The following is a 72,089-nucleotide window of genomic DNA, read 5'->3' on the forward strand; positions in this document are numbered from 1 at the left end:
CGCAATCTGCGTTATCCAGGTATCAACATTTCTAGTAACTAAGGTGGGGGAGGAGAGAGTAGTAAACTGTCGACATGCTTGAATTCCTCCGCGAGCTTGTATATTCCTCGAAGTAGTTAACTGATTTGTCGTTTAATGGTAAAAGGAACGATTATCAAAAATCCCGGGGGACGGTGGAATATCAGGGGTTAAGAGCATAAAAGGGATCCTGATGTATGTGGCGGATCAAGGCATGTTGGTGAAGGACGTGGTGTTTTACTTAAAGTTTTCAGACAATATGCTGTCTTGTGATGTAGACACTTAACTCATGTTTTTAGTTATGTAATGTTTTGCATTTGAAGTTGCCCTTCGAGGTGTCAGCTCAGCTTCAACGTTCCGCGACTCTTATCCTTAACTTGCAGTTGATGTTACTGGAGCAACTTATCCTGTGTGCGTTTTTCATAATGCGAGAAATGGTAAGGGTTTATAGTTAGCATAATGCGTTTGTAGGCACCATCCAATTGGCTTATCGAACGTTGTAGTGGTAAATGTAGCAAGCGGTGCGGCATGGGGAATCTCTTCTAGGTGCGGGTATATCCTGATAGAAGGTGTTAGGCATGATGGCGCAACGGGCATCGATCTTCACAAGGGGAAAACGAACCTCTTCACAAATGAAGGGGGGCTGTCCGATGCAGGTAGATATAAGGGGTGTAACGTCTGGCAGACTAAAAAGAGATAGGATCGTGACCACGTAAAGGTGCAGGTTCAGCAGGTGCAATAACGAGCTGTCTCGATGGTGTAGTAGCTAGCTCAAGTACAGGCTCTGGTTATGTAGCGGTGTGGTGAGTATCAGTGGTGCGTGTGGGAAGCAAAGGTGCATCCATAGGAACTGGAACAGGGGCTGAAACAGGAGTAACAAGGGAGTGTCACAGGAAATTCCAAAGGTGGGTAACTATTGTCGTCGTTTATCCACCCACTTCGGGTGTGCGCGTATCGAGAATTAACTTGAGCCGCAAGAAGCGCATGATTGAGCTGTACAGGCACAAGGTCAGGAAAAGGGGCAATAACAGGATCAGCAGGAATATCAGCAATGTGAGGGGCATCAACATGGGCATCAACAGCATGCTCATCCTCCAATAGTGGAGCAACAATAGGATGGTCATCGATAGGTACATCATCAATCAAAGGATCCACAGCGGGTACATCTGCACGAATAGGGTCATGCTCGAATACGGGGTCTGAAGCAGCTACTGGCTCGGGGGCTACGGTAGGCTCGGGATCATCAAAGGCCATCTCAAAATCAAACTCAGGGTCGATGGGATCAACTGGGTCTACTGGGTCGACTGGATCCTCCATAGGCTGATCCATGGGTATGAACTCTATGTCCTGATCGGGGTCGAACCCTGGGGGAAAGATAGGATCGGAATCCTCCACGTCATCATGGTCGAACGCAAAACTAGGAATAGGGGCTACAGAGGATGCCTGGTCAGGATCTGATCCATGTGTAAAGTGCTGTGCGCTCAGAGTGTATGAAGGTGCAGAGGCCACAGACTCAAAGGAGTCTGGGACCGGTGAATGTGCGGGTGAGTCCTCATCAGGAGCACCAGCGATCATCAGAAGATCGCCAGCGGGAAGAAGGGCTGCGTCCGGAATCTCATCCTCTAGGAGATCATCATCAATCAGATCAATATCGCCATCAGCCTCGGCGTCAAGAAGTAAATCGTACGCAGGGATCTCCAATAACGGTAGGTACTCATCGAGAGGGCCATCTGCAGGCTCACCAGCACCATCAGGTACTGCGAAGGGCTGGAAGTCGTCCTCGTTCGTGCTAGAATCGTCCGTCATGTGCACCTCGTGCTCTGAAGATGTTAGGTCATCTGATACTACAGGTCTAGGTCCAGTGGCGTCTGAATCGCCGGTGCAGGGCGAGGCCATAAGCACAAATATGCACCAACTGTCAATCATTCAATCAAATAATCACATAAGTCACAAGTAAGAAATCACATAATTCTCCTAGTCCCACTAGCCTTCTAGCCTCCCAGACTGCTCTTCCTAGTCCCACTAGCCAATTTTCCCAGCCTCCCAGACTGACTCCCTAGTCCCACTAGACAACTACCTCGATCCATTAGATCGAGCCTCGACCTCCCAGACCGAGCCTCAGTCTCCCAGACCGAGCCTCAGCCTCCCAGACTGAGCCTAAAAATAATAAATAAAATGTGCTCAACATTTGTTTATAAAAAAGTTTTGGATCTGGACTTAAGTGGTATGCAGTAAAAATGTTTTCGTGAGAGCCCTAGTGATCATAGTCTAGACTCGAGAAGGAATCCTAGTTCGCTATGATCAGAGCTCTGATACCAAGCTGTCACACCCTGGCTTTGCGGAAGCGTGGTTAATTTGGTGTGACTTCTTAATACCATAGCTTAATCATAACAAAGCTATATGAAAGTAAAACCATGCAAGATCATCCATTGATTAAGTTTCAAATAAAAGTACCACAACATTGTTTTAAAGTACCGACACATGCAACGGAAGTTACAACCTATTTCATAAAAACATTGTTCAGAATCACAAACATAAAGCAGACGTAGTTTAAGAGTGGTGGCTCGTCCAGGCAAGAGCCACGACCACTAAACTTGGATGACCTTATTTCTCATACGCAGCGTGAAAACGTATCATACCATGCCAGATCCTTAATTACCTGAAATACATGTAAGTTGGAAAAATCAACAAAATTGTTGAGCAAGTTCATGTGTAGTGAGTAAGTAAAAACCTTTGTAAGTATAAAATCCTGGTATGTAGCAAATAAGGAAAAAGAGATCACCAATGGTTTGCAAGGCCATTGATATGTGTGAAATGCAAGTAGGAAGGCTCAAACCTAGCAGATTTATGCGCCGGGTACAAAGTCATCCCGAGGTCCGTTACGCTGGGCCTGGGACTGGGCTCGCTACACCCAAATAGATCTATCGCTCCTGCCCCTCGGTCCTACCCTGAGGATTAATGACCTCAAGTTTCCGCCTACCCAGTTCACATGATCTAAATAACAACCCTCCTTACGCTAACCATACCATATAAGAAATATTCGCAAACATAGTAACATGTATTTCACCCCCGCAGTTTAGAAAACTGAAAACAGTTAAGAGAAAAGGGGGACATGAACTCACAGTCAGTGCGTCTCTACCAAGTACTCCGAATGTTAGGCAGCTGTGCAACGACCTACATGTGCTAATTCTATTAGACGGATGGCCGTGCCTTAGCTTTATAGTTTAAGTTTTTGGGAAATAGTTAGACAATTATTTCGGGTTTATATCTTGCATGTACTTGGTAGTTAATCTCCTTCCCAAGGATGGGGGATTTAATACATGTGCGTTCAATTTATAACATTAAGTCTCACTTAATATATTTTCATTCTAAATATAAATATTTTTCTCAAAAATATTATATTTTCACTTCACATAATTTTTCCAAAAATAATACGTTGACAAAATATGTGTTCATGAATATTTCCGTATAATGCGTAAGTTACGTTTTAACGATCGAGTGGTAATAATAATAATTACCGATGTAGCTTACATATTTATTGTGAAAGCGTTCGTGTTATTTTGGATTCATTAACGTTCGTAAATATTATTTTTACTCTAAAAATAATATTTATACGCTTGACAAATAATGTTGTGAGAAAATATATTTACTAAATAGATATATATTTATCACGTTTAATTTTGTGAAAATCCCACCTCCGATTATTTAATAAATAAAGCCATGGCGAAATATATTTTGAAAATATATCAAAATAGTTCTAACACTTGTAAATAACTCTAAGTGTTAGGTTTTAGAAAATTTTCGACAGAGTTTCCCCTGTAACTGGAGGTGGCCACGCTTTCAAGCGTATCATTTTCTTTTACAAAATCATTTCAACAACTTCTTGATTCAATCAAACAATTTCCGACACATCAAACTAGTCGACAAGTATGTAAATCGCATGATCACATGAACTTGTAGTTTTTCCGAAAACTATAGTGTAGATCTCGTTATATTTGGTGGATCTTTGTATAAAATAGTTTAATCCCGTAAAAACCTCGTTTTTAGAATAAATCATCCTTTACAACTTCCCGTCATCCTTCTCAAAGATTAATATTTTGTCGAACTTCTTATTTCACAAGTGTTTATACACTTGTGGTTTGTAAAATCATATTCGTTAGTATGTCATCCGACTTTTATAAAACATGATTTTCTCGACACTTGGTTCTACGAAAATACCACTTGTACATTCGTAGATCTGCTAGTTTTAAATACTATTTTACAAGTAAAAATACTTTTACACAAGTTCATGTTTCTCGTGTGGTAGAGTTTCACCTTTTAACCCTTGTACTGATAGAAATAAACTTATGTCAAGATCTATGACCTTAACAAAGTCGGGTTATGTGACACCTGTGTCACTTCAGCCACCAAACAAATACCAAACCAATGAAATATTATATTTCATACTTGGGATTTGTATAAACATGTGTATCATTTGCACATATCAACTCTTGTTCAATTTCGGGCTTTAAATCGCTTTCTAGAGGGTTATACGCGCACTGATGCGTAAATATAACCAGTTTAATGCAACAAACACTCCGGAATAGTGACATAGGCTTAACATACCCTAAATAACCTTTACATAACTTAGAAATAAGTTTTGGAAGGTTTGGTATGCCGAAATCAAGTTTATTCGCTTACAGGGACTAAATATGACAAACTGCGAAAGTATGCCGATTTGAACTGTGACGAACATTCCGGAACATGATCATAAGTTAAACACACCCTAAATATCCTTTACATAGCTTAGAAATAGGCTTTGAGGGGTTCGGTGTGCTAAAATGAACTTTTTGCTCATTCAGGGACTAAAAGCGTCAAAAAGTGCATAAGTTTGCACTTTCGCGCATATCTTACGTTCTGAATACTTCCGGACATCAAAAAAATTTATGTAAGCATTAAAATATTATGTTTTAATGTTTGGCATGAGAAAAATCCATTCGTCGCGCAATTTGGATCGTTTTTTCGCGCTTATGCGCATTCCGTCGTAATTAAGCGAACATCGCGATCGTACGACCAAACGAACCAACATCCGAGATATTTTTGAGCATGTCTTGAGTTCCCTATACTTTAACTTCATCTTAGAGCCTTGAAATGAGGTTAACGGGGCTTAAACGTGTGAAAAATGGGCCGAAATGCATGTTTCTCAAGTGCAGGGACCATTTTGCAATTTCTGGAAATATCAGACCTGCAAGGTCCTTACGGACCGTAAGACCTACTCCATACGGTCCGTAAGCAGGTCCCAGTTCAGCAGAAATATTTTTTATAAAACCCAGCTGCTCCTTGGTTTTGCAAATGGTTTTAAGGTTCATATGGGCTGGTTTTAAGGTCCCGTGGTTTTGCAAATCAGTGGGCATGAGGTGTATGGCTAAGATTGAAGCTCGTTTATCGAGGAACGATCCTAACGGTCTTGGTTTCCTATAAATACCCAACCCCAAATTCATTCTTCCCCACTTGAATTCTGAGGTTGCTCTCTAAGTTGGGGTGCTTTGACACTTCATACCTGAGAATACTCGGAATTCAATCTTGCGGGGACCCGTTGTAAGTATTCCTTCGTTCTTTTATTGCTTTTCGCGTCCGAAAGTCAAACTTTGTTTGACTTTCTGCATTGACCAGTTTATGGTCAATGCGAAGTTCGTTTGAACTTCATAACATGAGCATAATCACGATGGTTATAGTCCCTAGCGACTATACCTATTGATTACCACGTTATCTAGGCTCAGTGACGAGTCATAGTTTCGGCCAAAATACGTTTTCTCGCGTATTTTGTAACCAAACTACTCTAGGGTATTAAAACCGTTTGTTTTAATACCAAACCTGTTTTCTAACATTACTAAACATGTTCTAGCATGTTTAGCTCGTCGCTTTTAGATTTGTGCTTGTTTAGGGTCGTAAAGGTAAGCGATCTAAACAATCGCTTATGCTTACGAACCCGACCCATTTGGTCGATCATTAGGATCCGACCAAACACATTAGGTGACCATAGTGTATAGGGAATAACCTTTCAAGGTTATACCTTATGGTCACGCCGTTTAAGTAGTTGTATGATAGGTAATGTATGTGCCTTAGGTAAATTACCAAAATACCCTTTTTACACTAAAATCCATTTTAAGCCTATGGAACATAATTTTTGGTATCTAAACTGATTTAGCAACAATATTAAACATGTTAAGGCATATCTTGCTTGTCATAGGGCTAGTTAGGCGTTTCAAACGCGTTTTACGCAAACGACACGTTAAAGTAGCATAAGCTACCTAAGCGGGTCGTAAAGGGTGATAAGCACTAAGATTAGGTTTCATTTTAGTATGTAGGCTTTGTCTAACCATATCATATGAGTTACAATACTCATTTGGTTTACGAAACCTCATACTATCCAATCTCCCGATTTAGGTCCGGTTGTTTATGTAGTTATCTATATAGGGTGTCGTTTGATTCCGTGATCCCTCTAGCTTCGCTTGGTTGTTGTTCAAGACTTCTAAGCACCCTCAAGTGAGTACATAGTCCCCTCTTTTACTATTTTTCAAACATTTTGGGGTGAAACACATGTGCCTACTTGTTACTTTCATGCCTTTCTGTTTTCATATCATATACTTGCTATATACATTAGTACACTATTAGTACATGATTTCATTTCATCTCACTTGCTATGTATGTTCATTTAACATGCTAGCACGTTGATTTACATAACTTTTCTGCTTTGTAAGTTACTTAGCATAATTAGCACATTGTTTTCACGTAACTGGTTTACATTTGGTATGACATTTGGTATGCATAACGGTTCTTTACTACATTCATTAACATTAGCTACGCCGCTCGGTAGTAAGTAATGGTACCATAGGACTTGACAAATCCCGTTCCTGACATCCTGGGTTGGTGTGGATGTAAGGAATGACTGAATCCGTGAACATTTCACTTTGATAATCTTTGCTCCAAGGTTATCCTGCTGTCTCAAGGCTTGAATGTAATGCGTTAACTTACCACATAAATGTTTGTATCAATAAAACAAGTTTTCTACTTGGCAAAACATAACTTTTTGATTTACTCAAAATACTTTGTTTTGGGTCATTTTTACTTATGGTTAAGTATTCTCATTTTGTTACTTACCATACATAACTTTTGTTTACACATAACTACATAACTACATTTTGGGTTTTAAACATTGACAATGGTTTGGACAAGAACATTTGATGATTGGTTTGAACATGAACTATATGCTTTGGTGGTTTGTTTAAGTGATTTAAGTAACGATATGTGTGTAATATGATACAAGCATGGTGGATACGCCGATGGTACTTCCTATATATAAGTGCTTGTATTATATTACATGTCGTAGCGTTATTTGAATCATTCATTTGGATTTATACATTTTTACACAAATAACATATTTTTCACAAGACATTGTTTTACAAAACAGTTTGTTATATACAAACCGAGTTTTACTTGGTTATTCATTTAACCTTACATCATTCTTTTTAACTTTACATATCTATTATCGATTTTCAAACGATTTTATAAAACAAAACATTTTACAAGGATCATGACTGACTTTTGTTAAACAACTTTCTTTTTCCAAACTTATAAGTCATGAGTCCTAAATCAATAAAACCTATGTACTCGCCGGCATTTTTAGGCTGATGTATTTTCACATGTGTTTCAGGTACAGTAGTTGGTGTTATAAGATGATGATATTGGTGTATGCTCACATAGGAATGGACGAGGCCTTAGTGACATTAAAAGATGCAAGACTAGTTAATTATGTTATGTTTCCTTGTTGTTTAGACATTGTAATACATTTAATTCAATAAAACAAAATTTGTTCAATCCATGGTTGTGAAACAATGATTCTGTTACAACACTCCCCGATGTTTCCGCCACGTTTTGTTGTTTTACGTGGTCGGGGTGTGACAGAAAAGTTGGTATCAGAGCCCATGGTTATAGGGAATTAGGTTATTAGTAATGCTTTGACCTAGACTATAACCTTCCTAGGACCCTAACGCGAGTTTACTTGCGTTTAGTCATAAAACAATACCGTCACTTATCCTTAGGTGACAACCACAATAAGAACATAAATTTGATCCGCTTTGAAAACTAATCATCTGTTCTAGGATGATTGATTACTAGGTTTTGAACCCTTTGTTATAAGGTTTTGAACCCTTCCAGTTTAACTCATATTTGGCTTAGTGCCTTTCGAGTTTTCGAAATCCCGTCAAGGTTTAGGTCTAAATGATGTGAACACGTGCAAACTGGAAGAGTGAATGCCTGTACTCTGAGTTTTCTGTCTAAGGCTTGAGTGTTCGTACAAATACGCAGTATCGGACCAGTCACTCTTACCTGGGAACTCTTGGGGTGAGTGTTCACTTATAGGCGGGCATGTCTTCAGTAATACATTAATATGACCCGTTTACTTTGATTAGCCACCGTCTCATTTGTTTGCCTTAGGTAACAAGCAAATGAACGCAAATTTCTATGCGTTGCCATTCTGATTTGATTATCCGATATCATTTCACTCGTTTCTTCCTATGTCTTTCATTTTCTTCTAAAATGTCTCTTTATCTCAGCAACGGTCAGATGTCCAAGCAAGCAGCCAAACTTGCCCAGCAAATAGGCGAAGTAGTTCTGAAGACCGTGGACTTAGGTATTGCCATGTCCCGCCTCAAAAATGGAGCCACTCAAGAACCACTGAGGAAAGTAGAAGTCAAGCCTGCACCAAAATCAAGAAAACGTAAGGCTTCAAAGAAACCCGCAGCAGTTGCACCTAATCCAGCAGGACCTAGCCAAAAGGCAACACCACCTGCTAAGAAGCAATACAAGGGAACGGCACCACTATGTGTGACACTCGAGGTTTTTTCCGAACGAACACCTTGTAATATTTTGTGTATATAAATATTATTAAATGGAAACGTGATCTTTATTTGCTTAATGTGTGTTGAATGTACGTATTATATATAAATGTACGTGAGTCGAGACCATGACTCGCAACCGGGCGGTTGCGAGTGGGCCTTTGGGCCGTAACCGGTTTGGGCCGAAACCCCAAGCCCAACCCGAAACATCCCTTGGTATATATACCCCATCTTTCCCCACTTTCCCTCATTTCATACACAACACACAAACACACTTCTACTATTTTTCTCTCAACTAGAAACCCTCAACAACACACCCCAATCCCTTTCAATTTTCGGTTCAAGCAAGGATCCCAGACAAGGACTCGGTCAAGACCACTAACTCGGACACTCCATCTTCTCGGTTCTTTTCCTAAACGGATAAATTAACCGGTGAAACAAGTTTTTGGTAATTAAAACTGGACAACTAGTGAACTCACTCAGCATTATTGTTGACTCCTTACTGCATGCTTTGCAGGTAACCAATGATTCAGGAGCTGCTACTTGGGGAAGTGTAGTGTTCGTCAAACCCGTGTGTTGGGATAACTGTTTTGATCAATGAACTGTCTTTAAAACTATTTTGGTTTATGCTTCCGCTGTTTTGTTAAACTAATTACCGAATCTAAACTCTAATGTTGTTAATTACTTCGGATTTTAAATATTTCTACTATTAATTAAATGCTCAGTATAATTGGTGGCTGGATCCTGGTCAGTCACGCCCTCGAAGCGGGTGTTATCCGCAGGTGGATTTTGGGGGTGTGACAGATTGGTATCAGAGCCATTGGTTATAGTGAACTTGGTTTTAAAAAGGGGTAAATCTTTTTGGAGAAAACCAGACTATAACCCGTGACTCGTGACGACACTACACTCCAAGTGCAAGGCTCAACACTTTTGACCTCATAGCTCGGACCAGTGTTTACTTGTTTGCTTACTTTATGTTTCCTGTTTCGCTATACGTACTAGTATGCCTAACTAGTGAAAGCCCACATACGATATTGCATGTGATTGCACGTTAGCACACCAACATGAATTTATGTACACTTTCTCGTATCATGTGATTGATAGGGTGGTAATTCCCTAAACCTCCATGACTTACACTACTTGATACTCTTTGAAATCTACTCGAGTGTGGGGAACCATTTGACATGGGTTAAGAGGAGCTGAGATGAACATGCAAATCACAATATTATTGTGGGTGCACACATAATAATATAGTGGGGTGGATGTGAGTCCCAGTGAGGCTTAACAAGTGAAAAAGGGGTTCCGTTTCGTTATCTGTATGATGAGAGACACAACAGTTCATAGGAGCCGTAGCAATGATTGCCTCCTACTCGAACACGATCTTTTCACTTCTCCCTGCACCCCTTTCGAACCTCGATGCTATCGAGTAGTACCTGAACACCCATATGAACGCCTAGCAAACTGTGTAGAACATTAGGTGCCTGTACGAACATCCCCGGGATGGGTGTTGAAACGACAACGATTGGTCTATATCCTTCTCACCTTTCTTCGCTTACTGGAACTTAACGTGTTGACGTCTTAAATCCCGAAGTGCGATCACTTCTGCAACACTATCTCAACATACCGTGTATTACTCAGTCAAGAGGGTAGACGTAGTACCTTACTGGCTTCAGCATTTGAACGACCCTAGTCACCGACAACGAGCATCAGCGAATTGACTCCAATCGAACCCTTAACCCTAGTCAGCGGCTCATAGGAGCCAGCTCTTACGAATCAGTCGGGCCATAAGCGATGACAATTGACAATGGTGCGGAAATGCGTAACGGCCAGCTCAATAAGTACACCTTGGGACGCGGCACGGAAACGTGACAAGGTGGACTTGTCAGTGAAGGATCGTAGCGCACCATTCCAAGCAACGACATCAGAAACAACAGTCGCGACAACATCAAGGGCAACAACCAGGGAATGATGATAGTAATGGAAATCCTCGCAACCGTAACAACAACATTGGAAATGATGCTCGTGGAAGGGCATTTAGGATTGGCGCCGGCGACGCCAGGCATAGTAGCAACATGGTAGCTGGTATGGGTAGTTGTTTGCTTCATCTCTGTTCTGCTTGACCCTGATACTTCTTGAAACTGAACCAGATGTGGAATCGACTGATGGCAAGTCAAATAGAATCTCAAGAGTTCGTCAGGATGTAAACACGACCTTGTGGGACGAGTGTCCGATGTCGACCTTCCTTCTACCACACTCGATGGTTACAACGCAGTAGTTAGTGTGAATTGGTTACCCAGGAATCACGCGAATATACCCAGTGAGGAGAAAACTTTGTGTGGAGAATCGGCATTTGTTCTAAAGCGTCAGAGTAGTTCAATAGTTAGCGCCATTTCAGCTGTGAAGGCCAGAAGCGTCTACAGAGGGATTACTCCGCTGTGTTAGCAACCGCTACGGATGTTAAGGCTAAGGAAAAGTGGATCGAGGATCCACCAGTTGTTCGTTGTTTCTCTCGGCGTGCTATCCGAGGAACATTCAGTTTTTCTTCCGAAAATTTGTTAGGCGGAATCTCAGTTTGATCTCACGTCTGAGGCAGCCCTGATTACTTGTACTTTTTACCATTTTGCGCCAGGAAGGTCGCAAGGCCTATCAAAGCAACTACAGGAACCGTTGGACAGGAGTTTTGTAGGGTCTAGTTCTTCGCTTTGGGGGAGCCTCACTTATCCTAGGGAAGATGGGCCTTTTCTTGTGTATACTGACTATTAAGAACTCATCAAGGTGACAGCCCATAACCGTTTGTCTCGATCCTGTATTGACAACCTGTTGACCAGTTACATGGGTCATGCTCCAATGTGAAGATTGAGTAGCGAACGAACTAACATCAGATGGAAGTCCAGAGGGAGGATGTTCCTAAAACGGCATAGTGAACGCAATAAGGCCATTTCCAGGAGACACCGGATGAATTATTCCATGACCTTTTGGGGTGAACAACCCACCAGCTGCTTTATGGATCACACTGCAACTGTGTTTATCTAGTACGTTTTGAATCACTTCTAGGAGAAAGGGGCACCTTGAACAACACTTGTATTCCATTATAGAGCTTCTAGGGGAGGAGCGTCTACGTGCGAAGTCTACCTAAGTATGACTTCAGGATTCGGGAAGTACACATTTTCTTTTTATCAAACAACGAAGTGGGAATACACATGGATCTCGCTAAGATCCATTTTGTTAGGAACTGATCAACATCAAAGATCCCTTCGAGGATACAGGAGTTTCTTGGTCCCACTAGATACTATCGCAGCTTAATCACAAGATTTTCGAAGGTCGCACAGCTTAAGTCTCGTTGGCACAGCAGGGTGTTGTGTTCGTGAAAGACCAAAACAGGAGGACGTCTTTTCAGCTTTCGAATCCCAACTTTGTAATGCACTGAGCATCATCTTCACCCTAGGGTACGGGTGATCTAGCGGTATACCATGATGCTTCGAATCAGGATCCCAGTTACACACGGATGCAACGCGAGAAGGTTATTGCTTACGCCCCTCGACAACTTAGGACGCACGAAAGGAACTACACAACGCTTGATTTGGAACTGGGAGCAGTGATCTTCGCACTTAAGTTATGACGGCATTACCTATACGGAACCAAGTGCGCCGTCTACACCGACCGCGGAAGTTTAGAACACATATTCAAGCAGAAGGAACTGAATATGCGACAGCGACGATGGGTCGGACTGCTGAATGATTACGAGTGCTCTATCAGGTATCACCCGGGCAAGGCCAATGTAGTGGCAGACGCCCTCAGTCGGAAGGACACTACGCCTAAACGCGTAAGAGCTTTACAACTCACGATCCATTCTAGTCTACCTTCGCAAATACGAGCTGCTCAGATAGAAGCACTGAAACCAGAGAACGTTAGAGCTGAAGCCCTACGCGGGTCAAGGCAACGCTTAGAACAGAAGGAAGACGGTGCTTATTATGTAACAGGACGCATTTGGGTCCCACTCTATGGCGACTTACGGGAACTTGCGATGAAAGAAGCGCACAAATCTCGCTACTCAGTACACCCTGGTTCGGATAAGATGTACCACGATATTAAGACTACGTATTGGTGGCCTAGCATGAAGGCCCACATAGCAACTTACGTCAGCAAGTGTTTGACTTGTGCGCGAGTCAAGACGGAATATCAGAAACCCTCAGGCCTACTCTAACAACCAGAGATACCACAATGAAAATGGGAGCAAATTTCCATGGATTTCGTTACTGGCCTACCTAGATCACAGCGCGGAAACGACACTATCTGGGTGATCGTGGATCGACTCACGAAATCCGCACACTTCTTGGCAATCGAAGACAACAGATGAATTCTCCACTCTGGCGAAGATATACCTCAAGGAAGTGGTTTCGAGGCACGGGGTGCCCACCTCTATCATCTCTGATCGAGATGCACGTTTTACTTCGGAACTGTGGCAAGCAATGCACAAGTCTTTTGGCTCACGTTTAGTTATGAGCACAGCATATCTATATCACCCACAGACGGACGGGCAGTCCGAACGCACTATTCAAACATTAGAAGACATGCTTCGCGCTTGTGTAAACGACTTTGGCAACAGCTGGGAAAGGCATCGGCCACTCGTGGAATTCTCGTATAATAACAGCTACCACACCAGCATTAGAGCTGCTCCGTTTGAGGCATTGTACGGACGTAAATGCCGGTCACCTCTTTATTGGGCAGAGGTGGGGGATAGTCAAATCACTGGTCCAGAACATGTGATAGACACTACTGAGCGGATTGCTCAAATACGACAACGCAGAAGGCCTACGCCGATAAGGGCAGGAAACCACTTGAGCTCCAGGTTGGGGAGCGGGTATCACTCAAAGTTTCACCCTGGAAGGGTGTGGTTCGTTTTGGTAAACGAGGCAAACTCAACCCACGGTACGTTGGACCTTTCGAAATCCTTGAGAAAATAGGCAGGGTGGCCTACAGACTGAACTTACCAGCAGAACTCGGTGCAGTTCACAAACGTTTTCCATGTGTCGAATCTGAAGAAGTGTCTGTCAGATGAGACGCACGTAGTTCCTCTGAAGGAACTCACGATCGACGAACAGTTGAAATTCGTCGAAGAACCTGTCGAAATCACGGACCGGGATGTTAAGGTCCTCAAGAGCACTAGAATACCTCTTGTTCGAGTTCGTTGGAACTCACGTCGCGGCCCAGAGCTTACCTGGGAGCGGGAGGACCAGATGAAGTCCAAGTATCCCCAGTTGTTCCCAAACGAAAACCCCAGCACTGAAGCTACAACCGAATTTCGGGACGAAATTCCAAACTAACGGGGGGATGATGTGACACCCCGTTAAAACACGCTAGCTTGGCAGTGGCTGCTTCAACTTTCGGGACGAAAGTTCTTAAAACTTGGGGATAATGTGACACTCGAGGTTTTTTCCGAACGAACACCTTGTAATATTTTGTGTATATAAATATTATTAAATGGAAACGTGATCTTTATTTGCTTAATGTGTGTTGAATGTACGTATTATATATAAATGTACGTGAGTCGAGACCATGACTCGCAACCGGGCGGTTGCGAGTGGGCCTTTGGGCCGTAACCGGTTTGGGCCGAAACCCCAAGCCCAACCCGAAACATCCCTTGGTATATATACCCCATCTTTCCCCACTTTCCCTCATTTCATACACAACACACAAACACACTTCTACTATTTTTCTCTCAACTAGAAACCCTCAACAACACACCCCAATCCCTTTCAATTTTCGGTTCAAGCAAGGATCCCAGACAAGGACTCGGTCAAGACCACTAACTCGGACACTCCATCTTCTCGGTTCTTTTCCTTGTTTACGGCTTCTTCTTCTCAAACCGGTTAGTGTTCTATTTTGTGTGTAGAAATTATGTGTGATAAATGAACTAGAAATGTTTGGTTAGAAACAAGATGCATGATTCTTAGGTTGGTTTGTAAAGCTTGACAATATGTGGTAACATGTTTAAAAATGGTTAGAAAATGGTAGTCTAAGAGTATTCATGGCTAACCAATCTATGCTTCATTGTCCTTGCAAAATGATGTTGTTAAATATGAGATTTCGGCTACAAACATGTGTGTTTCTTGTTCTTGCATAATGATCTTGCTAGAAATATGTGATTTTCGGTTCATAAATGTGTGTTTATGTTGGCATGAAAACCCTAGAAAATGATGAACATAAGATGAACTTGTTTGAATATGACTTGAAGATGTAAAAATGGCAAAGTTTGATCTATTTTCATTGCTGGTCAGTTTAGGAAAAGTGTTAGTGAAACCTTATTGGTTGTTTCCTAATCTGGGTCTGAATACATGGTACAATTTCGGACTGTTGCATCTGCATCATCACGTGTACGTGAAAGGGACAGCTTACGACTCGCAACCGCGTCGTTGCGACTCGCAACCAAGGCAAGACAACTCGAGACCACGTAGTTGCGACTCGCAACCACAGCATGACTACTCGAAACCACGAGATTGCGACTCGAAATCACGCCGTTGCGACTCGCAACCAAAACATGATGACTCGAGACCACGGTTACGACTCGTAACCACAGCGTGACAAGCCGAGACCACCTGGTTGCGACTCGAGACCAGCTGGTTGCGAGTGGGCTGTCCATTCTGGTTATTGGGCCATTCTGTGTTAACTTGGGCTATCTGTTAAATGAACTATGTGTTGCTGTTGACTGCTTAATTATTTAGGCCGGCCCATTAACCCACTGTTTACTTATATGCTTGATACATGTTAGTTATGTGTAAGTTTTACGTGAATACTTGTATACCGAACCTGACCTATACCGGTAACCATGTTAGGACGTGGTGACCAACGTGATTGACAAGTAACCTAAACCTACCGAGCAACCCAAGGTGAGTTCACAACTTAAAAGCATGCGTCCCGGTGGTTTGGGACACGAGACCAACAACCCTATCCCCTGGTAAAAGGGGATACCATTTACATACTTTCCCTGGTTATTGGGAACAAAACTTACTTTTCCTTCCCTGATATTGGGAAACCTTTTGGACAATCCTACCCCCTGGTAAAAGGGGATACCATTTACATACTTTCCCTGGTTATTGGGAACACAAAACTTACTTTTCTTTCCCGGGTATTGGGAAACCTTTTGGTTAATTACTGTTTATACGGATTGCAACTAACGGCACTAAACGAAACTCTATCACTCAAGTCCCTACTACAAATACCGATTAGTCGCCGGGTTAGGCGAGCGGGTTATTAGTTGATAGCGCTATTTAGGTGTTTACCAGCCTCACACCGTGCCCTGGTTTGGGACGGGCGTGAACTAATAGACTCAGAAATCCGTCAATGATGATAGAACATTGACATCGGGGCATCCTGCGGATACGCAACGGTTACCTAGTGTTCGGTATTGGAAAAACAGTTTAGTCGCTAACTTTTGGGGTAGCTCCCCAGGGCATGTATAAACGGATAAATTAACCGGTGAAACAAGTTTTTGGTAATTAAAACTGGACAACTAGTGAACTCACTCAGCATTATTGTTGACTCCTTACTGCATGCTTTGCAGGTAACCAATGATTCAGGAGCTGCTACTTGGGGAAGTGTAGTGTTCGTCAAACCCGTGTGTTGGGATAACTGTTTTGATCAATGAACTGTCTTTAAAACTATTTTGGTTTATGCTTCCGCTGTTTTGTTAAACTAATTACCGAATCTAAACTCTAATGTTGTTAATTACTTCGGATTTTAAATATTTCTACTATTAATTAAATGCTCAGTATAATTGGTGGCTGGATCCTGGTCAGTCACGCCCTCGAAGCGGGTGTTATCCGCAGGTGGATTTTGGGGGTGTGACACTATGCGACAAATGTAATGGGCATCACCAAGCTCACTTACAGTGTCGTCTGTGTGAATCATGTGGGCGAGTTGGTCACCTGGCGAGTGTTTGTCGAACTAACCCAAACCAAGGTGGTCCAAATCAACCACAAGTCAATTCTGCTCAAGCTCGCTTTCCCCGTGGATCGTGCTACAACTGTGGCGAGACAAGCCATTTCAGGAACAAATGCCCAAAGCTTGCTAAGGCAAATCCAACCCACGGATAAGCAGTTGGCTGATTAGAAGATATTGTTGTCTTATGCTTCTGTTTTCTTGTAATGTGAAACAATCCGTTTTGTTTATAAATAAATTGTTGTTCACAATTCTGATGTACAAATGTAGTTACATGTGTCTATGGTATTTTCCTATAAATACCTACATCAAGGAACCTTGTTCTTTACAAACTACTCTTATGATTCTCCCTTTCAAGTGATCGCTCATGATTTCCTCAAAATTTTAAGTACTCGTCTCATTCTAGGAGGCGAAGTACATGAAATGAAATGACATTATGAGTAATCGTGCTCTTCGCACATTTTTGCCCTTGAATCCCTAGTTAGATAACTAAGGGTATTTTCAAATCTCATACTCGTTACGTTTTGATTTTTCATCATGCATAACATAAGTTTTCAAAACAATCTCCATATATAGTTCAAAAACGTTTTTAATATAGTGTATTTACTCAACATATCATATGCATAATTTCAAAAACATTGTCTGTATTTTCAAAAACAACCTCCATGATTTCAAAAACAATGTCTACGTTTTCAAAAACGACCTTCATGATTTTAAAATATTATTAATACAGTATAATTACTTATATCAAGTGCATGATTTCAAAAGCATCACTCATGTTCTCAAAAAAAAAAAAAAAAAAAAAACCTTATACATAATTTCAAAATTCATCCCACATGATTTTTAAACATTTTTATAAATATACCTACCTAATACACCTACTTTATGATTTCAAAAGTATTATATATAAGGTTTCAAAAACATTGAACACATTTTTTTAGAGCCCCATGCATAGTTTTCAAAAATATTTTCTTCATTCATTGACTTAACCTTCAAATTCCGCTTCATGTGCCGCCTTGGCATATCCAGCATCTCAACTTCATAAGCATTTTTACTTCATGTTTTGACTTAAAGCCCATCCAGTGCAAGGTTTCAAAACATATTCAACTTCTAAAATCCATATGGGATCTTTTTATCTTTACAATTAGACCCTTGTGGTTAATTATCATTCAAATCAGAGTCCTTAATCGGATTCCTTGTGTATCTTAATTCGAACATTTCAGTTCCTTACGATCGAAATCGAATTTTCTCTTTAAGATCTTTCTATCTTCATAGTTGGATTCTTGATAATGTTTAAAGCACCAATCAAAATCCACTAATTGGATACCTGGTGTGCTTTAAATGCATGTGCTCAGTTAGCAGAACAAATTAAATCATGACAAATTTAAAATCAAGATAAACAATTTTGTGGTTATGAGACTATGTGTTTATGCATTTTGTGTTTCCTTTTTATGCATTTTTGTGATTTTGTATACTCTGGATAATTCGTTATCCAAATCCTCATAAGAACCTTTCGTATTTTTATATGAAGGATTCGTAGTAGGATATTCAAAAGGTACTATCTCAAATCCTTAATTGGGTTTCTACGTAATCGTTAAGACCCTTGGATTATATAGTACCATTCCATCGTTCATAGAGACCCCTTTTTGTGGTCTAGGTCAAAAGATTGATTCATATTCTGGTTGAGAATGACATGCGATGATATAAGCTGAAAAGACTCCTTGGCGGTCTGGAGATCATTTATTGACTCAATTAAAAAGGACCCCATTATGGTCTAATCACAATCATCACAGGCTCGTTCATCGTTTTCCTCCCCTACACATTATAAGATGCACTACGTGACTATGCAAGGAATTATGTAATTATGGATGCATACATAATTATGAAGTTCAGTGCACGGAAACCGCGGTAAGACTTATTATGTGTAAGAACCAATAGTGGCAACCATAACAAAATGTGAACAATGTAATAGAGGTACGGTGGACGCGCCAATAACGCTTTATATACTTGTATATAAGTGACCCTCTCACGTTGCAAGCATGATGTTATTTAAGGTTACTAGAAGTTCAGGAATCTAACCAGTGTTGTTCGATCTTTTCAACTTCATGTCTCAAGCTCTCACATGTTTCCTCTAAATAAATTTCGGGACGAAATTTCCTGAAGTAGGGGAGACTGTGACACCTGTGTCACTTCAGCCACCAAACAAATACCAAACCAATGAAATATTGTATTTCATACTTGGGATTTGTATAAACATGTGTATCATTTGCACATATCAACTCTTGTTCAATTTCGGGCTTTAAATCGCTTTCTAGAGGGTTATACGCGCACTGATGCGTAAATATAACCAGTTTAATGCAACAAACACTCCGGAATAGTGACATAGGCTTAACATACCCTAAATAACCTTTACATAACTTAGAAATAAGTTTTGGAAGGTTTGGTATGCCGAAATCAAGTTTATTCGCTTACAGGGACTAAATATGACAAACTGCGAAAGTATGCCGATTTGAACTGTGACGAACATTCCGGAACATGATCATAAGTTAAACACACCCTAAATAGCCTTTACATAGCTTAGAAAAAGGCTTTGAGGGGTTCTGTGTGCTAAAATGAACTTTTTGCTCATTCAGGGACTAAGAGCGTCAAAAAGTGCATAAGTTTGCACTTTCGCGCATATCTTACGTTCTGAATACTTCCGGAAATCAAAAAAAATTATGTAAGCATTAAAATATTATGTTTTAATGTTTGGCATGAGAAAAATCCATTCGTCGCGCAATTTGGATCGTTTTTCGCGCTTATGCGCATTCCGTCGTAATTAAGCGAACATCGCGATCGTACAACCAAACGAACCGACATCCGAGATATTTTTGAGCATGTCTTGAGTTCCCTATACTTTAACTTCATCTTAGAGCCTTGAAATGAGGTTAACGGGGCTTAAACGTGTGAAAAATGGGCCGAAATGCATGTTTCTCAAGTGCAGGGACCATTTTGCAATTTCTGGAAATATCAGACCTGCAAGGTCCTTACGGACCGTAAGACCTACTCCATACGGTCCGTAAGCAGGTCCCAGTTCAGCAGAAATCATTTTTTATAAAACCCAGCTGCTCCTTGGTTTTGCAAATGGTTTTAAGGTTCCTATGGGCTGGTTTTAAGGTCCCATGGTTTTGCAAATCAGTGGGCATGAGGTGTATGGCTAAGATTGAAGCTCGTTTATCGAGGAACAATCCTAACGGTCTTGGTTTTCCTATAAATACCCAACCCCAAATTCATTCTTCCCCACTTGAATTCTGAGGTTGCTCTCTAAGTTGGGGTGCTTTGACACTTCATACCTGAGAATACTCGGAATTCAATCTTGCGGGGACCCGTTGTAAGTATTCCTTCGTTGTTTTATTGCTTTTCGAGTCCGAAAGTCAAACTTTGTTTGACTTTCTGCATTGACCAGTTTATGGTCAATGCGAAGTTCGTTTGAACTTCATAACATGAGCGTAATCACGATGGTTATAGTCCCTAGCGACTATACCTATTGATTACTACGTTATCTAGGCTCAGTGACGAGTCGTAGTTTCGGCCAAAATACGTTTTCTCGCGTATTTTGTAACCAAACTACTCTAGGGTATTAAAACCGTTTGTTTTAATACCAAACCTGTTTTCTAACATTACTAAACATGTTCTAGCATGTTTAGCTCGTCGCTTTTAGATTTGTGCTTGTTTAGGGTCGTAAAGGTAAGCGATCTAAACAATCGCTTATGCTTACGAACCCGACCCATTTGGTCGATCATTAGGATCCGACCAAACACATTAGGTGACCATAGTGTATAGGGAATAACCTTTCAAGGTTATACCTTATGGTCACGCCGTTTAAGTAGTTGTATGATAGGTAATGTATGTGCCTTAGGTAAATTACCAAAATACCCTTTTTACACTAAAATCCATTTTAAGCCTATGTAACATAATTTTTGGTATCTAAACTGATTTAGCAACAATATTAAACATGTTAAGGCATATCTTGCTTGTCATAGGGCTAGTTAGGCGTTTCAAACGCGTTTTACGCAAACGACACGTTAAAGTAGCATAAGCTACCTAAGCGGGTCGTAACGGGTCATATGCACTAAGATTAGGTTTCATTTTAGTATGTAGGCTTTGTCTAACCATATCATATGAGTTACAATACTCATTTGGTTTACGAAACCTCATACTATCCAATCTCCCGATTTAGGTCCGGTTGTTTATGTAGTTATCTATATAGGGTGTCGTTTGATTCCGTGATCCCTCTAGCTTCGCTTGGTTGTTGTTCAAGACTTCTAAGCACCCTCAAGTGAGTACATAGTCCCCTCTTTTACTGTTTTTCAAACATTTTGGGGTGAAACACATGTGCCTACTTGTTACTTTCATGCCTTTCTGTTTTCATATCATATACTTGCTATATACATTAGTACACTATTAGTACATGATTTCATTTCATCTCACTTGCTATGTATGTTCATTTAACATGCTAGCACGTTGATTTACATAACTTTTCTGCTTTGTAAGTTACTTAGCATACTTAGCACATTGTTTTCACGTAACTGGTTTACATTTGGTATGACATTTGGTATGCATAACGGTTCTTTACTACATTCATTAACATTAGCTACGCCGCTCGGTAGTAAGTAATGGTACCATAGGACTTGACAAATCCCGTTCCTGACATCCTGGGTTGGTGTGGATGTAAGGAATGACTGAATCCGTGAACATTTCACTTTGATAATCTTTGCTCCAAGGTTATCCTGCTCTCTCAAGACTTGAATGTAATGCGTTAACTTACCACATAAATGTTTGTATCAATAAAACAAGTTTTCTACTTGGCAAAACATAACTTTTTGATTTACTCAAAATACTTTGTTTTGGGTCATTTTTACTTATGGTTAAGTATTCTCATTTTGTTACTTACCATACATAACTTTTGTTTACACGTAACTACATAACTACATTTTGGGTTTTAAACATTGACAATGGTTTGGACAAGAACATTTGATGATTGGTTTGAACATGAACTATATGCTTTGGTGGTTTGTTTAAGTGATTTAAGTAACGATATGTGTGTAATATGATACAAACATGGTGGATACGCCGATGGTACTTCCTATATATAAGTGCTTGTATTATATTACATGTCGTAGCGTTATTTGAATCATTCATTTGGATTTATACATTTTTACACAAATAACATATTTTTCACAAGACATTGTTTTACAAAACAGTTTGTTATATACAAACCCAGTTTTACTTGGTTATTCATTTAACCTTACATCATTCTTTTTAACTTTACATATCTATTATCGATTTTCAAACGATTTTATAAAACAAAACATTTTACAAGGATCATGACTGACTTTTGTTAAACAACTTTCTTTTTCCAAACTTATAAGTCATGAGTCCTAAATCAATAAAACCTATGTACTCGCCGGCATTTTTATGCTGATGTATTTTCACATGTGTTTCAGGTACAGTAGTTGGTGTTATAAGATGATGATATTGGTGTATGCTCACATAGGAATGGACGAGGCCTTAGTGACATTAAAAGATGCAAGACTAGTTAATTATGTTATGTTTCCTTGTTGTTTAGACATTGTAATACATTCAATTCAATAAAACAAAATTTGTTCAATCCATGGTTGTGAAACAATGATTCTGTTACAACACTCCCCGATGTTTCCGCCACGTTTTGTTGTTTTACGTGGTCGGGGTGTGACAGAAAAGTTGGTATCAGAGCCCATGGTTATAGGGAATTAGGTTATTAGTAATGCTTTGACCTAGACTATAACCTTCCTAGGACCCTAACGCGAGTTTACTTGCGTTTAGTCATAAAACAATACCGTCACTTATCCTTAGGTGACAACCACAACAAGAACATAAATTTGATCCGCTTTGAAAACTAATCATCTGTTCTAGGATGATTGATTACTAGGTTGTGAACCCTTTGTTATAAGGTTTTGAACCCTTCCAGTTTAACTCATATTTGGCTTAGTGCCTTTCGAGTTTTCGAAATCCCGTCAAGGTTTAGGTCTAAATGATGTGAACACGTGCAAACTGGAAGAGTGAATGCCTGTACTCTGATTTTTCTGTCTAAGGCTTGAGTGTTCGTACAAATCCGCAGTATCAGACCAGTCACTCTTACCTGGGAACTCTTGGGGTGAGTGTTCACTTATAGGCGAGCATGTCTTCAGTAATACATTAATATGACCCGTTTACTTTGATTAGCCACCGTCTCATTTGTTTGCCTTAGGTAACAAGCAAATGACCGCAAATTTCTATGCGTTGCCATTCTGATTTGATTATCCGATATCATTTCACTCGTTTCTTCCTATGTCTCTCATTTTCTTCTAGAATGTCTCTTTATCTCAGCAACGGTCAGATGTCCAAGCAAGCAGCCAAACTTGCCCAGCAAATAGGCGAAGTAGTTCTGAAGACCGTGGACTTAGGTATTGCCATGTCCCGCCTCAAAAATGGAGCCACTCAAGAACCACTGAGGAAAGTAGAAGTCAAGCCTGCACCAAAATCAAGAAAACGTAAGGCTTCAAAGAAACCCGTAGCAGTTGCACCTAATCCAGCAGGACCTAGCCAAAAGGCAACACCACCTGCTAAGAAGCAATACAAGGGAACGGCACCACTATGCGACAAATGTAATGGGCATCACCAAGCTCACTTACAGTGTCGTCTGTGTGAATCATGTGGGCGAGTTGGTCACCTGGCGAGTGTTTGTCGAACTAACCCAAACCAAGGTGGTCCAAATCAACCACAAGTCAATTCTGCTCAAGCTCGCTTTCCCCGTGGATCGTGCTACAACTGTGGCGAGACAAGCCATTTCAGGAACAAATGCCCAAAGCTTGCTAAGGCAAATCCAACCCACGGATAAGCAGTTGGCTGATTAGAAGATATTGTTGTCTTATGCTTCTGTTTCTTTTGTTTTCTTGTAATGTGAAACAATCCGTTTTGTTTATAAATAAATTGTTGTTCACAATTCTGATGTAAAAATGTAGTTACATGTGTGTATGGTATTTCTCTATAAATACCAACATCAAGGAACCTTGTTCTTTACAAACTACTCTTATGATTCTCCCTTTCAAGTGATCGCTCATGATTTCCTCAAAATTTTAAGTACTCGTCTCATTCTAGGAGGCGAAGTACATGAAATGAAATGACATTATGAGTAATCGTGCTCTTCGCACATTTTTGCCCTTGAATCCCTAGTTAGATAACTAAGGGTATTTTCAAATCTCATACTCGTTACGTTTTGATTTTTCATCATGCATAACATAAGTTTTCAAAACAATCTCCATATATAGTTCAAAAACGTTTTTAATATAGTGTATTTACTCAACATATCATATGCATAATTTCAAAAACATTGTCTGTATTTTCAAAAACAACCTCCATGATTTCAAAAACAATGTCTACGTTTTCAAAAACGACCTTCATGATTTTAAAATATTATTAATACAGTATAATTACTTATATCAAGTGCATGATTTCAAAAGCATCACTCATGTTCTCAAAAAAAAAAAAAAAAAAAAAAAAAAAAAAAACCTTATACATAATTTCAAAATTCATCCCACATGATTTTTAAACATTTTTATAAATATACCTACCTAATACACCTACTTTATGATTTCAAAAGTATTATATATAAGGTTTCAAAAACATTGAACACATTTTTTTAGAGCCCCATGCATAGTTTTCAAAAATATTTTCTTCATTCATTGACTTAACCTTCAAATTCCGCTTCATGTGCCGCCTTGGCATATCCAGCATCTCAACTTCATAAGCATTTTTACTTCATGTTTTGACTTAAAGCCCATCCAGTGCAAGGTTTCAAAACATATTCAACTTCTAAAATCCATATGGGATCTTTTTATCTTTACAATTAGACCCTTGTGGTTAATTATCATTCAAATCAGAGTCCTTAATCGGATTCCTTGTGTATCTTAATTCGAACATTTCGGTTCCTTACGATCGAAATCGAATTTTCTCTTTAAGATCTTTCTATCTTCATAGTTGGATTCTTGATAATGTTTAAAGCACCAATCAAAATCCACTAATTGGATACCTGGTGTGCTTTAAATGCATGTGCTCAGTTAGCAGAACAAATTAAATCATGACAAATTTAAAATCAAGATAAACAATTTTGTGGTTATGAGACTATGTGTTTATGCATTTTGTGTTTCCTTTTTATGCATTTTTGTGATTCTGTATACTCTGGATAATTCGTTATCCAAATCCTCATAAGAACCTTTCGTATTTTTATATGAAGGATTCGTAGTAGGATATTCAAAAGGTACTATCTCAAATCCTTAATTGGGTTTCTACGTAATCGTTAAGACCCTTGGATTATATAGTACCATTCCATCGTTCATAGAGACCCCTTTTTGTGGTCTAGGTCAAAAGATTGATTCAAATTCTGGTTGAGAATGACATGCGATGATATAAGCTGAAAAGACTCCTTGGCGGTCTGGAGATCATTTATTGACTCAATTAAAAAGGACCCCATTATGGTCTAATCACAATCATCACAGGCTCGTTCATCGTTTTCCTCCCCTACACATTATAAGATGCACTACGTGACTATGCAAGGAATTATGTAATTATGGATGCATACATAATTATGAAGTTCAGTGCACGGAAACCGCGGTAAGACTTATTATGTGTAAGAACCAATAGTGGCAACCATAACAAAATGTGAACAATGTAATAGAGGTACGGTGGACGCGCCAATAACGCTTTATATACTTGTATATAAGTGACCCTCTCACGTTGCAAGCATGATGTTATTTAAGGTTACTAGAAGTTCAGGACTCTAACCAGTGTTGTTCGATCTTTTCAACTTCATGTCTCAAGCTCTCTCATGTTTCCTCTAAATAAATTTCGGGACGAAATTTCCTGAAGTAGGGGAGACTGTGACACCTGTGTCACTTCAGCCACCAAACAAATACCAAACCAATGAAATATTGTATTTCATACTTGGGATTTGTATAAACATGTGTATCATTTGCACATATCAACTCTTGTTCAATTTCGGGCTTTAAATCGCTTTCTAGAGGGTTATACGCGCACTGATGCGTAAATATAACCAGTTTAATGCAACAAACACTCCGGAATAGTGACATAGGCTTAACATACCCTAAATAACCTTTACATAACTTAGAAATAAGTTTTGGAAGGTTTGGTATGCCGAAATCAAGTTTATTCGCTTACAGGGACTAAATATGACAAACTGCGAAAGTATGCCGATTTGAACTGTGACGAACATTCCGGAACATGATCATAAGTTAAACACACCCTAAATATCCTTTACATAGCTTAGAAATAGGCTTTGAGGGGTTCGGTGTGCTAAAATGAACTTTTTGCTCATTCAGGGACTAAAAGCGTCAAAAAGTGCATAAGTTTGCACTTTCGCGCATATCTTACGTTCTGAATACTTCCGGACATCAAAAAAATTTATGTATGCATTAAAATATTATGTTTTAATGTTTGGCATGAGAAAAATCCATTCGTCGCGCAATTTGGATCGTTTTTCGCGCTTATGCGCATTCCGTCGTAATTAAGCGAACATCGCGATCGTACGACCAAACGAACCGACATCCGAGATATTTTTGAGCATGTCTTGAGTTCCCTATACTTTAACTTCATCTTAGAGCCTTGAAATGAGGTTAACGGGGCTTAAACGTGTGAAAAATGGGCCGAAATGCATGTTTCTCAAGTGCAGGGACCATTTTGCAATTTCTGGAAATATCAGACCTGCAAGGTCCTTACGGACCGTAAGACCTACTCCATACGGTCCGTAAGCAGGTCCCAGTTCAGCAGAAATCATTTTTTATAAAACCCAGCTGCTCCTTGGTTTTGCAAATGGTTTTAAGGTTCCTATGGGCTGGTTTTAAGGTCCCATGGTTTTGCAAATCAGTGGGCATGAGGTGTATGGCTAAGATTGAAGCTCGTTTATTGAGGAACGATCCTAACGGTCTTGGTTTTCCTATAAATACCCAACCCCAAATTCATTCTTCCCCACTTGAATTCTGAGGTTGTTCTCTAAGTTGGGGTGCTTTGACACTTCATACCTGAGAATACTCGGAATTCAATCTTGCGGGGACCCGTTGTAAGTATTCCTTCGTTCTTTTATTGCTTTTCGAGTCCGAAAGTCAAACTTTTTTTGACTTTCTGCATTGACCAGTTTATGGTCAATGCGAAGTTCGTTTGAACTTCATAACGTGAGCGTAATCACGATGGTTATAGTCCCTAGCGACTATACCTACTGATTACCACGTTATCTAGGCTCAGTGACGAGTCGTAGTTTCGGCCAAAATACGTTTTCTCGCGTATTTTGTAACCAAACTACTCTAGGGTATTAAAACCGTTTGTTTTAATACCAAACCTGTTTTCTAACATTACTAAACATGTTCTAGCATGTTTAGCTCGTCGCTTTTAGATTTGTGCTTGTTTAGGGTCGTAAAGGTAAGCGATCTAAACAATCGCTTATGCTTACGAACCCGACCCATTTGGTCGATCATTAGGATCCGACCAAACACATTAGGTGACCATAGTGTATAGGGAATAACCTTTCAAGGCTATACCTTATGGTCACGCCATTTAAGTAGTTGTATGATAGGTAATGTATGTGCCTTAGGTAAATTACCAAAATACCCTTTTTACACTAAAATCCATTTTAAGCCTATGTAACATAATTTTTGGTATCTAAACTGATTTAGCAACAATATTAAGCATGTTAAGGCATATCTTGCTTGTCATAGGGCTAGTTAGGCGTTTCAAACGCGTTTTACGCAAACGACACGTTAAAGTAGCATAAGCTACCTAAGCGGGTCGTAACGGGTCATAAGCACTAAGATTAGGTTTCATTTTAGTATGTAGGCTTTGTCTAACCATATCATATGAGTTACAATACTCATTTGGTTTACGAAACCTCATACTATCCAATCTCCCGATTTAGGTCCGGTTGTTTATGTAGTTATCTATATAGGGTGCCGTTTGATTCCGTGATCCCTCTAGCTTCGCTTGGTTGTTGTTCAAGACTTCTAAGCACCCTCAAGTGAGTACATAGTCCCCTCTTTTACTGTTTTTCAAACATTTTGGGGTGAAACACATGTGCCTACTTGTTACTTTCATGCCTTTCTGTTTTCATATCATATACTTGCTATATACATTAGTACACTATTAGTACATGATTTCATTTCATCTCACTTGCTATGTATGTTCATTTAACATGCTAGCACATTGATTTACATAACTTTTCTGCTTTGTAAGTTACTTAGCATACTTAGCACATTGTTTTCACGTAACTGGTTTACATTTGGTATGACATTTGGTATGCATAACGGTTCTTTGCTACATTCATTAACATTAGCTACGCCGCTCGGTAGTAAGTAATGGTACCATAGGACTTGACAAATCCCGTTCCTGACATCCTGGGTTGGTGTGGATGTAAGGAATGACTGAATCCGTGAACATTTCACTTTGATAATCTTTGCTCCAAGGTTATCCTGCTGTCTCAAGGCTTGAATGTAATGCGTTAACTTACCACATAAATGTTTGTATCAATAAAACAAGTTTTCTACTTGGCAAAACATAACTTTTTGATTTACTCAAAATACTTTGTTTTGGGTCATTTTTACTTATGGTTAAGTATTCTCATTTTGTTACTTACCATACATAACTTTTGTTTACACATAACTACATAACTACATTTTGGGTTTTAAACATTGACAATGGTTTGGACAAGAACATTTGATGATTGGTTTGAACATGAACTATATGCTTTGGTGGTTTGTTTAAGTGATTTAAGTAAAGGTATGTGTGTAATATGATACAAGCATGGTGGATACGCCGATGGTACTTCCTATATATAAGTGCTTGTATTATATTACATGTCGTAGCGTTATTTGAATCATTCATTTGGATTTATACATTTTTACACAAATAACATATTTTTCACAAGACATTGTTTTACAAAACAGTTTGTTATATACAAACCCAGTTTTACTTGGTTATTCATTTAACCTTACATCATTCTTTTTAACTTTACATATCTATTATCGATTTTCAAACGATTTTATAAAACAAAACATTTTACAAGGATCATGACTGACTTTTGTTAAACAACTTTCTTTTTCCAAACTTATAAGTCATGAGTCCTAAATCAATAAAACCTATGTACTCGCCGGCATTTTTATGCTGATGTATTTTCACATGTGTTTCAGGTACAGTAGTTGGTGTTATAAGATGATGATATTGGTGTATGCTCACATAGGAATGGACGAGGCCTTAGTGACATTAAAAGATGCAAGACTAGTTAATTATGTTATGTTTCCTTGTTGTTTAGACATTGTAATACATTTAATTCAATAAAACAAAATTTGTTCAATCCATGGTTGTGAAACAATGATTCTGTTACAACACTCCCCGATGTTTCCGCCACGTTTTGTTGTTTTACGTGGTCGGGGTGTGACAGAAAAGTTGGTATCAGAGCCCATGGTTATAGGGAATTAGGTTATTAGTAATGCTTTGACCTAGACTATAACCTTCCTAGGACCCTAACGCGAGTTTACTTGCGTTTAGTCATAAAACAATACCGTCACTTATCCTTAGGTGACAACCACAACAAGAACATAAATTTGATCCGCTTTGAAAACTAATCATCTGTTCTAGGATGATTGATTACTAGGTTTTGAACCCTTTGTTATAAGGTTTTGAACCCTTCCAGTTTAACTCATATTTGGCTTAGTGCCTTTCGAGTTTTCGAAATCCCGTCAAGGTTTAGGTCTAAATGATGTGAACACGTGCAAACTGGAAGAGTGAATGCCTGTACTCTGAGTTTTCTGTCTAAGGCTTGAGTGTTCGTACAAATCCGCAGTATCGGACCAGTCACTCTTACCTGGGAACTCTTGGGGTGAGTGTTCACTTATAGGCGAGCATGACTTCAGTAATACATTAATATGACCCGTTTACTTTGATTAGCCACCGTCTCATTTGTTTGCCTTAGGTAACAAGCAAATGAACGCAAATTTCTATGCGTTGCCATTCTGATTTGATTATCCGATATCATTTCACTCGTTTCTTCCTATGTCTTTCATTTTCTTCTAAAATGTCTCTTTATCTCAGCAACGGTCAGATGTCCAAGCAAGCAGCCAAACTTGCCCAGCAAATAGGCGAAGTAGTTCTGAAGACCGTGGACTTAGGTATTGCCATGTCCCGCCTCAAAAATGGAGCCACTCAAGAACCACTGAGGAAAGTAGAAGTCAAGCCTGCACCAAAATCAAGAAAACGTAAGGCTTCAAAGAAACCCGCAGCAGTTGCACCTAATCCAGCAGGACCTAGCCAAAAGGCAACACCACCTGCTAAGAAGCAATACAAGGGAACGGCACCACTATGCGACAAATGTAATGGGCATCACCAAGCTCACTTACAGTGTCGTCTGTGTGAATCATGTGGGCGAGTTGGTCACCTGGCGAGTGTTTGTCGAACTAACCCAAACCAAGGTGGTCCAAATCAACCACAAGTCAATTCTGCTCAAGCTCGCTTTCCCCGTGGATCGTGCTACAACTGTGGCGAGACAAGCTATTTCAGGAACAAATGCCCAAAGCTTGCTAAGGCAAATCCAACCACTTTTATCTGCCTGATGCTGACTTTTATCAGCATGTTTAGTGGGTTATCCGTTCATAGTGCTACTGTGCTTTTGTGCATCATGTTTGTTACTAGGGTTCAACATGATAATAATGTAGTGACAGTATGTAAGGTATGATGCAGATATGTACAAGTATCAACAGTCAAGTAGCAGTCTATCCATAAATTCAAGTAAGCACAGTAATTAAGCAGTAAATTATTATTAATTAAGTCGTACGGAAACCTGGTTTAGTGAGGGTTGTCACACGAGGATCGGAACCACGGCATGCTCATCATCGGGATGTCCGAGGATGATATGGTCCTGGTCAGGAATAGGAACAAGAAACGGATCCTCGTCGGGTAAACCATCAGCATGCGATACATCGTTACCAAAATCGGGTAATGCAAAAGGCTGGAAATCATCGTCATCGTCACTCTCAGTGTCAGAGGTAAAAATCTCAGGGTCTGGGACAATCTTATCGTCCGAAACAATGGCCATGGGGTCTACAATATCTGACAGTCCACTCTCAAATGAGGACATGGTGTCTGTAACAAAACAATCACAACATATGCACATATATCAACAATCATCAAATAAACATGTAAGTAGTAACAATGTAAGCATGTATTCATCCTAGTCTTCCCAGACTATCCCACCCAGCCTCTCAGACTGAACTACCTAGTCTCTCAGACTAAACCTCCCAGTTTCTCAAACTGAACTACCCTATCTCTCAGACCGAACTACCCAGTCTCTAAGACTGAACTACCCAGTCTCTCAGACTGAACCATAACATAACCTTGAAATGTGTTTCGTGCCTTTTGTTTGTAAAACTGTTTGTTTCCTGGATCTAGGCGTTTTGTGTATGCAATGAAAATATGTTGTGAAAACATTTTCGTGAGAGCCCTAATGATCGTAGTCTATGTGACACCTGTGTCACTGTGACCGTCAAACAAATGCCAAACCAATGCAATTTTGTGTTTTATACTTGGGATTGTGAAAAATATGTGTATCATTTGCACATATCAATTCTTGTTCGATTTCGGGCTTTAAATCGCTTTCTGGAAGGTTATACGCGATCTGATGCGTAAATATAGCCAGTTTAATGCAAAAAACACTCCGTAACATTGACATAGGCTTAACATACCTTAAATAACCTTTGCATAACTTAGAAATAAGTTTTGGATGGTTTGGTATGCCGAAATCAAGTTTATTCGCTTAAAGGGACTAAATTCGACAAACTGCGAAAGTATGCCGATTTGTACTGTAATGAACAATCCGGAACTTGACCATAAGTTAAACAAACCTTAAATATCCTTTCCATAGCTTAGAAATAGGCTTTGAGGGGTTCGGTGTGCTAAAATAAACTTTATGCTCATTCAGGGACTAAAAGCGTCAAAAAGTGCACAAGTTTGCATTTTCGCGCATATCTTACGTTCTGAATATATTCGGACACCAAAAAATTTATGTTATCATTAAAATATTATATTTTAGTGATTGGCATGATAAAATTCCATTCGTCGCTCAATTTGGATCGTTTTTGCGTTCGTTACGACTTCCGTCGTAATTAACCGAACAACGCAACCGTACGACCAAACGAACCAACATCCGAGAAATTTTTGAGCATGTTTTGAGTTCCCAATACTTTAACTTCATTTTAGAGCCTTGAAATGAGGTTAACGAGGCTTAAACGTGTCAAAAATGGGCCAAAATGCAAGTTTCTAAGCTGCAGGGACTGAAATTGTCAATCTGCCAAAGTTGGCCAGGCGGCCCGCGTAAACCCAAGCCTTATTCTTACGCGGGGCGCGTGAGCCTATCAGACAGAAACATTGAATTTGGTCATTTAGCTCATTTTTTACGGTTTTGATCTGTGGTTTTCAAAGCTAGGGGCTGGTTTGTGTGGGGAACAAGTCCCCCAATCAGTCCTTAACACTTGTATGGCTTGGATCATGCCCTCTTCTCCAAGAAACGATCCTAACGGTTTGAGAAAAACTATATATAGCCATGCTCACCTCCTCATTCTTTGCTCATTCATTCTTCTCCTCTCTACCATCTAATTTGGAAGGCTCCCTCAAGTGTTTGGAGCTTTCTAATCTCATTGGGAACTTGGTTTTCTTTTAGAAAAGATAGCAAGGACCCATTGTTAGCATTCTTTCATTCTTTTTATTGTTTTCCTAGTTTGGAATTCAAATATAGTTTGACTTTCAGCTTTGACCACGAGATGGTCAACGAGAAGTTCATTTGAACTTCACAACGTGAGCATAATCACGTTGGTTATAGTCCTTAGTGACTATACCCACTGATTACCACGTTGACTAGGCATAGTGACGAGTCGTAGTTTCGGTCAAAATGCGCATTAAGCGTATTTTGCAACCAAACTACTCTTGGTATCAAAACCCTTTGTTTTGATATAAAAAAACCCGTTTTCTAACTTAGGTAAGCATGTTTTAACATGCTTAGCTCGTCACTTTTAGTTTAGTGCTTGTTTAGAGTCGTAAGTCAAGCGGTCTAAACCACCGCTTAGACTTTCGAACTCGACCCGTTTGGTCGATCATTAGGATCCGACCAAGCATGTTTAGTGACCATAGTTGTATAGGGAATAACCTTCCGAGGTTATACCTTATGGTCACCTAGTTTAAGTAGTTGTATGATAGGTAGATTATATGCCTTAGGTAAATGACCAAAATGCCCTTTTCATGCATAATTGGATTTTAAGCATATGTAACCTAAACATTTGTCACCTAACTAATTATGCAACATAATTAAACATGTTTAGGCATATAAGTTAGACGTCTCGAACGCGTTTTACGCGAACGACGCGTTAAAGTAGTGTAAGCTACCTAAACGGGTCGTAACGGGTCGAAAGCACTTAGGTTAGGTTTCCTTTTAGGATGTAGGCTTTGTTAAGCCATGTCACATGAGTTCCAACACTCATTTGGTTTACAAGACCTCATTCTATCCGATCTCTCGATTTAGGTCCGGTTATTTACATAGTTACCTATATAGGGTGCCGTTTGATTCCGTGATCCCTCTAGCTTTGCTTGGTTGTTATTCAAGACTTCTAAGCACCCTCAGGTGAGTACATAGTCCCCTCTTTTACTGTTTTCAAACTGTTTTGGGGTGGAACACATGTGCCTACTTGATACTTTCATGTTTCCCATGTTTTATATCATATAATTACTATGTTCAATAGTACACTATTAGTACATGATTTTATTACGTTTTGCTATGTATGTTCACTTAACATGCTAGCATATTGATTTCCGTATATTACATTTTGTCGCATATGCTCATCCAACATATGGACACATTGTTTTACATTTTGAACCGTTGTAACCGTTTGATCCTGTGAACCGTTGTAACCGTTTGATTATGTGAACCGTTTGTGACTACTTGACTATGTAAACCGTTTGTAATCGCTGATTGACATGAACCGTTTGAAATCTGTTTGAACCGTTGGGTTAGGGAAGTGATTAGGTAACGAGGCGGGTGTAATGTGTTAAAAGCATGGTGGATACGCCACTGGTACTTCCTATATATAAGTGCTTTTAATACATTATATATCGTTGCATTATCTAGATCACTTGGGCAATGGTAAACAAAACAAAGTTGTATTACAAGGTTTTTCCAACAATATATTATACTATTCGAGTTTTTATAAACTGTAACCAATTTGATTTGAGTTGGTTAATTATGTCGCAATACTATACTTTTCAAAACAGGGTTTTTAAATAAGTATTGCAGCATGCAAACTAGCCATGAATCTGAAACTCATACAAAACCTATGTACTCGCCGGCATTTTTACGCTGACGTACCTATTTTCACATGTGTTTCAGGTACTATAGTTGATGATGCTTGATGATGATATTGGTGCACTCTCACATAGGAATGAACAAGGCCTTAGCGACTTTGATGTGTGTAAAATGCAACATATAAATCACATCAATTAAGGCATAAAACTAACCCTTTTTAAGTACTAATGTTGGAAAAAGAGTGTTTTTGTCTTTCTTTTGTATTTTCAGGATGAAATGAGCCCAAAATCACAAAAGAAGCAAAAAGACAATTAATTCTAGCATAAATACAAGAAAACGAATAAAAGTAGACTGCCCGGACCCTCAACGGCACCCCCCAAGGCAAAGACGAGAAAACAGAAGACTGAACACGCCCCGTGTCCAGTGAACACGGGGCCGTGCCCAAGAAGCAGCAGAAAAGACAAACTAGTAGAAGCTTCCATTGCCCACCACGGGGCCGTGTCCAGTGGGCACGGGGGCGTGGTGAAAGTACAGTAGGCGCATTAATTGTAATTGCGAATTACAATTAATGAAGAGAGAGAGTGTCAGACGGGCACGGGGGCGTGTCCAGCAGACACGGGGCCGTGCCCAGCCTTCTGTTCAGCCTATAAATAGGGGTGCTTGGTTTCATTCCATCTCATCCCTTGGCACACCACCTCTCTCACACTTCATCCACCACCCACCACCACCGTAACACCATCATCCACCACCATCATCCATTGTCCATCATAGAGTGTGTGAGTCGTCTCGGGATCCAAGATTGATCGTAAGAGTTCTTGACAATCAAGTCCATGTTTGCCTAAGTCTCTTACATCACTTGGTGAAGACAAGTGTTTAGTATAATACTTTTTATTTTTAATCTTTTGCACTTTTTATTTGGTTTTGTATTAATGACTTTAATAACTAGTTACTTATGTTGAAGGTGATCTTTCCTTATCGTTTGTCCGTGGTGTCTTGGCGTTATTTTACTGTCTATATAAAATAAAAGATTTTCACCATTCATATCTCCACGGTCTATATGGAGGTATGTTGGCTACCTGGTCGGGGGTTAATGGAACGGTTTGGTAAGGGTCTTGCCCTTGTTCAGCGTTTAGAGGTCCTGCTTGGGACCTGGGTCAAATTTAGTAGGATCTCCTTCAATGCCCATAGATAGGTATTGGATGGCGGGGATCCAAACTCTTTGACCCCCTCATAAGTTAACTACTATTAATACTATAACCCGGCTATTTAGGACTGTATCCCTGCTGACTCAGACTACTTAGCCGAGGGTAACGTCACCGCCGAAAGCGGGGCCTACCACAATTTGCATTAATAACTTAATTCATTATCTTTCAATAATCCGACCCTTTAGGATTGTATCCTTGCTGACTCAAACTACTGGGTTGAGGGTAACGTCTCCTTCAAAAGAGGGGCCTACTACAATAACTAAGATAATCTCTTAAACAAGTGCAAAAGTGCAAAAATAATCAAAGGTTATACTAACACACGTGTCGGATCCAAGTGATTCATCTTGTCTATCTGTTTTTATTTTATTTTATTTTTCAGCATTTAGTTAGTTTTTATTTTTCTTAGTTTAAAACATTTTTCTCACTTTTTGATTTGATTAGACGTTGAGGATAAACCGGTATTAAAAGCTCTTGTGTCCTTGGACGACCTCGGTATCTTACCAACACTATACTACGTCCACGATGGGTGCACTTGCCCATATGTGTGTTTAGTGTTAGTAAATATCGTGTTTTATAAATTTAAAACTTGGCTAAAAGTGTAAAAAGGGGCTTAAATATTCATCTAAATTATAACACACTTTACGCACATCAAGTTTTTGGCGCCGTTGCCGGGGACACAAGGATTTTAAGAAAGTTAGGAATCAACGGCCTAATCATATTTTTATTTTTTCTTTAATTTTTAGGATTTTTCGTAGATTTTCAGCTTCTGCAGAGCTCACTACGGGGCCGTGCCTGCTGAACACGCCCCCGTGCTCAATCATTGGAACTGGCAATCCTGTTTTAAGTCAGACAGTAAGCTGAACACGGGGCCGTGTCCACTCAACACGCCCCCGTGCCCAAGATTCTCTTACTGAAAACAGAACTGTTAGATCCTGGCGGTTGGTAATTTCTGACACAAACATGAGTGATAGTAATTCTTTTTACTTTCGGCACTCTTATGGTATGTGGTGTCGATTATGTGGAGGCGAACATGAGGAATTAAAATGTTATTTTCTCAATTATAGGCCCCACTATATAGACCCACCGATTCCTTGTAACCTTAAGAGGGGTGAAAGTAAAAATAAACACTATCTCTCCCTCGAATGCGCCCAGCCAGATATTCTAGGAGAAATGCTCCTTGACGAGTTATTTCAACTAGAAGAACTAATTCTCAATTGGTCAAAAGAACTTAGGAAGGATTTTATAGATCCATCCCAAGATGATGACCATGAGGAAATGTTGGAACCGCATTCCGACAACCTCGTTGCTCCCGAAAATACCTTCATACCTAGAAAAGACTTGGACGATAGTCGTCCCTGTGTCGATTGTGCCGTGAAGGACTCCCCATCGACTTCGTTCGATGCATACATAGACCTGAGCGATTCGGCATACACCTTCTTTAACGAGAGCCCGGAAAAGGGTTGGACTTGTCCACCTAGAATGAAAATAGGAATTACCCTCACCGATAACCTCTTGCGTTCTCGCCTTAGTACAGGACAATTAAGGTATCTTAGGCACTTTGGGGTTGTTCCAACAAATCAAGAACCACCCGATACAAATAAACTCCTTAGTAGCAACAAACTCCATGAAACAGCCTACCGACACGGGGCCGTGCCCGGTCAACACGCCCTCGTGTTCACTCAGAAGATTCTCTGCTGATTTTGTCAGAATACGGACAAAATGTGTCAGGATTTTCTCTGCACACGGGGCCGTGTCTAGCGAACATGGGGCCGTGTCCAGTGTGCTGTCGTTTTCTTTAAATGCAGCCTGATTCCTGCTCATTTTTGACCACTTCACTAAGCAGAGATTCCTGGGATCTTCACATATACCATCCTAGGTAAGTGCTAAAAGAAGGTTCCTAAGGACCATCTTGTCTTTTCCACTTTTGTTCCTTTCTCCTTCTTCCAAAAATTTTTCAAACATCCCCTCCATGGAAGCTTGGAAACCCATGATTCCAATCTTCTATGTAAGGTTTGTAGGATTTTTGGCTGCGGATTCTTGTTTAAAGTTAGTTCTATAACTTTGTTTTAAATTATCTAAGCTTAGAACACGGCAAAAGTATGTTAAAATAATTTAAAAACCTCGAATCGTTAGACAAAAATCCTGCAGACAGCTGAACACGGGGCCGTGCTCACTGAGCACGGGGCCGTGTTCGAGGTACTGTTCTGCAAAAGTTTAGTTATCTTCGGTTTCTTTCACAGAAAATGGCCAGCAGAAATAGCGGATCATCTTCGAGAAATAACCGAAATGGAAGAAGGTCGTCCACGGCAGAAGATTCCCTAGTAAACTACGTTTACGCTTTGAGGGAAGCCATAGACGAAATGACGGGAGTAGAAGAAGCATTAGTGGACCGTATTAATCATCTGACGGTAGGGTTGGAGGGCTGTCTACGAGAAGTAAACCTCCTGCACCAGAGGTTAAACCTTCTCGCTTCCCCGCCTTTGGTTCCAGTAATAACCCAAAGAGCGTGGAATGTAGTACCCGAGGTCATCATTCCGGCCGAATGGCACACCATGCACCAGATGCCTCAACCAAGGGTGGTGCAAGGAGTCCCGGTGAGCATTCCTCCTCAAGACAACGAAGAGAATGAAGCTACCTTCTACCTCCCAAGGGAGATAGAAGAATGGCTTTGAACGACAACCGAGGAGCCGTCGGCTAGAGAGTGTTCCTACATCGGGAAGCTATTCCCGAAATTTTCCTAAATAAGTAGAACTCTTATGATAACCTCATGTATCCCCTAGTTATTTGGCTAACTTTATGTAATGTCTCTCTATGTTTGCAATGATATGATGGTTTTTAAGATTGATGGTTGTTTAAAGAATAAAACACACTCCTGGTGGTAATGGATGAAAAGGGGAACGAGAAAAATGGACCCATGCACGAAGAACAGAGCAACCCGACACAAATCTCCATCATAGAAGGCTCAACACGGGCCGTGCCCAACCAACACGACCCCGTGCTGAGCCACCTGCAGAAAAACACCCAGTTCAGGTAACTGGACACGAGCCGTGTTCAGCGGACACGCCCCCGTGTCTAGGCTTCTGTTTTAATTCTTTAATTTTTGTTACTGGCACTTGACCACGGGGCCGTGCCCGGTCACCACGGGGCCGTGTCCAGGATGTCAGTAACATAAATCTTTGCTTTTTAACCTACTTTTACACATTCTAATCAACCAAAAACCTTATTTTTGGACACATTGAGGACAATGTGTAATTTAAGTGTGGGGGGGATGCTAAAACCTTGAATTTTGCAAATCCTAAATACAAGCCTTACACAAAACTCTATTGGAACCGCTAAACACCCCAAATTTTTTCAAAAAACTTTTTCATTTTTTTTATCATTTACTTGTCTTAAGTTTAATTTGGGAATAACAAGTTCTAAAAAGGTTATATTTTTACAAATTTACAACCGATAGCGTCGTGATAATAAAGAACCAACATAAGAAAATTACGAAACGGCATATCAAGTCTAGTTAAAAATTCGATTATATATATACTTGATCACATTAAAAACCCATTCCCACAAAAGTGAGTTTTGAGCCTTTATTGAGCACAAAAATATACATATTTAGACTAAATGCTCATTTTTCGTTTCTTGTGTGAATAGCCGCTTGGTTCTTACAACTCTAGAACTTGCCACGACGATACATTCCCGGTCCTTACCAACTTAAACCCAAGTAAGTAAGTGATGTAGGCATTAGGACTAACCATATTTTTTTTAATTATTTTTCAATTTTTTTTTTACCACCTACCCAAAATCCCCCTAGATAGCCCCTTTGAGCCTAAACCTTTCATTTCATTACCCCAAAACTCTTTTTACCCACCAAAAAACCCTTTTTATTTTTCACCATTTATTTTAGTAACAAGCTCGGTTTTTCGTAAACTCGCCTTTTTATGTGACCAAAAAAAAAAAAAAAAACAATGATGAAGTCAAAAACAAACAAAAGCTATATAAAAGCTTGTTTGGAGAAATACTTCAAAATAAAAAGTCACTAAAAACAAGGTATGTCACGGAAACCGACGCTTTTTACGATTTTCGCCCTTTTTTTCTAACTAACCCAACCGACCACCTTTAACCCAAGCCTAACCCTTCACCCCAAAAGTCCTCTTGATATTTACAAAGGTAAAAAGTTAAAAAGGAGGAGGATTGATTGCTTGGCAAGCCTATGGAAGGTGTAAGTTCCATGCCGCTCACGAGTGATTCACTAAAAAAATCCACACCTTCGGCCGAGTGTTGAGTGATTCCCCGCGAGGTATGTGAACTTGTATATAAATGGAATTTTAATAAGGCATGCTATGCCCGAATAAGTAATTTATCTTATGAAACGTTCAAAATAAATCATAACGAATAGGATTGTAAATAAATAAAAATAAAACTTACAAGGACCTTGGATTCCCGACACTCTAGGACAAGCTAAAAACTTTCTCTTCTACCTATTCCATTTGGGAGTGTAAGCCACATTTAAAGAGTTTTGCTTGAGGACAAGCAAAAGTTCAAGTGTGGGGGTATTTGATGTGTGTAAAATGCAACATATAAATCACATCAATTAAGGCATAAAACTAACCCTTTTTAAGTACTAATGTTGGAAAAAGAGTGTTTTTGTCTTTCTTTTGTATTTTCAGGATGAAATGAGCTCAAAATCACAAAAGAAGTAAAAAGACAACTAATTCTAGCATAAATACAAGAAAAGGAATAAAAGTAGACTGCCCGGACCCTCAACGGCACCCCCCAAGGCAAAGAAGAGAAAACAGAAGACTGAACACGCCCCGTGTCCAGTGAACACGGGGTCGTGCCCAAGAAGCAGCAGAAAAGACAAACTAGTAGAAGCTTCCATTGCCCACCACGGGGCCGTGTCCAGCGGGCACGAGGGCGTGGTGAAAGTACAGCAGGCGCATTAATTGTAATTGCGAATTACAATTAATGAAGAGAGAGAGTGTCAGACGGGCACGGGGGCGTGTCCAGCGGACACGGGGCCGTGCCCAGCCTTCTGTTCAGCCTATAAATAGGGGTGCTTGGTTTCATTCCATCTCATCCCTTGGCACACCACCTCTCTCACACTTCATCCACCACCCACCACCACCATAACACCATCATCCACCACCATCATCCATTGTCCATCATAGAGTGTGTGAGTCATCTCGGGATCTAAGATTGATCGTAAGAGTTCTTGACAATCAAGGCCATGTTTGCCTAAGTCTCTTACATCACTTGGTGAAGACAAGTGTTTAGTATAATACTTTTTATTTTTAATCTTTTGCACTTTTTATTTGGTTTTGTATTAATGACTTTAATAACTAGTTACTTATGTTGAAGGTGATCTTTCCTTATCGTTTGTCCGTGGTGTCTTGGCGTTATTTTACTGTCTATATAAAATAAAAGATTTTCACCATTCATATCTCCACGGTCTATATGGAGGTATGTTGGCTACCTGGTCGGGGGTTAAGGGAACGGTTTGGTAAGGGTCTTGCCCTTGTTCAGCGTTTAGAGGTCCTGCTTGGGACCTGGGTCAAATTTAGTAGGATCTCCTTCAATGCCCATAGATAGGTATTGGATGGCGGGGATCCAAACTCTTTGACCCCCTCATAAGTTAACTACTATTAATACTATAACCCGGCTATTTAGGACTGTATCCCTGCTGACTCAGACTACTTAGCCGAGGGTAACGTCACCGCCGAAAGCGGGGCCTACCACAATTTGCATTAATAACTTAATTCATTATCTTTCAATAATCCGGCCCTTTAGGATTGTATCATTGCTGACTCAAACTACTGGGTTGAGGGTAACGTCGCCTTCAAAAGAGGGGCCTACTACAATAACTAAGATAATCTCTTAAACAAGTGCAAAAGTGCAAAAATAATCAAAGGTTATACTAACACACGTGTCGGATCCAAGTGATTCATCTTGTCTATCTGTTTTTATTTTATTTTATTTTTCAGCATTTAGTTAGTTTTTATTTTTCTTAGTTTAAAACATTTTTCTCACTTTTTGATTTGATTAGACGTTGAGGATAAACCGGTATTAAAAGCTCTTGTGTCCTTGGACGACCTCGGTATCTTACCAACACTATACTACGTCCACGATGGGTGCACTTGCCCATATGTGTGTTTAGTGTTAGTAAATATCGTGTTTTATAAATTTAAAACTTAGCTAAAAGTGTAAAAAGGGGCTTAAATATTCATCTAAATTATAACACACTTTACGCACATCAGACTTTAAAACTTGAAAGATAATAGTTGTGTTTATCTAATTTGTATCAAAACAATTTGGTTCAATAATGCAATAAAACAAAACTGTTTAATCCGTGGTTGTGAAATAATGATTCTGTTACAACACTCCCCGACGTTTCCGCCACGTTTTGTTGTTTTACGTGGTCGGGGTGTGACAGAAAAGTTGGTATCAGAGCCAATGGTTATAGGGAATTAGGTTATTAGTAATGCTTTGACCTAGACTATAACCTTCCTAGGACCCTAACGCGAGTTTACTTGCGTTTAGTCATACAACAATACTATCACCTATCCTTAGGTGATAACCACAACGAGAACACAAAATTCGAATCCGCTTTGAAAACTAATCATCTGTTCTAGGATGATTGATTTCTAGGTTTTGAACCCTTTGATATTAGGTTTCGAACCCTTTAAGTTTTCAAAGATCCCGTCAAAGTTTGGGTCTTATAATGTGAACACGTGCGAACTGGAAGGGTGGATGCCTGTACCCTGGGTCTTCTTTCTAAGGCTAGAGTGTTCGTATAAATCCACAGTATCGGACCAGTCACTCTTACCTGGGAACTCTTGGGGTGAGTGTCCACTTATAGGCGAGCATGTCTTCGCAATTCATTATATTGACCCGCTTACTTTGATTAGTCACTGTCTCATTTGTTTGCCTTTGGTAAAAAACAAATGGTCACAATCTTCATGCGTTGTCATTCTCTTTTGGCTATCTTTCGCTTGTTTCCACCTATGCCTTCCATTGTCTTCAAGATGCCTCTTCATCGCAACAACACTCAAATGTCCGAACCAGGTGCTGTAGTTACCCAGCAAATAGGCGTCGTACTCCAGAGGACCGTTGTTTTAGCGATCACCATGACTCGCCTCAGGGATGAAACCGTATAAGGGAACTGCTCCTTGGTGCGATCAATGTAGCCGTCATCATCCAAATCAAATACCCTGTTTCAAGTGTACCCACGGTGGACGATGGGGACATTTGGTTAACATGTGCCGCTTTGCAATCCAAAACAAAACTGTTATAAACCCTGCTGTTGTTCAAACCTTCAAATGCTGCTTCATATGTCGCCTTGTTATATCTAGCGCCTCAACCTCATGAACTTTCTACTTTGTGTATCGACTTAAGCACGCCTAGTGCAAGGTGTCGGAACACCTCTCATTACACAAAATTCCAAATTCCAAAAAAGGATCTTTCCATCCTCATAATTAGATCCTTATAGATGATTATCAATCAAATTGGAGACCTAAATTGAATTATTCGTATGCCTTAATACGTATATTACGATTCAATAAGGATAAATCCGAATTCCTATTAAGATCTTTCTATCTCCATAGTTAGATTCTTATGATTAAAGTGCCAAATGAAATCCACGGATTGGATTCCTGGTGTGCTTTAAATATCCGTGTCCAAAGATAACAAATTAAAGGTCAAGTTAATCAATTATGTGATTATGTGCTTATGTGTTCCCTTTTATGTTTTGTGTGATCCAAATTTTTGTTATCCAAATCCTCGTAGAATCTTCCATATCTTCGTATAAGGGATTCATAGTAGGATATCCAAAGGTACTATCTTAAATCCTTAATGGACTTCTACATTGTAGTTAAGTCCCTTGGGTTATGAAGTACTATTCCATAATTAGACCCCTTGAGTGGTCTAGTTAAACAGATTTATCCAAAAATCTGGTTAGGAATATCATGTGATGATATAGCTGAAAAGACTCCTTGGTGTTCTAATTAAAGAGATCATATGTCGATCTAATTAAAAGGACCCTATGGTAGTCTAGCCACACTCATCACAGGTTTGATCTTCTTCCCCTACACATTATGAAATAAAATGTGCGAACTGTGCAAGGAATTACGTAATTATGGAGGCCTACATAATTATGGAATTTAGTGCACAGAAACCACAGCGAGTTTTGTCATGTGTCTAGAGTGAACCCTGTTCATTTCCAATTCTGATGAAGCACCCGTTGAAGAAAAATGAACTAGCTATTCATTTTTCACTTCTTAAAGAATATCCGTTGATGGAAATGAATATCCGTTTGTTTAATCCTTCATTTCCGTTCTGATGAAGAATCCGTTGAGGAAAATGGATCATCCATTCATTTTCGCTTCTGAAGAATATCCGTTGATGGAAATGAATATCCGTTTGTTTAATCCTTCATTTCCGTTTTGATGAAGAATCCGTTGAGGAAAATGGATCATCCATTCATTTTCGCTTCTGAAGAATATCCGTTGATGGAAATGAATATCCGTTTGTTTAATCCTTCATTTCCGTTCTGATGAAGAATCCATTGAGGAAAATGGATCATCCATTCATTTTCGCTTTTGAAGAATATCCGTTGATGGAAAATGAATATCCGTTTGTTTAATCCTTCATTTCCGTTCTGATGAAGAATCTATTAAGGAAAATGGATCATCCATTCATTTTCACTTCTGAAGAATATCCGTTGATGGAAATGAATATCCGTTTGTTTAATCCTTCATTTCCATTCTGATGAAGAATCCATTGAGGAAAATGGATCATCCATTCATTTTTGCTTCTGAAAACTATATGTTGAAGGAAATGAATATCCGTTTGATTATCCTTTTCATTTCTGATTCTGAGGAAGCATCTGTTGAAAATGACTCCGTTTGTTCATTTTCGTTTCTGAAGAATATCCGTTGAAGGAAATGAATATCCGTTTGATTATTGTAGGAACGTGTGTTGACCCAACTGAGTCCTTCAGAGATTTGCTCTTGCTCTTCAGATGCGGAATAATAAGAAAAACAAGTAGAAATAGCACGATCTTCCTTTTAACTCTCTTTTGTATTGAATTTAAACGTTTTACAACTCAAACGTCACACCGGCAGAGCTTCGGCGTGGAATTCAAGACCTCTACTACTGGAATCGCTCATGGACCTATTTATAGTGTTCTGGAGCCGCTCATGTGGTCAAATGACACATGAGCGGTCCATACATGTACACATAAGCGATCCAAGGTGACACATGAGCGACCCAAGGTGACACATGAGCGACCCGACCATATCATGTCCCTAAAAGCGACCCGACACTCTAAAACCTATACCGACTCCTGTTTTCTCGTATTTCGAGCCCTATGCTATACAATATGGTATAAGACATGATTCTAGACACTAAGACGGAATCAACAGATGTAGTGCACCAACAGACTCCCCCTCAGATGTTGATGGAGTCGTTATCACACTCTGAATTTAACGCTGTATCTTCTCCTCGTCAGGCTAGATCAGTCTCTGGGCTTTCTCATTCTCTCTATCTTCAGACTCCCCCTCTCGATTTGCTGGTATTCTTTTGTCCTTCAACAACATCTTCAGGATCGTTGTCTGGCATTCAAACACTTTAATTCTCTTGATCAGATCTCTTGATTCCTTAAGTTCATCAGCATCATCAGTTTGTTATAATCTTCAGAATCAGAATCTAATCTTCATAGACTTTTAGAATTGATTTCCAGGATCGAAACTTGGCTCTCTCATATCAATTTCGAAACCTGGTTATCTGCAAAATCTTAACCCAGAAATAAATTTTCTAGATTCATCATATATCAACAACCTGTACAACACCCTATGACTCTCTCTTACCAACCTATGATGAACCACTTGAAGAAAGTTAGATTTATCAAAAACAATTAGATTTACACAAACACTCCCCCTCAAATACTGCTCGTCATGTTTAGCACACGGAATTTTGAAAATCAGTTTTCCAATATCAATTGTCGAAAATCTTTTTGACTTTTTCAAAATTTATGCTAAAACACACACAAAATCTTTTTGGATTTTTCAAAGTGAGAAAATAAAATGCAGAAATAAACTATTTACACACAATATTTTTGTGAGTTCGTGCAAGAGGATCATATCAGTTTATGAGACAAATCAACAACACCGTTAAGCTAGATTTCATTTTCAGTTTTAAACAATTTACCTAGATTGTCAGTATGTTTGTCCTCTTAAATTCTCAACACAAATTTCAATCGATTCGAGATACGATATTAATGTTTTAGAGACTTAAACTTAATTGTGTATCGCTCCACTTGAATATACTCCCGTATCCAGATCCCAAATATTCAGTCTTACAGGTGAGTATACCACAGATGATATCTGTAAAGGGGTTAAATGCGAAACCGTGAGAGCTCAGGTCAGAACTTCCGTTCAGCAGAGAGATGACGGCTCGACTTTAGGTGGGTCCCCTTTAGAGGATCTTTTTGCATTACAACAGCAGCGACTATCAATTTTATTGTTTCATCAGCATGCTGAGGGCGGCGCTTATGTTTCAAAGCTTTTAGCAAAAAGTATTATCCGGGGACTAGGTCAGAACTTCCATTCAGCAAAAGTCCCGGGATAATACCCCAGATATCACTGAGTATAAAGACCTAGTATCTCAGAATACGGGACCTTTCAAACAAGATTTCGGGGGTTACCCATATATCCAAGAATAGTTACCCACGAATTAAGCAAGTTTGATTTAGGTTTATATCTCGTTTCAATTTACTAAATGTGCGAAAATCTACTGACACATCCGCAGTAAGATTGTTTAACACTTTTTAACTTTTCATTTCTTTAGCGTGCCGTGATAGTCCACTGATGTACTATCATTTCCTCTTTTTCGCAACAAAACTCATTTTTGAATTTTATCATGTTTTTGGCTTTTTCAAATTTTCAAATGTTTTTGGATTTTCTGAAATTTCCCTACTCCCCCTAAAATGCAAACACATTTTAAAGAAAATTTGAAAACTTCTAAATTTTAAACCTACTAAAAACATAAAAAGTAAAACAAACTATACAGAAACTTCACAACTGACACTGAATCACATCAAATCGCCATTCACTAGGCATAAACAATCTGAACTCCCCCTATCACAAATTATTTTCTCATTTAGATTTCAAAACACTTAAGTTTGTTTCAATCAAAATGATTTTTCCGGAAAATAAATTTGTGTTGATATCAACCACTTGTAGGTTTATCAATTTTAAAACGGGGATGTGGTTCATCATCTTGTCTATCTTTTGTCATGAATAGTAAATCAAGTACAATTTAATGTCCCTGATTTACCATTTGCCTCTAAGAACCTTCTGTATCACTTGTAAATGTACTAAAAAAAATACACTCAAAAATTTATCCACAAATACCACTTGTGGAAACAAGATTACCACTTGTAGATACTCAACAACTACCACGTGTAGGAATATTACGTCTACATCACCATTTCTCCGGCATAATGCCGATTCCTGCTTCAACTTTCTATATGATGAATCTAGAAAGTTTAAGTCTCAACAACAAGCAGAATGCCGATTCCTGCTTCACACTAACCATCTTGGAAGCTCCGGCATAGTCCTTCATCCTGCAAACAAAAACATTTAAACATTAAACACAAACATTCAAACTTCTCAAATACTAGAAGGATGCCGATTCATGATCCACGATATAAACTTGGGATCTCCGGCGTAGTCCTTTGACTATTCTGGGAAGCAAACTTCCCTCCAAGTCTTTTCAGACTTGATGGTCTGTAGCTCTTGAGCTGTTGGGTTGTAAGTAGCCTTTTTCGTTGCATAAAAATCTTTCACCCCTTTAGCTCTCCCACTCAACATTTTCTCAAATATCTTCTTAACATTCCCGTTGAATGTTTTCTTAACATCAAAATCTTTTTCATCATCATAAAATTGATTTGAAATTTCAATTTTTCCAATTTCCTTCATAACCTCCTCAAACTTCAATGATGGAAAAACATCATCATTTTCTGAACTTTTCTTCATAACTTGTGGCTCGTCTGGCTTTGTGGAACCAGATTCATTGCCGACATTTACTTCTCCTTTCTTCGCAACCCACACTTGGTTGTTCTTTCCTTTCTTCTCATACATGTTCTTTTGTGAACATTCTCCAACTTCATTTTTTGAATTCTTAGACATTTTGGATTTTTCAGTATTTTCTTCAACTTTGTCTTTCATCCTCTGAGAAGCTCCCTGTTTTGCCTTGAAATCTTTTGAACAATCCGATGCAATGTGACCAGCTTCATTGCATTTCATACAGATTTGAGCAGTTCTCGGATGAAAAACTCCAGTACCATTCTTTCTCTTTTCAGCTAGAAACTCTTTGTTAGTTTGTCTCCAAAATGATTTCTGCTGTTCGTCTTCCGAGCTTCCACCTGTCACAAATTCAGATTTCTTTTTAGAATTTTTCATATTTTTATCATCTTCTAGTGGGATAAATCCTAAACCTTTCTTTTTGTAGCTACGATTTTGGTTAAATTTCTTTGGAAAACCAGGACCAGAATTGTAACCTTTTTTCTTGTTTAAACGCTGCTGAACTCTGGAAGTATATTTTTTAGGTTTTTCAAAATTTTGTGAAACTTTCAACTCAGAAATATTAACCTCTATAAGTTTAAAAGTTTTGTTGATTAGATCCGTTTTAACACTAAAAATTGGAAATTCTTTGTTGTAATATAATTTGTCAGAACCATTCAAAGTATAAACAACTTCGAATGTTTCATCATTCAAATCAGCTTTTGATAACAAAAACTCTTTACTATACGACTGTTTAACCGACGAATTTTGACTGTTGACAGACGACTTTGACTCTCCAGACTCAGATTTTGACTCTGTCTCCTCATCAGTATCCAACACCTGATCGACCACCTTTTTGATTAGAACAGACTCATGATCGGTATCAGACGAGGTAAACGTCACATCAATATTTTCTGGTAAGACGTCAGTTGTGTCTGTTTTAAGCTGTATATTGACTGCTTTTGCAAGCTTTTCCTCATTTGGTTTCCTAGGTGAATACCCATCCCAAATTGGAGGTGGACACTTGTTATAGCTAACGGTCGGTTTCTTACCACAGTCTTTCTTCTTCGTTAGCTTCTCGTCTTGAAAAGCTTCCATACCTGCAACAGTTGGATAAACTCGATCAATAACATAATCAGAGGTAGAATAGCTCAACAATAACCTCCTAATCCTTTCATTTTCAATCTTTTCCTTCTCCAACTCTTGCTTCCATTTGGCACTTTCTTCAATGTAGAAATTTATAGCTTTTTGCTTCGACATTAAAGTTGCATTCATCATTGTCATCGCCTGTTCTCTTTCTGTGTTTGTCTTTTGAAGACCAGTAACTGTTTTGTTCAACACGTCATACGATTCCTTCACATAATTGAGATTGAACAATAACTGCTCTTTCTTTTTCTCGTACTCAGCTATGATTTCATCTTTAGCTGTACACTCTTTACAGACTTCCAAACACTTCTCACAGGGCTTGATGACTTCAATAATTTTTTCAACTTCGACTGTTTTCACAACTTCTACCACTTTCTCGACTTCGATCACCTTTTCCACTTCGATCACCTTTTCAGTAATCTTCTCAGCAACACTTTCAACATTCTGAAATTCACCTTCAAATTTAGATTGTTTATCTTTTTCATCTTGTTCCTCTGCCAGTTTCTCCATTTTTTCTGCAAAATAGAAATGAAAACTATTAGGAGACAATTGAAATTTTGCAACATTTATATGTTTCTCTTCTTCATCATCGCTGCTGCTTAGATCAGGTGATTGATCAAAATGTACAGACTTATCAGAATCACCATCTGATACATCAGAAACCGATGGTGTTTTGTCAAATACAATATCCTGTTCTTGCACAGTTTCATCTGAACCATCTGTAACATCTCCAGAGTGTTCTGAAAGTCCATCAGTACTATCTGAACTATTGTCTGATGACACAGATTTTTCATCACCACTTGATACAATCTCACCAATAGATCTCATCCATGCAGCAAACAAATTTGGCTCTCGGACGATCTTTGCAATGAAAGCTTTAAAACCTCCCTTTTCATCTGCAAACATATCCCAACTGAAACCATCTGGTAGTTTCTCATCATCTTGATCGATAACTCGTTCTGCTGTAGCATCGGATGATATGTAGTCACTCCAGCTGAAATCTACCACACATGCTCTTTTGGAATCTTCAATTTTTCTTCCGTGAGCTGTCTGAGGTTCCTGTGATTGACCAACTTGTTGATAGATAGCTTTGCGGTAGTAGTCATCTTTCCCGAATGGATTCTGTGCTCCACTAGCTTCTCTTCCTTTGCATTCCCGCTTGAAATGGCCTTTCTCCCTGCAACGAAAACACGTAACTTTAGATTTATCAAAACCTAAAGTAGACACATGTGCATCAAGAAAGTCATTTCTCCCAGTAATAGTTTTGAATTTCTCAGCTCGACGAAGAACACTCGCAAGACACCATTTGATATCCATAAGTTCCATTTCCTCGGCGTCTATTTGGTCGTAATCCTCTTTGGTGAGCATAGGATTTCCGATTCTACCAGCAACTAGACCTTCATAGGATAACAGAACTGAACCCAGAAGTGCCATATGGTCTTTAGCAGTGTCTTCAGAAAGCTTTGACCTTCTGGAAGGTTGAGAGCTATGTTGCACTGAATTATATATCCATTTCCGGTTTTTGTACTCTGAGACTGAAAACCTGTGTTGGTCTCTTTCGGATTCACACTCGGAAACGATGAAAATCCACTGATGCTCTTGTTTGAACCCTGATCAGCTTTTTCTGATGAATCTCCAGCACTGAATGCAGTTTGTATTTTTGAACTTCTTTCAGAATCAGTAACTGGAACACTTCCTTTATAGTACATTTTAACATCTTGTTGACCGCCTGAGCTATTCATCCGGGCTATCTTTTGTTGTTCTAGATCTTGCCCCTCTAACTTCTCAATAAACTGCCCGATAGTTAGTCTATCATAAACACCTGTGTTCTTCAATATCATCAAATACGTTCCCCACTCTTTCTGAGGTAACGCATCAGCCAATTTTTCAACCCATTCCTCTCGACCTTTTTCAACTCCCAATATTGATAACGAACGCACTAAATGACAATATCTCTCAATTAGCTTTTTAGTATCCTCTCCCGGCAAACTGCTGAATAAATCAAATTCTTTTTTAAGCAAAGCCTTCTTGCTTTTGAGCATGCTTTCACTACCCTCGAATTTTGCTTTAAGAGCATCCCAAATTGATTTAGCAGTTTTGTCATGCTGTAGCAAAATGAATATGTCTTCTTTAACTGCCTGCTGTAACAAGCTAATCATCATCTTTTCTGCCTTGTACATTGCCCGTTCTTGATCTGAAAATTCAGATATTTGTTTAGTAACTTGCAGCTCTGTTTTAGGCAATTTGTATTCTTCCAAAATGCATTCCCACGATCTGAGATGATTTGCCTGAACCCAGTTTTCAAACCGATCTTTCCATCCGAAGTATTCTTCTATACTCATCAGTTTCGGAGGTTTCTGGGTAGTTCCCGTTTCGTTTTCAATACTCATGGCTTGTGCAATTGTGGCTGGAGTTGTAGGTGTAGCAAAGGCGTTATAAAAACTAGAATCCATGTCGACTTAGCACGTATTTCAAAGTGACTGTCAGAAAAGCGATTCAACTATTATCACAAAAGCGAACCAAACACAATGTCAAATACGCGATCCACACTTTGTTCGAAAAAGCGATCCTCGATGAACCAAATAAGCGATCCAGAAAAAACAATGTTTTGGAGCGGTTCAACACATTTCCTTGGAGCGGTCCTGAGGTGTGAACTTAAAAGCGGTTCAAAGTAATGAATGAAAAAGCGGTTCACAATTTTGCTGTTCGAGCGGTTCACGAAATCCAAATCAGCGATCCAACAAACCGAATAAGCGAACTAAAACATCCCTATGAGCGGTTCAACTTGTCTGAATGAGCGATTTAATGAGTCAAATAAGCGGTTCCAGGTAATGAAATGTACGAATGAGCGGTTCCACCTAATATCTAAAAGCGATCCATGCTGATGTCATCTCGAGCGATCCACATTTCGAACTTGTTTTGAACTGTTTTTAAGCTGATATTTGATCTGGAACTTCTAAGGGTTTATCTCAGTACAATGATGAACAGTCTGTGAGAACTTGAATGATTTTTGACCGAGAAATCTTCTTGAAATTAGAAAAGAAGGTGTAGAAATGAGAAACAACACTGAAAACCGGCTATATTCTGTAGAAAACCTCCTCCGTGGCTCTGATACCACTTGTAGGAACGTGTGTTGACCCAACTGAGTCCTTCAGAGATTTGCTCTTGCTCTTCAGATGCGGAATAATAAGAAAAACAAGTAGAAATAGCACGATCTTCCTTTTAACTCTCTTTTGTATTGAATTTAAACGTTTTACAACTCAAACGTCACACCCGCAGAGTTTCGGCGTGGAATTCAAGACCTCTACTACTGGAATCGCTCATGGACCTATTTATAGTGTTCTGGAGCCGCTCATGTGGTCAAATGACACATGAGCGGTCCATACATGTACACATAAGCGATCCAAGGTGACACATGAGCGACCCAAGGTGACACATGAGCGACCCGACCATATCATGTCCCTAAAAGCGACCCGACACTCTAAAACCTATACCGACTCCTGTTTTCTCGTATTTCGAGCCCTATGCTATACAATATGGTATAAGACATGATTCTAGACACTAAGACGGAATCAACAGATGTAGTGCACCAACAATTATCCTTTTTCATTTCTGTTTCTGAGGAAGCATCTGTTGAAAATGACTCCGTCCATTCATTTTCGTTTCTGAAGAATGTCTGTTAAGGAAATGATAGGATTATGCTTTGCATATCTCTAGTGGTTATTTAACACAAAGTCACAGACAGACTCCTACGAATAAATTTCGGGACGAAATTTCCTAAAGTTGGGGAGACTGTGACACCTGTGTCACTGTGACCGTCAAACAAATGCCAAACAAATGAAATTTTGTGTTTCATACTTGGGATTGTGAAAAATATGTGTATCATTTGCACATATCAATTCTTGTTCGATTTCGGGCTTTAAATCGCTTTCTGGAAGGTTATACGCGATCTGATGCGTAAATATAGCCAGTTTAATGCAAACACTCCGTAACAATGACATAGGCTTAACATACCTTAAATAACCTTTACATAACTTAGAAATATGTTTTGGATGGTTTGTTATGCCGAAATCAAGTTTATTCGCTTACAGGGACTAAATTCGACAAACTGCGAAAGTATGCCGATTTGTACTGTAATGAACAATCCGGAACTTGACCATAAGTTAAACACACCTTAAATATCCTTTACATAGCTTAGAAATAGGCTTTGAGGGGTTCGGTGTGCTAAAATAAATTTATGCTCATTCAGGGACTAAAAGCGTCAAAAAGTGCACAAGTTTGCATTTACGCGCATATCTTACGTTCTGAATATATTCGGACACCCAAAAATTTATGTTATCATTAAAATATTATATTTTAGTGATTGGCATGATAAAATTCCATTCGTCGCTCAATTTGGATCATTTTTGCGTTCGTTACGACTTCCGTCGTAATTAACCGAACAACGCAACCGTACGACCAAACGAACCGACATCCGAGAAATTTTTGAGCATGTTTTGAGTTCCCAATACTTTAACTTCATTTTAGAGCCTTGAAATGAGGTTAACGGGGCTTAAACGTGTCAAAAATGGGCCAAAATGCAAGTTTCTAAGCTGCAGGGACTGAAATTGTCAATCTGCCAAAGTTGGCCAGGCGGCCCGCATAAACCCAAGCCTTATTCTTACGCGGAGCACGTGAGCCTATCAGATAGACACATTGAATTTGGTCATTTAGCTCATTTTTGACGGTTTTGATCAGTGGTTTTCAAAGCTGGGGGCTGGTTTGTGTGGGGAACAAGTCCCCCAATCAGTCCATAACACTTGTATGGTTTGGATCATGCCCTCCTCTCCAAGAAACGATCCTAACGGTTTGCGAAAAACTATATATAGCTTTCTAATCTCATTGGGAACTTAGTTTTCTTGTCCTCCTCATTCTTTGCTTATTCATTCTAACCTCCTCATTCTTTGCTTATTCATTCTTCTCCTCTCTACCATCTGATTTGGAAGGCTCCCTCAAGTGTTTGGAGCTTTCTAATCTCATTGGGAACTTAGTTTTCTTGTAGAAAAGATAGCAAGGACCCATTGTGAGCATTCTTTCATTCTTTTTATTGTTTTCCTAGTTTGGAAGTCAAATATAGTTTAACTTTCAGCTTTGACCATGAGATGGTCAACGAGAAGTTCGTTTGAACTTCACAACGTGAGCGTAATCACGTTGGTTATAGTCCTTAGTGACTATACCCACTGATTACCACGTTGACTAGGCGTAGTGACGAGTCGTAGTTTCGGTCAAAATGCGCATTAAGCGTATTTTGCAACCAAACTACTCTTGGTATCAAAACCCTTTGGTTTGATATAAAAAAAACCCGTTTTCTAACTTAGTTAAGCATGTTTTAACATGCTTAGCTCGCCACTTTTAGTTTAGTGCTTGTTTAGAGTCGTATGTCAAGCGGTCTAAACCACCGCTTAGACTTTCGAACTCGACCCGTTTGGTCGATCATTAGCATCCGACCAAGCATGTTTAGTGACCATAGTTGTATAGGGAATAACCTTCCGAGGTTATACCTTATGATCACCTAGTTTAAGTAGTTGTATGATAGGTAGATTATATGCCTTAGGTAAATGACCAAAATGCCCTTTTCATGCATAATTGGATTTTAAGCATAGTTACCTATATAGGGTGCCGTTTGATTCCGATCTCTCGATTTAGGTCCGGTTATTTACATAGTTACCTATATAGGGTGCCGTTTGATTTCGTGATCCCTCTAGCTTTGCTTGGTTGTTGTTCAAGACTTCTAAGCACCCTCAGGTGAGTACATAGTCCCCTCTTTTACTCTTTTCAAACTGTTTTGGGGTGGAACACATGTCCTACTAAATACTTTCATGTTTCCCATGTTTTATATCATATAATTACTATGTTCAATAGTACACTATTAGTACATGATTTTATTACGTTTTGCTATGTATGTTCACTTAACATGCTAGCATATTGATTTCCGTATATTACATTTTGTCGCATATGCTCATCCAGCATATGGACACATTGTTTTACATTTTGAACCGTTGTAACCGTTTGATCCTGTGAACCGTTGTAACCGTTTGATTATGTGAACTGTTTGTGACTACTTGACTATGTGAACCGTTTGTAATCGCTGATTGACATGAACCGTTTGAAATCTGTTTGAACCGTTGGGTTAGGGAAGTGATTAGGTAACGGGGCGGGTGTAATGTGTTAAAAGCATGGTAGATACGCCGCTGGTACTTCCTATATATAAGTGCTTTTAATACATTATATATCGTTGCGTTATCTAGATCACTTGGGCAATGGTAAACAAAACAAAGTTGTATTACAAGGTTTTTCCAACAATATATTATACTATTCGAGTTTTTATTCCAAAAACGATTTACAAATCTGGATTTAATTAAACAAATGTTTTGGAGTTAAGAATCATGGCTACGAGATTTTATAAACTGTAACCAATTTGATTTGAGTTGGTTAATTATGTCGCAATACTATACTTTTCAAAACAGGGTTTTTAAATAAGTATTGCAGCATGCAAACTAGCCATGAATCTGAAACTCATACAAAACCTATGTACTCGCCGGCATTTTTATGCTGACGTACCTATTTTCACATGTGTTTCAGGTACTATAGTTGATGATGCTTGATGATGATATTGGTGCACTCTCACATAGGAATGAACAAGGCCTTAGCGACTTTAAAACTTGAAAGATAATAGTTGTGTTTATCTAATTTGTATCAAAACATTTAGTTCAATAATGCAATAAAACAAAAATGTTTAATCCATGGTTGTGAAACAATGATTCTGTTACAACACTCCCCTACGTTTCCGCCACGTTTTGTTGTTTTAAGTGGTCGGGGTGTGACAGTCTAGACTCGAGAAAGAATCCTAGTTCGCTACGATCGAAGCTCTAATACCAAGCTATCACACCCTGACTTTTGCGGAAGCGTGATTATGGTGTGACTTTCTTAATACCATAGCAATCAGTCATAACTACACCATATGATAAAACCAGTAGATGTTCATCCATAAATTAAGTTTGGAAAATACCACAACATACTTGTCTAAAACATAGACTCCAAATTTAAATTACAAACCACAACATGTTTAAATGAGTTCACGAAGACTCGCAAAAAGACCTTAAATAAAACTGAGTTTAGAACCATGTATCTCGTCCAGGATTAAGATACATCTCCTAAACCCTAGTGACTTTGGGTGACATCTTTTATTCATGACGCAGCTTGAAACATGCAAACACCCGCCAGATCCACTTAATTCCCTGAAATACATGTAATAAGAAAACATCAACAAAAGTTGAGCGAGTTCATGTATTTGTTGTGTGTATGAATAAACCTTTAAAGTATGTCTGTATGTATGTAAATCCTGGTATGAAGCAATAAGGACAAACAGATCACCAATGGTTTGCAAGGCCAATGGTATGTGTGAACTGTGAAGTGATGCAGGAAAACTCAAACCTAGCGGATTTTGCCACGGCTTCAGTATGTGGATATAGTCACCACATGGGCCACCCTGTTCCTCATGGGTGTGGGCTCGCTACACCCAAATAGATCTATCACTCATGTCCCTCGGTCCTACGACGAGGATTAATGGCCTTAAGTGTTGTACCTACCACTCACATGATCAAGCAGTAACCTTCCTTAGCTAACCACACCATGTATAAAAATTTGTAAACAATTGTAACATGTATTTCACCCCCGAAGTTATAAAACTGAAAACAATTAAAAGAAAAAGGGGAGGACATGAACTCACAGTCTTGCGTCTTCGGTACTCGTAACTCAAATCCCTTCAGCAAACACGACTACCTACAATGTACTAGGCTCTATTAGACGAACGGGTCGTGCCTTGACTTAGAATTAACGTTTTTGAGTTACCTTTCTGATATCATTCCAATTTATATAATTATAGTCAAAATAATTAATATTTCAACTTAAATTATATTTGTAAATTTTTGGAATAATTGTTAAACAATATTTTCGTAATCATACCTCTCAAGTATTTATACTTATATTTCCTTCCCAAGGATGGGGGTATCTCATACATGTATATTCGTATTGTTGTATTTGTTAAGTATTCTTATACTTAATTTCTAATTAATTATTCATAATTTTTCTTTTGGCAAACTATTTGTAGTTCCAAATTAATATATTTTCAAGTCTCACTTCAGAAAACATATATAAACTTATTTCATCCCAAAAATAGTGTATTTCAAGTTTATCCAAGAAATTATATATTTTTCCCAAAACTCATATATCTTCAAAAAAAATTCTAAGAAAATACATCTTTACTTCTCAAAAATAATATATTTTCTCTTTGTCGAAAATATGATATAACTTGGTAATATTTGGAAAAAAAATCTTGTTTTCCTTTTCTTGTGTCCAAAATATTATTTACCAAAAATATACTTATTAATGTATTTTCCGGAATGTTTTATAAGCTACATTATTTCGTTCGGTTTCACAATATTACGTGTGTAACTTGTATTTTTATTCCATGAGATTTTTGGTAAATACTTTGGATTGTAATTTCTTGGTATTTTGTTAAGTTATATTATTTTAACCCTAAAATAATATAACTAATACACAAAGTATACAATTAATCACACACATCATGTCTTTAATGTATATATATTCTAAATATATATTTATCCATTTTTATTTATAAAAACCAACCTCCAATATTTGTATTTTGTAACCAAAATTATGGCAAAGTTTATATGGAAACTCATGGTTAAAATATACTTGTAAATACTTGTTTAAAAATATTTCTCTAAGTCCATGCTATCAAAGCATATCATTTTCTTTTTAAAACCATCTCAACAATCAACAATTCAATCAACACTTACCTAGTGCCAAAATTATGTAATTTACACAACAACATGAACTTGAACTTTCATAAAAACTTGTAGTAACTTGGTAGAGTGTTTAGTAGGTTTAGTTGTTCTTTAAAATGTATTTACTTCTTTAAAAACTTCATTTTTAAAGAAGTTAGGTGTTTACAACTTCCAAACACATTTTCTAAAATGCTTCTTTATGTAATCTTTTTGTTACACAAGTGTTTCTACACTTGTTTAACCATTAAAAACAAGTTTGGTTTATTTAAGAACCAAGTCTATGTAAATCTTGTTATTTAACTTAGTTTCTTGGGAAAACTATCATGGAAATCATCCACTTACAAGACTTGTATTTTGTTTAAATCATTATCACATATGAAAACAAATTTTATTATTCAAGTTCATGTCTACATAAGGTATGATCATCTTGGTCTTTCACAAGATCATCATCTTAACTTACTAGATCATGTGTTTAATCACAATCTAGTAGGTATCATATGATGTCTAACATGATAAACACAAACAATCAACCATCAAGAAGCAAAACAACACTAAACAATATGTATTCTTATGTTATTAAGCTTATGTTAAAGTTTTAAGTTCATGGTTCTTTAGTGTTCTTCATTATTTGCAACATACAACATCTTTTAACCAACTAGACAAATGTAAAATGGTGTGTAGAAGATCTTACTACTAGCTCAAGGTTAGGGATGAAATCTTGAAGATGAAGATGATGAATATGACGGATAATAGCAAATGAGAAAGGTCCTTGAAGTTCTGAAGCCACCAAGCTTCTTTAGACACCTTCTAGCACCTTGTGTATACCTTATAATGGATGATGGAAACTTGACAATGGTGGTGGTGTGGCCCCTTGTTCTCGGTCGTGAGTGAACAAGAGAGGGAGAGAAGGGTGTGTGAAGTTGGTGTTGTGATGAAAGATAATGAAGGACTAATGGTTTATATAAACTTGGTTATCTAACACAACATAATCCAATGGTTAATGTGTCCTCTTAGTACATAACAAGATCAATTAGGATATCAAAGCAAATCAAGCAAAATCAAGGGTGGGTCCACCCTTGGTGACCGTCGCCCATGGGGGGGGGTACTAGTTGTGTGGTGATGGATAGTTAAGATATTTAGCTGAAATCTAAGGGTCTTAGTTAGGTGTTATGCATATTATGTGTTATATAGTGTGTTAGGGTGTTCGGGGCCCATAACTAGCTTGAAAACATTAAAACAATGCTTCTAGTATAATTTTGATGTTTCGGGTAGTGTCCGGTTGTTCGGTTGTATACTGGTTTGTTAAAGGGCTAAACTATACCGTTTAGTGTTCTTTATGTACCCTTTTGTGACACTTTTAATTCCCGACACTTAGGAAAGCATTCACGACCATTTAGTCATATTTTTGCATGTTACTAGCTTGTTAAAATGCTGATTTTCACTGATTTATGCTGAATTCAGCACTTTATGTGGGTTTTAGGCACTTTCCGGCACTTAAACTATCACTTAGGAATGCAGTTTTGTGATCCTCGCTTCCCTACACACCATACTAGTGTAGTACTTAGTCTCTGGCCCATACTGGGTCTCAAAACACGGTCTGTCTATGTGCCGAGTTTTGTCAGCATTTTTCTGAGTTATCCACTAAATGTGCTAATGTGCTTTGTGCATCATTTATGTCAATATGCTTTGCGTGTGTAACACCTCGTAAAATCATACCCAATAAAATAAAGACACGTGTCATGTAAGATAAACGTGTCAGGAACCCGGATCAAATAAAAGATGTATGGTAGGATTTAAAAAGGGTGACATGTTATTAAAATACCTCTGAGCGACCCAAGTTATAAATCCCAAGACCTTAAATCGTTATGATAAACATCTGATATATTAGCCGGTTGTTCTTAAATAGATAAATTCCATTTTATATGGAAATTAGGGTTCTTTAAAATGTTACTTCAATATCCAGGAAATTTAGATTCTTGATTAAAAGGATTAAACTTGAATTATTCATGTCCATTATGAATTCTTGTTGTTTTCCGACAATTTCAAACCTCCCAGAAGATCCAAAACATGTAAGTGCATGCAAAGCATGCAAGGGCTGAGCAAAGGGACCCTCAACTGAAAAGGATAGCATGAGATTCGGAGACTACAATGTTGCATGGTCCAAACTTGAAAATTTCCAAATTTTGTCCTCAGACCTTCGGTTACGGACCGTAAGGGTCCAGTCTTACAGTCCGCAAGGATCGTATATGGGCGCATCAGACCAGGGTCGGTTACGGACCGTATCCGTATAGGCTTACGGTCCGCAAGGAGGTGCTTACGGACCGCAAGGGCTTCAGCTTACGGTCCATAAGCCTGTCGCTGGCAGAAGATTTTGGACTGCTGCCTGTTCAGCCTGTTCCACCATCTTATAGGGACGGTTTTCGAAAATCAGGGGCATTGTAACTGGTTTTTTGCTTCATAGGGACACCTGGGAGGATCTCATGACCTTGGTAGACTTGTTTGGCATCATCCTAAAGATTTGGAGTCACTATATAAGGTGAGCAAAGTTGCAACATTTGATCATTTATTTGCAAATCACTTGAGGCAGTGTTCTGGAACTTCTCTGGACTTTAATAAGCTTCTCTTAGGTCCCTAATTATACTTAGGACTCTTGTAAGTGTCCTTAATCCTTTTCAATTCAGTTTAGCTTAGTTAATTAGCTAAAAGTCAAGCCGTCGTAATTAAGGTTTGACTTCGAGATTAAGCTATAATTATCCAGTCAAATCTCGAATTAAAAATACATATGAGTGGGTAATTATGTGGGTAATAAACCCTTAAGAGGGTATTCTCAGATTCCCACTCAAACCATGTCAATTGTCGGGTCAAAGCTAATTACAAAAAGTCAACAGAAAGCTTTAATTCAAATTAATGCATAATTAGCAATGTAGGATCCATATAACCTGTTTTATCATTAATACAATGTGGTAATTAATATAAGAACATGTCTAAACATGTTCACCCCGACAATTTTCAGTTTAGGCTCGGTTTGGAACCGAAAGTCGCATAGTTTGACTTATGATTTGACTTTCAGTTCTGACCCGTTTAAGCCAAGTTTAGGATTGCCTTAGAGCTTCTTTTGGACCTATTTACATGTTAGTATAACCCTCTGTGATTATACAACTTGGTTCATTAGACATCTAATTCATATGCATGTTTCCGTTAATTGCTTAAATGTTAACTATTATGCCCTTTCCACCTTAAACTATGATTTTTAAAAATACAAAAGAGTAGACACCTTAGTTACTGATTTATAAACTTGTACCTAAAATTTGACATCAGTTTGAGGTCTAGATTTAGAGTTGTGCTCATTAGCGTAATTAGAAGCCTTCTTAGTAAATAAATGGCATAATTAGCATATAGCCTATCTAAACCCAAATTTTAATATCAAACTTTTTACCTACTGATATAAAATAATATTTTGGGATTTTTGAAGATTTTTATTTATTTTTAGGATGAGCATAACTTAGAGTTCTAAGCTTAATTAGGTTATTGCCGGTTTTGCCCTTTTGGGCTATAAAATGAGTTTTATAAAACCTTTTGACCTCAAACCTTTTTCTACTGATTTGTTATGTTAAATAAATTATTTTGAGCCTTCTGGAATATTAAAAAATATCAGCTTTCTATACAAAACCCGGAATTGGCTCCAAATCGCCTTTTTAGCATTTTAACGACATAGTATGTATCAAAACTAGTTTATACATATAAGGTTTGATACCTACTAATATATTCAGTAAATTTTTATATTATAGCAGTAAAAAAAGGTTTTAAACTCAGATTTTCAGTTTTAACCTTTTAGGCTTATGTGAAATTACCAAAATGCCCCTAGGGTGCATAATATGGTTACAATTAATAAATCTAACATATATATGATACCCTACTGTTATAACATATTAAATTAAGTATATTTACTAAATAAATCAGACATGTAACTCAGATTACAAATTAAACTCTTTTATACCCTTTAAAATGACCAAAATGCCCTTATGAGGTGTTAGTGCATACGTCTATCGACTTCGTCTTTATCGAGTCTTATACTAGAATTGATAGATCAGGGCACATTATACGAGAAATAGGGTAGGTTTTAGATGTGATTGAGCCCAGTCCGTTTGAGGAGTGCCAGTCCGTTTGAGGAGTGCCCGTCCGTTTGAAGAAGGTTCCGTTTGAAGCATGTCGTGTCAGTTTGAAGGGTGTCATGCCACCTTCAAACGGAAGGGTCATTCCCTATAAATACTCTTCAAACGACTTCATTTGTAACGTTCTTGATTCCGACGCCGAGGTGCTGTCGAAGTGTCTCAAGCTTGTAAATCGTTAAGAGATCAATATACGAGACATTTAATAGTGAATCCAAGCTAAACGAAGACCGGATCAGTGAATTCCGCCTCTGATTCTGTCTGAGCACTCTTATGATCGACTCATTAGGTCGTTTCACGATCCTACATGTGGTATCAGAGCTCAGGAGGAAGAGTTCATACCGTTTAGCTCGTTTTCGCTAGAAAATTCTGATTTCTACACCTTCTTTTCAAAATTGAACAAGTTTTTACGGTTAAAATCGGCTAAAACTTTCACAATGTGTGCGTAATTGTGTTTTAACAAACCCTTGAGAATGTCAGTTCAAAATTCGAGGAAAAACTGGTAAAAATGGCTTGAAAACTGGTGTCCGTTTGAACGAAGCAGCAACATTCCGTTTGAAACTGGACTGACCATTTGAAAATACATGGTATTCCATTTGAAATCGACCGTTCCGTTTGAACTGACCGTTTGAAACTGTCTATTCCGTTTGAAATTGACCCATTCCATTTGAAGCTTGCCTGTCCCGTTTGAAAACTGATTTCCGTTTGAAGTTGACCAGTTCCATTTGAAAGGGTTCCGTTTGAAAAGGGGATCTAGTTTGAACTTGGTTTTCCGTTTGAAAACTGACACTTCGTTTGAAATTGGTGATATTTTTGTTCATATAGTGTCTCGGCCTAATCAATTTTATTGAACTATTTGAGTTGCATGTGATCGGACATTCTCAGTTTATTGGAAGATGTTTCAATATTGATGGTCCAATTAGATTCCACTGTTTGCATATGATTTGTTCTGGTTTGTTGGGCATTAAATATGTGCATGTGAGATGTTGTCGGCATACAAAGTAATAGGCTGTTTGTCTTGACCCAAGAATTGCATGTGAATTCAAATTCTGCGGCCCAATCAAAGATTTTTGGAATACAAATTTGTCGACCAGCCCACTACATAATATTGGCCCAATCATACTATCTTGTTTCCTGAACAATCAAGTTTGTATGTGAATTGCTGAATCTATATATTGCATTGAATTGTCTCGGCTCAATCATAGTTTAGTTTTGATCTAATCGGTCAATAGAATTGAGTAATGTGATAATTAGCGGCCCATGTGACTGGAACATATTGATCGGCTCAATCAGACTTTTAAGTGATTGATTTTTTTGTTTGAAAGGTGATCTAGCTTGGACTTGATATTTCTCTTAACGGGACTGTCTTGATAAACGTGTTTCCGAATCATGGATATAAATTTCTTTAATATGAATAGTGAAACAATTAATAGAATAAATGTATTAAAGAAAGAGTTTGACTCGTTTTCATGTTGTCCAGGAGAAAATACAAAGAGTATCATTGAGAGGTATAGCCATCTTGTTCGCTCAATGTCTGAGAAGGGTATTCAGAAAAGTCCAAATGAATGGGTTGAAAGATTGGCCAATGCCATACCTCAACAAGAATGGGGTACATATCTGTTGGATTTAAAAAGAACTGGAGAATACTCTAGATTGACAATTTATCAATTCATTTAGAAACTTGAAGAACAGATGGAGAGAAATGCTGAGAAGAAGAAGAAAAGTTCAAATGGAAAATCAATACTAAAAAGAAGCAGGAATAAAGGTGTCCAAGTGGGAGAGGAACAGACAGAAGAAATTTCAGTTTTGAAAGACAAGAAAAAAGTTGATGAGAAACAGATTTTTGATTTGCAGAAAAATTGTGAGAAGTTGAAAATTAAAAATGACAAACTGATGGGTAATTTGAACAGTTTGACATCAGAAAACAAGGTTTTGAAAGAGAAAGAAAAAGACTTTGAAAGCAAAAAGAAATCCTCAGAAAATGAAGATTTCTAGATAAAACTTGAAAACAAAAATCTGAAAGCAAATGAAACAAAATTTCAAGAACAGATAAAAGTTTTGGTCAATGAAAAGTCTGTTTTTGAAGACATTAAGATTGAAAATGAAAAATCAATCAAGTCTCATCTTGAAAGAATATCTCAGCTTGAAAATGAGGCTGAGAATTCGAGAGCTAAAATTGATGAGCTTGAAAAGAAATTGAAAGGTTTTGTGACATCATCTGAGTTTTTGAATATCCCCATTCCAATGCCGATCAATTCAGTTCCAATAAGTGACAATGTCACAAACTATGATAAAGTCATAGTTGAAGATTGTGATGAGAAATCTGATGATGAAAATGAAAAAAATTAAAAAACAAAATTTGTTTTTGAAATTAAAAGAAAAGTTTCAGAAAACTGTTCTGCAATCAACTGAAACAGGTGAATGTTCAACACAGAAACCTGTTAAGAAGATTGTAGAACAAAAACAAAAAGGTAAAAATTTGAAAAATGTTCAAAAAGAGAATAATAGCTCATCAGATCGATCATCCAATAAAAAAAAATGAAAAATGATAACTCAAAAATTGTTGGCAATAAGTGGTGCAGGTCGGATCACAGTGCTCAAAAGCCAAATCCAGCAATCAAGAGGGGAAAGGAATATCACCAAGCCAAACAGTGCTTTGATCTGAATGTTTAGGCTGAAAATGGTGATTGGTATGATAACAGAGTGTGTTACCGATGCGGTTATCAAGGACACATTGCTGTTAACTGCCAGGATTGGATTTATGAGACGAGAAGTGTCACACCCCCAAAATCCACCTGCGGAGTATCACCGCTTGGGAGCGTGACTGACCAGGATCAAGCCACCAATCATATTGAACATGTAATTAATATTAAGTAAAATAAATGTAAACCATCCATCCAATACGATAGGTGTTCAAAACATAACCATAGTTTCAAAGTGTAGCGGAAGCATAGTAAATAATCCAACAATAGTTAATAGTTTTAAATGTCATAATAGTTCAACGTAGAAACCACGATCCTTGTCCACAACGACCCGCTTCTCCAGTGCAAGCTCCAAGTACCTAACGATCTGCAAGGCATGTAACAGAATGATCAACAAACTAGTTGAGCGAGTTCACAGTAAGTAAGTGCGTAACAGTAAGTAACGGGTGGCTCTACTGGGCCAATAGTAAGTTATACAGGTGGGGGCTTCCCATGTTATGTGACCACTAGACTATTCGTATCAACTACTCGTATCATCCCTGTTCTTCATCCGAGAACAGTAGCGCGTATCGGGTGTGCGTAGGTTTTACGCACGTATCCTTCACAACCGAGGATAGAAGTAAGTAATGCGTACACGTAGGTTTTACGTGCGTGCCTGACATCCGAGGCAGTAATTGGCATATGACCACGTAGGTGTTATCCTAACCTACGGAACCGTCCTGACATCCGAGGACCATGGTAGGTGATAGTCTAGGAAAAGCATATATACGTTCTTAGTCAATGGTAACCTTTATCCCATTCCCACGACCCGGCAATCCCATGCCTTAGTAGGAGTGTGAACTCACCTTGGTTTGCTCGGTATGCTAGGTTATGCACTCACAAGTAATAAATCAAGTCCTATTGTATGCACGTATAACAAATCAGTTCATGTTCGCAATGATACGCATGTAGTCAAATGTCACATAGTGCTTGATAGCCAATATCATGTATCAATCATGTATCACGTAACAGTTAACTCATTCATACAATTCACGTAATTCATATGAACATTTACAGGATCATGCACCTCTCAAAAATTCAGACAAGTATGGGGGGTCTCCCCTGTTCAAAACTCGGATAGCACATGTAATCATACAACCTCGGACATATAGTCAGCATACAAACTCAGACATGGTCGATCATATTAAACTCGGTCCAATAGATAGTCCAGCAGTATATAATCCATTAAAGTCAGACTAATATCAAACATTATATTCGGATCAGAGAGGATCCATTAAACTCGGCCCAACCATTTAATCATTAAACTCGGGCATGGCAATATAACATTAAACTCGGACCCAATGTCACATTTACTAAACTCGGTCCAAAGTACACATATTAAACTCGGTCCAAACTCTTTACATAAACTCGGACCATTTGGCTTTATTAAACTCGGCCCATCATTTGTTTAACAAACTCGGACCATGTGATATACTATTAAACTCGGTCCATTAACAACACTGTAAACTCGGTCCAAACACCAACAAATAAACTCGGTCCAAGCTATTGCCATTAAACTCGGACCAACGGGTTACCTTAAACTCGGACCACATGAACTTATTATATTCGGACCATGTGAATGTGCATTAAACTCGGATCAATCAATTTATTAAACTCAGACAATAAGCATTATCATACTCGGACCATATATGTTTTTAATAAACTCAGACGAATAATCAAACTCAGGCAAATAATAAACTCAGACTAATCAACATACGAATGTTCAAGTTTGACAGAATTGAATCAGTTACACTTTTCACATCCATCAGTTACGTACTTCAGTTCATACGATCTAACCCTAATTCATATGTCTGCATTAAGCCAATCAAAACAACAATCTTTATGTCTACACATTACGCATCAAAATCATCAGGCAACTGATTATATGATTAATCATCTTCACATTATAATAATCAACCTCAATCAAAAACACAGGAGTATGATATAGAGACTAGGGTTTACAAGAATTCTCAAGAATCAAGAATTGAAAACAATCAAGCAATCAACAATTAATCACAACAATGATTAAACAATTACCTTGTGATGATCCTAGAGAAAGAGTAATCAAGAGTGATGATTTTCTTGTGCCAAATGATTTGGTGATGATGCTTGCTAGAGGATTACAAGTACGTGCTTTGGATTTGTGTGCCAATGATTAGTGAAATGAGGTTAGGGTTAAGTATCTAGGATTTCACTAATTACACTCTACCTCCCTAAGTATTATATTTTACACATGCACACCATCTCATAACTATTTCATAGTTCCACCACCAAGTTTACACATTTGACAAGTTTCACAAATAACAAACAACAATGCACAATCAAACAATCAAAACGTATATAATTTCATGGCAACCAAATGTGCAAATAAACGACTAGTCAATACATGATCGTGCAATAAATACGAAATCGAATCTTGGAAATTCGAGTTGTCACATTATCCCCAACTTAAAAGAAATTTCGTCCCGAAATTTGGTACGCACTCACTGAGGAAGCTAGGTAAGTTACATCGTTCACTGGTTTTCCTGGGGTGTCACATCATCCCCCCGTTGATTTGGAATTTCGTCCCGAAATTCAGTAGTAGTAGCTTCAGCCTCAGTAGTGGTTGCATTGGTTTCGAATAACTGGGGGTACTTTTCTTTCATCTGGTCTTCGCGTTCCCAGGTATACTCTGGGCCACGCTGGGAGTTCCAACGAACTCGAACAAGAGGAATTCTCTTGTGTTTGAGGACCTTAACATCCCGGTCCGTGATTTCAACTGGTTCCTCAACGAACTGCAACCGCTCGTCGATAGTGAGTTCCTTAAAAGGAATGATGAGGGTTTCATCTGATAAGCACTTCTTTAAGTTCGACACATGAAAGACATTGTGAACTGCTCCGAGTTCAGCTGGTAAGTTCAACTTGTAGGCTACTTTGCCAATCTTTTCTAAGATTTCGAATGGTCCGACGTACCGCGGATTCAGTTTGCCCCTTTTGCCAAAACGTACCACACCCTTCCAGGGTGAGACTTTCAATAATACCCGGTCCCCGACCTGAAATTCCAAAGGCTTTCTACGCTTGTCCGCGTAGGCTTTCTGACGGTCGCGTGCTGCCGCCATGCGTTGTCGTATCTGTGCTATCTTTTCTGTGGCGTCCACTACAATCTCTGGACCCGTAATTTGACTATCCCCCACCTCTGCCCAACAGAGAGGTGACCGGCATTTACGTCCGTACAATGCCTCGAATGGAGCGGCTTGAATGCTGGTATGGTAACTGTTATTGTACGAAAACTCCACCAATGGGAGGTGTTTTTCCCAGCCGTTGCCGAAATCGATAACGCATGCCCTAAGCATGTCTTCAAGTGTTTGAATCGTTCGCTCAGACTGCCCATCCGTCTGAGGATGATATGCTGTGCTCATGTCTAATCGTGAGCCGAAAGATTTATGCATTGCTTGCCATAGCTCTGACGTGAATCGTGCATCGCGATCCGAAATAATAGAGGTGGGCACTCCGTGCCTCGAAACAACTTCTTTAAGATAGACGTCTGCGAGAGTGGAGAACTTGTCCGTTTCCTTAATCGGCAGGAAGTGTGCAGACTTGGTGAGTCGATCAACTATGACCCATATTGTATCATTCCCACGCTGAGATCTAGGTAAACCTGTAACAAAATCCATGGAAATTTCTTCCCATTTCCACTGAGGTATCTTAGGCTGTTGAAGTAGGCCTGCGGGTTTCTGATATTCAACCTTGACTCTCGCACAGGTCAAGCACTTGCCAACATAGGTGGCGATGTGGGCTTTCATACTTGGCCACCAGTATGTTGTTTTGATGTCGTGGTACATTTTATCCGACCCTGGGTGTACCGAGTAGCGAGACTTGTGCGCTTCATCCATCACAAGTTCGCGTAAACCGCCATAGAGTGGGACCCAAATACGCCCCGTTACATAGTAGGCGCCGTCTTCCTTTTGTTCCATTCGTTGCCTTGAACCGCGTAAGGCTTCAGCCTTGACGTTTTCGGGCTTTAATGCTTCCATCTGAGCAGTTCGTATCTGTGCGGGAAGACTGGACTGAATAGTGAGCTGCAAGGCTCGTACGCGTCTAGGTAAAGTGTCTTTCCTGCTGAGAGCGTCAGCCACAACATTGGCTTTTCCCGGATGATACTTGATGGCGCATTCGTAATCATTCAGTAGTTCAACCCATCTTCGTTGACGCATATTCAAATCCTTTTGCTTAAGGATATGCTCGAGACTCCTGTGATCGGTGTAAATCGTGCACCTGGTACCGTACAGGTAGTGTCACCATATCTTAAGCGCGAAAACAACAGCTCCCAGCTCTAAATCATGCGTCGTATAATTCCGTTCATGAACCTTGAGTTGACGAGAGGCGTATGCAATAACTTTATCCCGCTGCATCAACACACAACCAAGCCCCTGTATCGATGCGTCACAATAAACCACGAAGTCATCCGTGCCCTCGGGCAGTGAGAGAATAGGTGCGCTGCAAAGCCTATCCTTTAAGTACTGAAAAGCGGTCTCCTGCGTATTACCCCATCTGTAAACGACACCTTTCTGTGTTAGCATAGTAAGCGGCTGCGCGATCTTGGAGAAGTCTTTGATAAATCGCCTGTAGTAACCCGCCAAACCCAAGAACTGGCGTATTTCTGTTGGTGTTCGCGGTGCTGGCCAATTCCTGATCGAATCTACCTTGGATGGATCGACATGAATCCCATCCTTATTCACCACATGGCCTAAGAAGTGGACTTCATGAAGCCAGAAGTCGCATTTTGAAAACTTTGCGTACAGTTGCTCCTTTCGAAGAAGTTCCCAGATAAGACGTAAGTGCTGCTCGTGTTCCTCCTGACTCTTTGAGTAGATTAGAATGTCGTCTATGAAGACAATAACGAACTTGTCAAGATAAGGTTTGCACACCCTGTTCATAAGATCCATGAAGACTGCAGGCGCGTTCGTAAGCCCGAATGGCATGACCAGAAACTCGTAATGACCGTAGCGAGTTCTGAAAGCGGTTTTGGAGACGTCCTCATCCCGGACTCTCAGCTGATGATAACCTGACCTCAAGTCTATCTTGGAGTAATAACACGACCCTTGCAACTGGTCGAATAAGTCATCTATGCGCGGAAGGGGATAACGGTTCTTCACCGTCACCTTATTGAGTTCGCGGTAGTCGATGCACATTCTGAACGTACCGTCTTTCTTCTTCACAAATAACACTGGAGCTCCCCAAGGCGAAGAGCTTGGACGAATAAAGCCCTTTTCCAAGAGCTCTTGTAGCTGCTTCGACAGTTCTTCCAGTTCGGTTGGAGCTAAACGATACGGTGCGCGGGCTATTGGTGCTGCTCCAGGAGCTAACTCAATCTGAAACTCGACTTGACGATGAGGAGGTAAACCAGGTAAATCTTCAGGAAACACTTGAGGAAAATCACGCACAACTGGTATATCCTCCAGCTTCTTTACCTTTGCTGATGCGTCAGTGACAAGTGCCAGAATGGCAGTATGTCCCTTTCGTAAACATTTCTGCGCCTTTAAGAAAGAGATGATGCCAACCACACCACCACTCTTGTCACCTTGAACTTCGAGGGGTTCCTGACTAGAGCGAGGAATACGAATAACCTTCTCCTTGCATAAAATCTCTGCGCGATGTTGGGATAACCAATCCATACCGATGACTACGTCGAAACTACCCAAGACTATGGGTATAAGATCAATCGAGAAAGTCTGACCAGCTAGAACGATGTTACACCCCTTGATTACATGTGCCGCTTCTATACTTTTACCATTTGCCAGTTCTACGACGTGTTTAGTGTTTAGGGGTGTTGGTGCACGTTTTAATAATTTACTCATTTTCAATGACATATAGCTTGTATCAGCACCCGAATCGAATAAGACAGTAACATAAATATCGTCGAGAAGAAACTTACCCATAATCACATTGGGATCATTCACTGCGTCACCCCGACCTAGCACAAAAGCACGACCCCGAGCTTCGTTGCCATTGTTGTTGTTGTTTCCCCCGTTATTGTTGTTATTGTTCCCGTTGCCCTGATTGTTGTTGTTGTTGTTCTGATTCCTGTTTAGCTGAGGGCAGTGTCTCTTGATGTGACCTTCAGCACCACAATTATAGCACCCCTTGTTGCCCTGTTGCTGATTCTGCTGTGCCGGTGGCTGCTGCTGATTCTGATTCGCAGGACGAGGGCTTCTACAGTCTTTGGCCTCGTGACCCATCTTGAGGCATCTTTGACAACGGCCCCTGTTACACTGGCCGCTGTGGTGCCTGTTGCAGTTGTTACACTTTGGAAGGTTTCCGCGATATCCACCCTGCCTGTGGCTACCTGACGACTGCTGGTTAGGGCTTTGATAGTTGCCAGTCTTTCGCTGCTGATTCTGGGACTGAACCGAAACTGATGCTTTGCTTGAATCCCCCTCCCATTTCCTCTTGTTGTCACTGAGGGTAACGGGAGTAGCTGAAGGAGTGACTGTAGCAGTAGCGCTGACGCGCTTAGGCAGTTTATTCTGATCCACTGCCTGATCGGTGATGCGATGAGCGAGACGCTGGATTTCCTGGATGTTGTCGAGGTTAGCCGAGGTAACGTGGCTCTGGATTTCTGGTACCAAACCTTTGAGATACAACTCAATACGCTTGTATGGAGGGTCCACCATAGTTGGACACAGCACGGCCATCTCATTTGACCGTTTAGTATACGCTTCAATCTCTGATCCAACCATTTTCAGATTATACAGCTCGTCTTCCAGTTTGTGAATATCTTCACGCGTACAATACTCTCTCTTGATAAGTTCCTTAAAATCGTTCCAGGGTGTGGCGTTAGCAGCTGCCAACCCCAGAATTTGCACCTGCGCGTTCCACCAAGTTAGCGCTATTCCCTCCAAGGTGCCAGTTGCATACTTAACCTTGCGAGCCTCAGGGCACTCGCACATCTCGAATACCGACTCTAGCTTTTCGAACCAATGGAGGAGTCCAACTGCTCCCTCCGTGCCACTGAACGTGTTAGGACGACAATCCATGAAATTCTTGAAGGTGCACACAGGCTGCTGCGCGTGTTGACCTATTGTGTACGAATAGGACAAAGTTAAATACGAGAGTTATTGTAGGATCTAAAGACCCTAGTATGAGTCTATACTGCAGGATATACTACCTGCTTGAGCGGCTGCAACTGCCGCAGCAATGAGAGCCTCTAGCTGGGCTTGAGTCATGTTAATTCGTGCGGCCATTGATCTTCACATCAAAGGCAACATAAGTGAGAAAAGTTCGCGAATAGTGCGATGACAGAAGAGTGTAAGCACGTAAGTGTTCTCAAGCAATAACAAGTAGTGAGCAAAGTAATGTAAGCATACTACGAGCAAAGTTCTATGCAGTTCTAGCAAGCAGGTAACAAACATAAACCTTATTACCTAGGATGTCGAGTCTTGCACGTGGAGCGAAGCGTCGTTGTGGATCGTTGAGAGCACTGTTCTGGTTATAGTCTGGTTTTAATAAAAACGTTTTTCCATATTAAAACCAAGTTCTCTATAACCAATGGCTCTGATACCAATCTGTCACACCCCCAAAATCCACCTGCGGAGTATCACCGCTTGGGAGCGTGACTGACCAGGATCAAGCCACCAATCATATTGAACATGTAATTAATATTAAGTAAAATAAATGTAAACCATCCATCCAATACGATAGGTGTTCAAAACAT

The sequence above is a fragment of the Helianthus annuus genome, chromosome 12 (assembly GCF_002127325.2).
Source record: "Helianthus annuus cultivar XRQ/B chromosome 12, HanXRQr2.0-SUNRISE, whole genome shotgun sequence".
In the NCBI taxonomy this organism is placed as follows: Eukaryota; Viridiplantae; Streptophyta; class Magnoliopsida; order Asterales; family Asteraceae; genus Helianthus; species Helianthus annuus.